This window comes from Dioscorea cayenensis, chromosome 9 (genome assembly GCF_009730915.1).
Source record: "Dioscorea cayenensis subsp. rotundata cultivar TDr96_F1 chromosome 9, TDr96_F1_v2_PseudoChromosome.rev07_lg8_w22 25.fasta, whole genome shotgun sequence".
Lineage (NCBI taxonomy): Eukaryota > Viridiplantae > Streptophyta > Magnoliopsida > Dioscoreales > Dioscoreaceae > Dioscorea > Dioscorea cayenensis.
In genome coordinates this window covers 9362348-9434436 of record NC_052479.1, presented here as the reverse complement: position 1 = coordinate 9434436, position 72089 = coordinate 9362348, and the positions used below count along the sequence as shown (strand labels likewise).

General features: G+C 37.2%; 1 protein-coding gene across 1 annotated transcript; it reads right to left on the bottom strand.

The window, feature by feature from the left end:
- Window positions 1–47934: 47934 nt before the first annotated feature.
- LOC120268457 lies at window positions 47935–54781 on the bottom strand. The gene is made up of 7 exons (XM_039275860.1): window positions 54771–54781; window positions 50508–50559; window positions 48904–49113; window positions 48728–48820; window positions 48539–48640; window positions 48150–48449; window positions 47935–48024 (listed from the first exon to the last, which is right to left on the bottom strand). The coding sequence occupies exons 1-7, from the start codon at window positions 54779–54781 to the stop codon at window positions 47935–47937; spliced, it is 858 nt and encodes a 285-aa protein (XP_039131794.1).
- Window positions 54782–72089: the final 17308 nt, after the last annotated feature.

Here is a 72089-nt window from a genome sequence, read left to right as displayed (position 1 = left end):
TTATGGCTGCAAGGCTTGCTATAAAGGTGAGTTTCTCTGAGGCTTACGGATGTAAGCCTTCCCATAAGCAGCCGTAAGCACTCTTGTAAGTAGAGAATTTCGTATTTTGTGTGCTAAACTCCATATTTTCCTTGCAGGATGACTAGAGCAAAGAAAGTAGCTTCTAGGCAAGCAAAGAGGAAGAGACCTGAGGTATCTACCACGTGTCTCACAGCCGAGAAGGAGACTTTGAGTGAGTAAGATGCCCACAACAAGCATTTGAACAAAAAAATCTTCAAAAAACAAAAACGACTATAGTGATGAGGCCCTTAGTGTTCAAAGTCATCCTAAGATATAGAATGTCATTCTTAACCCTAAAGTGAAGTGCAAGCATGAACATAAAATGTGCATGTGTCATAAAGAGCATAAACTGTGCAACTCGAACCCTTCCCCCACACTTAAAGATGCACATTGTCCCCAATGTACGTATGTAAGCACACAAATGATAGAAATAAAATACTGAGCAAGAATAGGGGTGCACAACTAAAACAATACTCCCTTGACTCTGTAATGAAGCATGTTATGGAATCCAAGGAATGGCATGGACTGTGTCGGTGGGTGTGTGTGGATGGGCTGGCCATGTAAAAACTCACACGACCCTAAGTGCACCCATGCTCAAGGGGGACCTGCATGGAATGAAGGGAAGTGCAATAAAGCTCAAAGGAAAAAAACACACAAATTAAAACAACTCACAAGAACACCAAGAAATGCATGAGAAGAAATGCCTTAAAAGAAGAAAACAAGTTGGTGATGAAGTGTAAGGTGCAAAGAGTGGCTTATCTAGTTGGAAAACTTAGCCCCCAAGTCAAGAAAACAACCAAAGAATGAACCCACGGCCATGGGTTTGTGACCCATGGCTGTGGGCCTTACTGGCCACCAAAAATTCAGCTTTCAAATACCCCATGGGAGTGGGTTTGAGGAATTTTTACCCCCCATGGCCATGGCCTCTTCTGGAGAATGAAAAATGGATTTTAAGCAAACCCGTGACCATGGGAAGCTTCCCATGGCCGTGGACTCCTCCAAAAACTAAGAAAAGTCCCACAAAAGGAAACCCACAGTGGTGGGTTTCTGACCCATGGCCATGGGCTCAAAAAATCCTTCACATATTTATGCCAATGAACAGTAAAATTAGAAATTCACACTCTCAAGCATGCAAAATTTTCAAAATTGATTCCAAATGCACCAAATGATATCAAAATCTCCAAAGAACATACTGGAATTAATTCAAACAAGATGAAGGGCATGAGTAAACACAAAAGCACCAAGACGACATGATAAACCATACACCAACCAAAATAAGACAACGAAACCACTTATGTAAATTTTATTGCTACAAAATTTAAAAACTAACACAAAACTTGAATTGAAAACTTGGGTTGCCTCCCAAGAAGCACTTGTTTTACATCACGAGCCTGCCATACCTATTTGCTTATGGAGGTTCTCCCAGTTGGTTGACCTCTTTACCTATGTTGTGGAAGAGACATGAAAAGCACCCTTGGCCTTTATTGGAAGGATGTTGTGGTGAGTTACCGAATGAAGGGTGGACACGGTCTATGCTTGGTTGTTTGTCCCTCAAAGTGGTAGGGCATTTCTTTAACTGGAGTCTTGGCTTGGTTGCTTTCTTCCACATTTTCTTGATCACCTTAATAGGTGAATTTTCTCCTGACTCCTTCTTTATCACCTCCTCAACAGCCTTCATTTCTTTTTGTTGGGGCCATCCTTGAAATGAATTGGGATTAAGAAATTCCTTCATATATTCATCACCCAAATCATCAGTAGCATCCAGAAAATACAAAGTATCATCAAAATAAAGGGAATCTCTCATGGCTTCTGTGAGATGATAAGTTGCTTTTTCATCTCTAACTCTTGAGACAAACCATGACTGTGATCTCTCTCTTCACTAAGGTTCATATGATCCCCTAAACTCATGGGAATACGAAGATAGGTGTGATTTAATCAAAGGCGAAAGGGGCTCTCCTCTACCTAAGGTTCTATCCTCTCAACCATCTGCAACCTTGGCAGGTTTAGGCTTAGTAGATTTCTTAACTCAACACTAGGTCAACCATAACACAAAATCCAAGCTCTCACTCCAAATGAATGTATGGCATTAACACACAAAGCTAAAACTCAATTCAACAAGAAATAGAAAGACATGAATTAAATCAATCAAAATACAACCATAGGGTTTATACACCCAGCGCATCCAACAAGAATTTAGCTCCTCATGGAGCAATGCATTCTACAAACAAGAATAAGCATAAAATACATCAAAGAAAGCAAGTAAACTCCCTCCAAAACTGTGGTGACAACGCCGGCTATCGGCTCTCTAAACGGCCGAATGATGCTTCATTGGTGAAGTCTTAAAAGTGCCGAATGATGCTTCCCAAAGGCTTGCCAATGATGAGGATGATAGTGTGGATGATGGTGAGTGATACCAGAGTCTTTCCTTTGCCAGATTTGATCTCTAATGAAGCCCTAGCCTAAGCCTCCTTCTTTCTTCTCCAAGAAACCCAAGCCAAAGATACAACTCCTTTAGCCAAAATGACTTAAAAAGGTTAAAATCGGGCAACTCCATGGCGTGGATTGCTTCCCACGACTGTGGTGCTTTCTGGCATTTTTGCATCGATCAGCTACATCACCGTGCTATAATAATACACTACAATCGCTCTGCTATAGTAAACCCTGCTAAAGTGATCCACTGCAATACTATATGCGAATACGGTTGTAAATCGTGCCTGTATAAACACAATGAATGTATGGTTGGTGATGTGATCATCTGCTCTTTGCGATGGGCTTATTTTCTGCTTAAACGCCCCTAATTTCCTTCACATCACCAACTCTGCTCATATGGGGCCGACAGACACCCAAGCTACTCAAAAGAACGTAAAAAACACCAAATGAGAACATACAACTAATAAAATTAATGCTCAATCTGTGTGCAATATCAACTTGAAGCATGCACAAACAAGCACTTATCATTAAGCATCGACCCCATCCACCTAAGTTATGCGCTGGTAAACTTCATAGCTCACCTGGGCTAGCGTGTATGCCTAGGAGTGATCTTCCCTGGTCTATACATTATATAACTTATCAGAGATATAGGTCTGGCAGATTGGCTCCATGGACAGGAGATCATCGGCGGTACAACTATCCTAAGGATGAACACCCTATGATTGATGGGGCTAGTGATCCGCCAAAGCTCCAAATTAGTCCTCATCTTGAGCACCACCGAGTATCCACCAGAGGGAGGTGAGGATGCGGAGGAGGAGTCAGATAATAAGTCCGATAGTTAGTGCTCCCTACCATCGGCCACTACATCAGCTAGCTCATCCAGTCCAGTAGCTCCAAGGCGCAGATCTAAGATCCAAGAGCTGTGAGCTGAGCTTTGAAAGCTCAGGAAGGATCAGCAGACCATTCTAATCACCCAGGCTCAGTTGTAGGCTAACTTAGGCTAAGCTCTAGGCATCCTTGCCATCCTTCCCTAGCTACACCACCATCGGTTTCCACTCCTCTACTGACACCACACCCTCCGGCAGATTCAAAACCGTCAGACATAGCCGAGTTTTAGCATTTTACTTTATTCTTTTTGTATTTTAATTTTCAATACTTTGTACTTAGCATTTTTGGCAATGGTTGGCTATGCTTATTTTGTACTTATTTTGAGATATTTATTGGATTTTTATTTTTTGTTATGTCATCTTTTATTTTTTAGTTTTAATGTCTTCCATTGTACTCACACGACTTATTGCAACACCCACCATCCTCAATTATAAAGGGGATGCTCACTCGGTCTTTTCTTGACCTTGAGTGGGCCCCACTGCTAGGGCACATCAACGGGCACACTAGACTGGTTTTAAGGATTAATAAAACTTACATATATGAACTAGGGATGTACTCATTTTTCCACTCCCCTCTGATCCTTATTTACATTGTCTTGCATATTCATCTTTTACACACATTGAGCATAATGTATGATTTAAGTATGGGGAAGGGGTTTAAGATTCATTTTTATTTTATTACTTGCCAAGTCATGATTTATGATGGTGCATTGGAAATGTAGTGGGAGTTTCTTAGTATTAGGGTGGACACATGAGAGTTTGTTCCTTTTTTAGTTCTAATTTTTTGTTATACGCCTAATTAGAGTACACAACTTCTTTATTGTAACAACTTAGACCGTGTATAACTTTGTTTTGTTTAGTTCATTTTACTTCAAGTGGTTTAAATTGAGAAAAGTTTTTACAAATTTAAAAGAATTTGTTCGAAAAAAAGAAAATGTGGGAAAATGAAAGAGTTACCCCTAGTAGATGTGTGAAGCTACTCTCGACTAGTTGGATACTTTGTATGCCCTAATGAGAGAATGAATTACCACTTTAGGAGAGTGAAATCTACCATATTCTAGTAAAAGATGTGGAAAGAGCTACCTCTCTTAAGCGTGAAAGCCACTTGATGGGGCCTTACGAGAAAAAGGTAACTTTAGGAGTTGTGTAAAGCTACCACCTTGCAAATAAGAAGTTGTTTGTGAAAATTTTGCTATCAAAGTCTTGTTGGTTGAAAGAAGTGAAGTAGAGAGTTGTAACACACACATATTCGATAACCTTGAATAGAGTGTTTACTATTGTTTGAAATTGAGATTTTTAGCATTCTTGTATTGTTGAAACCTGATAATATTTGAAGCTCCCCAACTCTTGAGCACCGAAGGCCTTATACTTTTTCCGCTTAGTTTGTAATGTGTTTTTTTGTTTGAGGACAAGCAAGAGCTTAAGTGTTCAAGAATTTGATGAGTGTACAATGTTCTATTGTGTTATATCAATTTATACACTCATTTGGCTTGTATTAGGACAATATTGTGGAATTTAGTGCTAAACTTAGTGTGTTTTGCATTATTAGTCTTCGGGTAGCACTTAAAGATGAGAGAGAACAAAAAAACAGTATTCCAAATAATAAATGAAGAAGCTAGAGCTCTCTTGGTATCAATTGATCAAGGACAAGGTAAATAAGGCACCAATTGACTAGACTTACGCCCGTAAGGACCATCAAGAGGAGTTTGCTACTAGAGCTTACGCCCATAAGGGTGGTCACAAAAGCAGCACAGTGAAGCTTACGGTATAAAGCTTATGATCGTAAGCTAAATTGTAGCACAAATAGAAGACAATACGGATAGGATTTACGCCTGTAAATATTCCTGTAAGGATCACGACCTATCATCTCTAACTCCTTACGGCCAAGTCCTTACACCCGTAAGTAGCTCATAAGCAGCCAAGTATAAATTGACTTGATGAGTGTACATTGTTCATTGACAACACCCTTCTGTGTGTGAACTGCAAGTGCACGAATTTGTCGAAGTAATAATACCCTGGTCAGTGGGTAGTCGAATCCATAGGGAATAATGATCAGAAACACAAAGATTGTTATTTAACTAGAATAAAGATGAATCAATAGTGGTGTGAACAAAATCAATAAAAATAGAAATAATTAAAGAAGAAAGAGGCACAAATAAAGGATATGAGAGGTAATTGACAAAAATTGGGGCACCCGGACATTGTTCACCCTAGAACTATTGTTTCAAGTGCAAGACCAACCATTATGTTTCTCAACTGGTGCTTGATAAGTCATGAAAATCCTAAAACACACGGTCCCAAATCTAAGGTTAACCGTGACTAACCCTATACTATTCCCTGATGGAGAAATCGCTCAGTCTCGACGCCTCACACTGTGTAAAGTTGCTTAGATCTCTAGGGACTCCAAGTGATAAATCCTATTTTTAATGTAGATCTAACCCTTTGGTCCAGGCGAAAGACCTCTTGTTACAATTAAGCCAATAATATTAAGGATTAATTCAACAGTTCACCATGTTGCTTGTGCAACTAAGCCCCAGCGGAGTTTGTCTCTTAGTAGTTCACTCTATTATGACCGCAAAGAACTCTTGAAATGTGGAGGTAGGATAAATCACACCAAAGGAGAAAGGGGACGTTCCACTACCTCTTGACTCACCCTCTCAACCCTCTCCAATCTAGCATTGTCTAATCCTCATGGTGTGTCCCTCATCCACAAAGGTTACCAAGATGGATTCTCAACCCTAATGTCACTCTAAGAGAAAATCACTCAACAAGCATTTAAGATTAAAACTTAATTTAAACATCAATTAATAAAAACATTAAAAAATGTCAAAGAAACAGCATCATCCTAGGGTTTACAAGTCCAAGTACCCACTAGGGGTTTAGCTCTCAATAGAGCAAAGTATAATCAATAATGGAATTGAGAGTAAAGATATGCAATCCATGAATAAAACTCCCTTAGTGTTCATGTCAATGGTCTTGTGGAGTAGCCACGTCTTCTCCAAAGGTTCCCTCATCAATCCTAGGGCACACCTCGCCGAATGAATGCCGACGAAAGCTTCCCCAATAACTATCTTCCGAAGGAACGCGGTGTTGAAGACCGTAGAACCACTCCAAAACCTAGTCAATGCATCTCCAAACACTAGGCGCAAGCGCCTCTAGAGATGATGGAGAGATAGGCAAAAGAGGGGAAAAAATTCTCAAAACGGGCTAAACTCGCGGCTTTAAATAGGCTGGAATCGGGCATCCACACGGCCGTGTGGAATTTCCACATGCCCATGTGAATCTACAGGAATTGATTTTTCTATAGCCTATGAACAGTAATTGATACAGTGATTTGTTACAGTAACCTGTTACAATATTATGCCAAAATACTCCCGAATCCACACTTTCATCGAGGCCACATCAACGGGCACACATCCATGTTGTAAATCGTGTTGTATCTTCAATAAAATCACATTTGACGACAATCTTGCTAGCATTGCACAAGTTGGAACACATAAGTGTGACTGCCTTTGTGCCCCTCCAATTTATATGTTCACTCGAGCACAACAGAGGTTGGCACACACTCATATGTAGTTGAGCACAACTTGTGTCTTCACGTTTGTTCACTCCAAGATTTCATCAATAAAGTGCGTTCACGATCTACTTTGGCTTCTTTCTTCCACACTTGTCTCCACAACCCTACATACACAAAAGAACATGAATACATATGTATAATCAATAAAATGCGATAAAATCTGATAAAAGTAATGCTCATTGTAAGAAAAGAATAATTCATATTACTAATACATAAGTACTTATCATCCATGTATTCTATATCAATTTGCACACTAAATTAGCATGTATTAGAACCATATTATCGAATTCACGACAACAGATAAGTCATGCCATAGGCCTCGCGACAATCTTTTCCATCTCCCTCACGGCCTAGCCCTTATGCCCACAAGCAGCTCATAAGCAGTCGGGTATAAATAGAACTTATGAGGATTTTTAAGGCATCTTCTATTTCTATTCATCTATTCTTTGGGGATGACTCTTGGAGGAGAGGTTAAGGAATATAAAAGGGTGAATCTCCAGCACCTAGGGAGCAATTTTAAAGGTGATTCGATTCTATTCAAGGGGATCGAAGATTATAGCCATCAAGCTCATCTTGGTGGCGTGTGTGGAAGCTTACCTAGGGCTTCACCAGAGATTCTTCATCAACACGATTAAGAGGTGGGTTTTCATGGCTTTCATGTTCCTCCTATTATTTGTATCTTGGATTCTCGCCCTCCATTAATAGAGGGCTAATTTGTAGATGTTTGGGCATAGTTGAACTCTAGGATTTATTTTCTTGACTTTGGTTGTTGGATCTTTGATGTTTAATTGATTTCTTAGTTTCAATCATTTCTATTTGAGTCTAATTGTGTGATTGAATTCTTGGTTGATAATGAGGCAAAAACCCTAGCAATCATACTTGGCATTACTATGTGACGAGAAGAAATTCACACCTAGCATAGATTTACTGCAATTCGAGAGAGATAGTGGGTACACCTCTATTTAGGGTATCTAGGAGACTTTGTCTCCTATAATCCTTCCAAGTGGATTTATAATGATTTCCATGCTCTTTGCAATTATGTGGAGTAGATTTTAGGAGAAACCGCATTTCTTCTTTGTATTCAGATTAGTGGTAGATTATTTACATAAGAGATTGTCATTAGTCAACAATATGGTATTACAGAGTGTTAATGTGATTGTGTAGATGTCTGTATCAGCTCTGCACCTATTTAGTTACACTTCACCTGAGAAATCCGGGTTTTGTATATTTCTCCAAAACCTTCCGGGTCAAATAGGATTGCATGTTTAGACAACCATTGACCCGTACCTCATAACCCTAGAGGGATGTTGACAACAATCTTTTTGCGTGTGTACTGCAAGTGCACGGGTTTGTCAAAGTAATAATACCCCGGCGAGTGGGTAGTCGAATCCACAGGGAATAGTGATTAGAAACACAAAGATTGCTATTTAAGTAGAACAAGGATGAATTAATAGTGATGTGAAAAAAATCAATGCAAATAGAAATAAGAAAAGAAGGAGGCGCAAAAAAAATGATAGGAGAGGCAATCGAAAATAAATGGGCACCCGGACATTGCTCACCCTAGGACTATTGTTTCAAGTGCAAGACCAATCACTATGTTTCCTAACTAATGCTTAATGAGTTGTGGAGATCCTCAAACACATGGTCCCAAAACTTAAGGTCAACCGTGACTAAACCTACACTATGCCCCGGTGGAGAAATCTCTCAGTCTTGACACCTCACACTGTGCTTGGTTGCTTTAGGCTCTAGGGATTCCAAATGATAAACCATATTCCCTAAACTAGGTCAAACCCTTTGGTCTAGGCGATAGACCCCTAATCACAATTAAGCCCCAGATACTAAGGATTACTTCAACGCTTCACTCTATTGCTTGTGCAACTAAGCCCTAGCGGAGTTCGTCTCTTAGCACTTCACTCTATTGTGATCGCAAAGAACTCTTGGAATGTGGAGGTAGGATAAATCACACCGGAGAGGAAAGGGGACGTTCCGCTACCTCTTGACTCACCCTCTCAACCCTCTCCAATCTAGCATTGTCTAACCCTCATGGTGTGTCACTCATCCACAAGGATTACCAAAATGGATTCTCAACCCTAATGTCACTCTAAGGGAAAAATCAACTCAATAAGTATTCAAGATTGGAACTTAATTAAAATATCAATTAAAGAAAGCATAATAAAAGGTCAAAGAAACAACATCATCCTAGGGTTTACAAGTCCAAGTACCCACTAGGGGGTTTAGCTCTCTATGGGGAAAAATACAATCAATAATGAAATCAAAAGTAAAAATATGTAATCTATGAATAAAAGCCCCTTTGGTGTTTCGTGTCTATGGTCTTGCGGAGTGGCTGCGTCTTCACCAAAGTTCCTCTCGTCAAGCCTAGGGCACACCTCACCGAATCGATGCTGACAAAAGCTCCCCTAATAACTCTCTTCCGATAGAAATATGATGTCGAAGGCCGTAAACCCCTCCAAAAGCCTAGCCAAAGCCTCTCCAAACCTTAGCCACCGGCGCCTCCAAAAGTGGAGAAACGATAGCCAAAAGATGGAAAAAAGGATTCCAAAATCGGGCTAAAATTGCGACTTAAATAGGGCTGGAATCGGTCATCCAAATGGGCGTGTGGAATTTCCACATGGTCGTGTGAAATTCGTTTTTCAACGTTATGTGAATAGTAACTACTATAGTAAATTGCTACAGAGCTTTGCTACTAGTAACCAATCATCTGCCAAAATACTCCTGAATTCACACTTTTCGTCGAGGCAACATAAATGAGCACACATCCATGCTGTAGATTACATTGCATCTTCAAATAAAAACACATTTGACGACAATCTTGCTAGCTTTACACAAGTCGGAACACATGAGTGCGACTGACTTTTTGCCCCTCCAATTTGTTTATTTCCTTGAACATAATGGAGGTTGGCACACACTCACATGTCTTTGAGCACAACTTGTGTCTTCACGTTTGTTCACTCTAATATTTGATCAACTAAGTGCACTCGCAAACTACTTGGCTTCTTTCTTCTATATTTGTCTCCACAACCCTACATGTACAAAAGAACACAAATACACATGTATTAGTGAGAGAATATGAGAAAAGTAATGCTAATCTTAAGAAAAGAATACTTCGCATTACTAATACACAAGCACTTATCAAACTCCCCCATACTTAAGCTTTTGCTTGTCCTTAAGCAAAAATAAAACATTAAAGCATAGAAGAAGGAAATATTGAAAGTGCTTGGCCTTAGGTTCACCAAAGCATGCAAGGGAAGCATTCTACAAGTAAGGGGATTTTTCAACACAAAATACGGAAAATCAATGCTCTAGTAAAAACTCGAATAAAAATGACAACAAACCCAAAATCGTGTAAGTGTGTGTAGACTCACTCAAGTCAACCAAACGTATACTCCTCAAAGTTCTAAGCATAAGGGACTTATTTATATACAAAACAAAGCAAAGAGACGGTAGTAGCTTCATACATCCTCTAAGGTAGACCTTTCCGAAGCGACCGCTAAAGCGGCTTTTTACACTTTCGAGGTGGTAGCTCTTTCTACCAGGGTCAGTCACTTTCACTCATCCGACGAGATAGCTCTTTCTCTCATTAGGGCATAACTAGTATCCTACTTATGATAGTAGCTTCATACTTCATAGGTGGCAGCTCTTTCCACCCCAAATGCACAACCAAAACAACCATTTTTTAAAGAAAAAATTAACACAAGAAACAAAACTAACTAGTTCCTTAAACATCGAACTTGAGTTTCCACAAGGTTTCATGAGCGAGTAGTGCAACAATTGTTAATAGGTAAAAAATTCCTAAAAATTCAAGTAAAACCCAGAGCATGAGAACATTCAATGTTAAAAATTCTCCTAAGTTAAGAATACAACAATTGCAACTAAGATAAACCACCATTGGCTACATGAGAATGTAATTTTAGTCAAAACTTGTGTAATGTACATGTGTAATGTGAACTTCCCCTATATTTATGGTGTACATTGCCCTCATTGTACGCATACAAGCACAATAAAAAAAAATATAACATTCAAAATTATATGTGAAGGTGGGCAACTGAAACAATACTCCCCTGAACTCCTAATGGTACGTTTGATGGAGCTATATTCCTTGAGAGTTGAGTTCCAATGGGTTGTGGAGCACACACGGCCATGTGAAAATCACACTAACCGTGTATATGACTAGTCCTCAATTTCCATACTCACAAGACCATCTGCACATTTACATAAGGGGAATTCAGTGAAGCTCAACAAAAACAAAATAAAACTTGAGTATATAAAGATAAAGCAATGTAATACAACTCGAGACAATGAAAATAAAAGATAAACTCAGAAGAAAGATCCTTTCTGAGTAGTACAAGTCCAAAATAAAATATGGAAAATAAAATACAAAATCATAAAGAATTAAAAGAAATACGCATCAAGCGTCAGTGTCACGTGTGGTCGGCTCTAATGCCGGTGGTGGTGAAGTAGGTGGATCAGCTGGTGCTGTAACTAGTGATGGTGGTGCTGGTGATGCCTGAGGAGTCCTCGGTCGCATAACGACTGGTGAGGTCGCTCTCACTCTAAAAGCTGTTGCAAAACATCGAGACGCGCCAAGACCTCCATATGGTTCGTAGCCTGTGTGATGCGAACCTCAGCTATCTCAGCTCGTAGCACCCCTACAGCACTATTGAGCTTCTCAAAATGATCATAGGCCTAAGATGGAGAAAACATACATAGTGGAGATGGCTCCTATGCTGCAGGGAAGCTTCTCTGTCTCCATCTGCTTAGGTTGGGGCTCTTGCACAGGTTGAGACCCCTCTGCTTTGACTGGCTCTAGTGGGGGCATTTTTAACACATACATCCCGTCTCTATATCCGCGAATCACACCCATCAGTCTCATGGTCTCCAAGTACAGGGGAGATGGTACAATCGTCTTCTCGGCCTCTATAATCGCATTAACTAGACCCATCCCGATGATGATTCTAGTGATGTATGGGCCTGAGAAGATCACCCCCACTCTCGCATACTACCCCTGATGCCTCAACTACTCCGATAAGATATGACCCAAGTGAATCGGCTCGCTCCACACCATGGAGTACAAATATCATAACTCCTGTCTACTCAAAACTTCAGTGCTGTCACTGAGACCATTCACTGATCTGAGTGTATCTGTAGCTTGGTAAGGAGAGGCATGTAGCCTTCGACACACCTGGCTCATACTGCCCCTGTCCGCACAGTGCTCTGTACGTGCACTGTGGTGTCAAGCTGCCAGAGTAGTCTGTAGGCAAACGATCATATTCCTCACTATTAGTAAATGCCTCATCATAGAGCCCAATTCGGATGGAAAACTGTGTGATACTCATGTTGTGGTGCTGTCCGAACACTCTGAACTAAATGACATCTATACTATCAAAGCTGTTATAGGAACGATCGAACTTGAAAAAAGCAAGAACCTCCAGAGTCAACATACGGATCGCCGGCTCCCGTATGTACAACAACCGTCTCCAACTACGCACTACAAGTCTCTCCTCAATCTCATCTGCCATATCATCAGCCAATTGAACCTCTCTCAATGAACTTAAGCCTGAGAATTGAGTCTGTCCGAACTTGAGATTCGATAGTCGCTCAAACCGAGCCCGGTGCTCGGGTATCGCAAACTCCATCTGTTCCAACTAAGGTGAGGGCTCGCGTGGACACTTGCCGGCTTGCTTCTTTGTCCTGGGGGACATACCTACAAGTATTGAAAATAAATCGATCAAATTCTTTCAAAATAACAATACTATAGGAATCCACACGGTCGTGTGAAAATTCCACACTCCCGTATGGATTCACGGGGTGTGAGAACTGCACGGGCACTATACAATACACTCAAAAATACATCATAAATTCATTCTAAAGTTCTCCTAAAGTAAGCATCCAACATTTAAACATCAAAACTAAGCACATTCACTAGATTTAATCGAGTAAAATCAAGTATGGCGAAGAAAAGAGAGAATAAGGGTCTACCGAAAAGATGAAGATGAAAACCTTGAAATCATCCAGAAAACTCGAGTAAAATTTCTCTAAATTGACGGTGCAAAGTCGGGAGAGTGCGAGGATCTGTTCTCAAAGTGTTTGGGAGTGTGAAAATGAAAAGGAGAACAAGATTTATAAAGAAAATCATGGCCTTTTGAATTCTGTACATCCACGCGGGAGTGTGGAAATTACCCACGCCTGTGTGAGTCCACTAGAGAGCCTCACAAGGGCAAACACACACCTTGTGTGCTCTCAAGATAACACACTTTACCACTGAACGCTTCCACAGGGGCGTGTGGAAATTCCCCATGCCCGTGTGCTCGACCCACAGGGGCACCCACACGTCCCTGTGATTCCTTTGTCCACATGAGAATTTCTCTAAGTGTTTCATACGCCTGTATGGAAATTCCACACGGGCGTGGACCTTCACAAGGCCCTTCATAAGGACATTCACACACCCCTGTGTCTTCTCGGGATAGAGGGGATCTTCTCTGCAGAGTTTCACATGGGCGTGTGAAAATTAACAACGCCCGTGTGTAGCTCACATGGTCAGACACAGGGGTACACACACGCCCCTGTGCCTTCTCGGGATAGAGCTCTGAACTTCTACAGAGACATACATGCCCATGTGAAAATTCTACATGGGCGTGTGACCATCACAAGGTTGTTAACAGGGGTCACACGCCCCAATGTCTACTCGGGATGAGCTCTGAAAGAAAACACACGATGCCTCAAATACTCCGCATACTACAGTGATGTATGGGCCTGAGAAGATCACCCCCACTCTCGCATACTACCCCTGATGCCTCAAATACTCCGCCAAGATATGACCCAAATGAATCGGCTCGCTCCACACCATGGAGTACAAATATCATAACTCCTGTTTACTCAAAACTTCAGTGCTGTCACTGATACTATTCAATGATCTGAGTGTATCTGTAGCTCGGTAGGGAGAGGCATGTAGCCTTCGACACACCTGGCTCATACTGCCCCTGTCAGCACAGTGCTCTGTACGTGCACTGTGGTGTCAAGCTTCCAGAGTAGTCTGTAGGCAAACGATCATATTCCTCAGTATTAGTAAATGCCTCATCACAGAGCCCAAGTCGGATGGAAAACTGCGTGACACTCATGTTGTGGTGCTGTCCGAACACTCTGAACTAAATGACATCTATACTATCAAAGCTGTTGTAGGAACGATCGAACTTGAAAAAAGCAAGAACCTCCAGAGTCAACATACGGATCGCCGGCTCCCGTATGGACAACAACCGTCTCCAACTATGCACTACAAGTCTCTCCTCAATCTCATCTTCCATATCATCAGCCAACTGAACCTCTCTCAATGAACTTAAGCCTGAGAATTGAGTCTGTCCGAACTTGAGATTCGATAGTCGCTCAAACCGAGCCCGGTGCTCGGGTATCGCAAACTCCATCTGTTCCAACTAAGGTGAGGGCTCGCGTGGACACTTGCCGGCTTGCTTCTTTGTCCTGGGGGACATACCTATAAGTATTGAAAATAAATCGATCAAATTCTTTCAAAATAACAATACTATAGGAATCCACACGGTCGTGTGAAAATTCCACACGCCCGTATGGATTCACGGGGTGTGAGAACTGCACAGGCACTATACAATACACTCAAAAATACATCATAAATTCAATCTAAAGTTCTCCTAAAGCAAGCATCCAAATTTAAACATCAAAACTAAGCACATTCACTAGATTTAATCGAGTAAAATCAAGTATGGCGAAGAAAAGAGAGAATAAGGGTCTACCGAAAAGATGAAGATGAAAACCTTGAAATCATCCAGAAAACTCGAGTAAAATTTCTCTAAATTGACGGTGCAAAGTCGGGAGAGTGTGAGGATCCATTCTCAAAGTGTTTGGGAGTGTGAAAATGAAAAGGAGAACAAGATTTATAAAGAAAATCATGGCCTTTTGATTTCTGTACATCCACGCGGGAGTGTGGAAATTACCCACGCCTGTGTGACTCCACTAGAGAGCCTCACAGGGGCAAACACACACCTTGTGTGCTCTTAGGATAACACACTTTACCTCTGAACGCTTCCACAGGGGCGTGTGGAAATTCCCCATGCCCGTGTGCTCGACCCACAGGGGCACCCACACGCCCCTGTGATTCCTTTGTCCACATGAGAATTTCTCTAAGTGTTTCACACGCCTGTATGGAAATTCCACACGGGCGTGGACCTTCACAAGGCCCTTCATAGGGACATTCACACACCCCTGTGTCTTCTCGGGATAGAGGGGATCTTCTCTGCAGAGTTTCACACGGGCGTGTGGAAATTAACAACGCCCGTGCGTAGCTCACATGGTCAGACACAGGGGTACACACACGCCCCTGTGCCTTCTCGGGATAGAGCTCTGAACTTCTACAGAGACATACAGGCCCATGTGAAAATTCTACATGGGCGTGTGACCATCACAAGGTTGTTAACAGGGGTCACACGCCCCAATGTCTACTCGGGATGAGCTCTGAAAGAAAACACCGGATGCCTCAAATACTCCGCATACTACAGTGATGTATGGGCCTGAGAAGATCACCCCCACTCTCGCATACTACCCCTGATGCATCAAATACTCCGCCAAGATATGACCCAAATGAATCGGCTCGCTCCACACCATGGAGTACAAATATCATAACTCCTGTCCACTCAAAACTTCAGTGCTGTCACTGATACTATTCAATGATCTGAGTGTATCTGTAGCTCGGTAGGGAGAGGCATGTAGCCTTCGACACACCTGGCTCATACTGCCCCTGTCAGCACAGTGCTCTGTACGTGCACTGTGGTGTCAAGCTTCCAGAGTAGTCTGTAGGCAAACGATCATATTCCTCAGTATTAGTAAATGCCTCATCACAGAGCCCAAGTCGGATGGAAAACTGCGTGACACTCATGTTGTGGTGCTGTCCGAACACTCTGAACTAAATGACATCTATACTATCAAAGCTGTTGTAGGAACGATCGAACTTGAAAAAAGCAAGAACCTCCAGAGTCAACATACGGATCGCCGGCTCCCGTATGGACAACAACCGTCTCCAACTATGCACTACAAGTCTCTCCTCAATCTCATCTTCCATATCATCAGCCAACTGAACCTCTCTCAATAAACTTAAGCCTGAGAATTGAGTCTGTCCGAACTTGAGATTCGATAGTCGCTCAAACCGAGCCCGGTGCTCGGGTATCACAAACTTCATCTGTTCCAACTAAGGTGAGGGCTCGCGTGGACACTTGCTGGCTTGCTTCTTTGTCATGGGGGACATACCTATAAGTATTGAAAATAAATCGATCAAATTCTTTCAAAATAACAATACTATAGGAATCCACACGGTCGTGTGAAAATTCCACACGCCCGTATGGATTCACGGGGTGTGAGAACTGCACAGGCACTATACAATACACTCAAAAATACATCATAAATTCAATCTAAAGTTCTCCTAAAGCAAGCATCCAAATTTAAACATCAAAACTAAGCACATTCACTAGATTTAATCGAGTAAAATCAAGTATGGCGAAGAAAAGAGAGAATAAGGGTCTACCGAAAAGATGAAGATGAAAACCTTGAAATCATCCAGAAAACTCGAGTAAAATTTCTCTAAATTGACGGTGCAAAGTCGGGAGAGTGCGAGGATCCGTTCTCAAAGTGTTTGGGAGTGTGAAAATGAAAAGGAGAACAAGATTTATAAAGAAAATCATGGCCTTTTGATTTCTGTACATCCACGCGGGATTGTGGAAATTACCCACGCCTGTATGACCCCACTAGAGAGCCTCACAGGGGCAAACACACACCTTGTGTGCTCTTAGGATAACACACTTTACCTCTGAACTCTTCCACAGGGGCGTGTGGAAATTCCCCATGCCAGTGTGCTCGACCCACAGGGGCACCCACACGCCCCTGTGATTCCTTTGTCCACATGAGAATTTCTCTAAGTGTTTCACACGCCTGTATGGAAATTCCACACGGGCGTGGACCTTGACAAGGCCCTTCATGGGGACATTCACACACCCCTGTGTCTTCTCGGGATAGAGGGGATCTTCTCTGCAGAGTTTCACACGGGCATGTGGAAATTTCCCACGCCCGTGCGTAGCTCACAAGGTCAGACACAGGGGCACACACACGCCCCTGTGCCTTCTCGGGATAGAGCTCTAAACTTCTACAGAGACATACATGCCCATGTGAAAAATCTACATGGGCGTGTGACCGTCACAAGGTTGTTCATAGGGGTAGTCACACGTCCCAATGTCTACTCGGGATGAGCTCTGAAAGAAAACACACGACAATGTGGAGTTTCCACACAGCCGTGTGTCTTCTCTAGATGACTTAGAAAAAATTACAGACCTTGCAAAAAAATTTTGCACACTTATACACATATAAAGCACTGCCTATATTATGGGAAAGCAACTAGAGAATCATGGAAAACATGCTCAAACGACCAGGAAACTTCACCAATCACAATTATGTACATGAAAACATCAATAATCCACAAGAAAAATACAGCAATTTCATCTAAAAACCACGACACCAAAACTCAAAGCCTTATTCATGTAAGTACTAAACCAAAAGCTAGAAAGACAATAAAGATTTGGGGTACCTCCCAAGAAGTGCTTGTTTAACATCATTAAGCTTGACGTACCTCTTCTTACCTCACGGGGGCTCATAGACGAAGGTTTCCCTCTTACCCATAAACTGGAAGCATGATGAACATAGTCTTTTGAAGGTAGAGGGAGAGTTATCGAGTTTATTACCGCACAAGGGTTCGTCACCCTTACTCCATTCTTGCTCATCCCCATTAGCCTTGGGGCATTTCTTGTGACATCTTTTTGCAAGCTTCATCTTCCGGAGTATCTTATTCATGATCCCTGGGGTAGGTTGCACCTTGTCCTCTAGACCAAGCATTAAGACTTCGTCATTCTCCACTCCTTGATCTAGCACCCCTTCATATGGGTCTGGATTCATCATTTCCTACACATATTCATTAGTTAGTTCATTGGTAGTGCCAATAAAATAAAGAGTATCATCAAAGTCTAGAGAATGTCTCATGGCTTCGGCAAGGCGATATGTAAGCTTGTCATTCCTAACTCGTAAAGTCAACTCCCCGCCGTCCATATCAATGAGAGCCTTAGAAGTGTGCAAGAACATGAAGCATCCTCATCAACATCTAACACTACAAAGTCCACAGGAAATATGTACTTGTCAACCTTCACAAGTACGTCTTCGATGATGCCCCTCGAATGTCTAACTGTTCAGTCCACCAATTGTAATGTCATCGGAGTGGGCCTAGGCTCTCCCAAGCCTAGCTTTCGGAAGAATGTATAAGGCATGACATTGATGCTATCCAATGAGTTCTCCATTGCCTTTTCTTCGTCCATGTTACCAATGTTGCAATGAATGATGAAGCTTCTAGGGTCCTTCTTCTTGTTAAGCATATTCTTTTGCAATACCGCCGAACATGAGGCAACTAAAATCACAGATACACACTCCTCCAACTTTCTTTTCTTGGTCAAGAGGTCCTTGAGAAACTTTGCATAACGAGGCATTTGAGACAATGCCTCCACAAATGGGTTGTTGATGTGCAACTGCTTAAATAAGCCCAAGAACTTCTTGTATTACTCATCATTTTGGTCGTTCTTCAATCTTCAAGGATAAGGAATTCTTGGCTTGTAAGGTGGTGATACCACCACTTTTCCTTTTGTTCTCTCCTCAATCTCCACGATCTCGGGTGCTTCAACATTGGTCTTTTCACTTGGAAGCCTATCCCTCAACCTCACGACCACTTCTCAAAGTTATCGCCTTCATATGCTCTCTCGGATTAGTTTTGGTGTTACTAGGCAAGCTTCCTCAAGGTCTCTCCGATAATGACTTTACAATTTGCCCCCCTTGATTCTCTAAATTGTGCAATGACGCGGTGTGGTTGCAAAGTGTCGCTTCAGCCAATTGAAATCTTGTATCCGATGATTGAAATGAACTTGGTTAAAGCCTTCTGTAGATCGGTCATCCGGTTTTCCAACCCTGAAACTCGGTACTCCATATTCGGGGCTTGTTGTTAGAAATCGAGTGGTGCCATTGTCTTCTGTTGCCCTTAATTACTTCATGAAAGATTTGGGCTTCAGCCCATTGAAATCTTGTATCCGACGATTGAATGAACTTGGTTAAAGCCTTCTCTAGATCGGTCATCCGGTTTTCCAACCATGAAGCTTGGTTCTCCATATTCGTGGCTTGTTGTTGTTGTTGTTGTTAGAAATGGGGTGGTGCCATTGTCTTCTGTTGTCCCTTAATTACTTCATGAAAGATTTGGGTGGCTCCTCCAACCCGGATTATAGGTGTTGCTATATGGGTTACCTTGGTTTCTCATTGCATTACCCATAAAGTCCACTTTTTCTCCCGAGGATGTACCACCAATAGAAATCAAGCAATCAGATGGAGCATGTCCTCCCCCACATCCTGTGCAACTATGTCACGGCTATCACTCTATTATAAATTAGAGTGTCTAACTTCTTACTCAATGACTCCACTTGGGCCGCCAATGAAGTAACTGCATCAATCTCATGAAGTCCGACTACCTTCTTTCTGTCTCTTGTGTTCCAAATGATAACTATTCATAGCCATTTCTTCAATGAGAAGCCGGGCTTCTTTCAGGGTCTTGCTCCCTAAGGTACCTCCTGCTGTAGCATCAAGTAACTGTCTTGTGCTTGTGTTCAACCCATTATAGAAAGTCTGAATGATCATCCACTCAAGTAACCCATGTTGAGGACATTTCCATAGGAGCTCCTTGAACGTATCCCATTTCTAAAATAGAGACTCCAATTCCGTTTGCACAAAAGAGGATAATAAGCTTTGGAGATTTTCTGGGAGGGAAATATCGAGCAAGGAAAGCTTATACTATCTCTTTCCATGTAGTGATCGATGCTCTAGGTAATGAATGTAGCCATTTCTTCGCTTTCCCTTTCAAGGAAAATGGGAAGGCCTTCAACTTTGATAGCATCGTCCGTAACACCATTGATCTTGAGCATGTTGCACACTTCCAAGAAGTTCTCTATGTGATTGTTTGGATCCTCATGAGCCAAACCATTAAACTGTGCCGATTGCTATAACATTTGGATGAATGTTGGCTTAAGATCAAAATTCTGAGCTATAATCGGTGGCGGCACAAAGCTAGATTGTGTGCCAAGAACTGCGGGTCTGGCATAATCAAAACAGTGTTCTCTACTGCTCATTCTATTCTGCCATATCTGACCCTTCACCTTCCACCTCAGATTGATTTGTCTGTTCTTACACAGGTTCTTTACTCCTTCTACGAAGTGTTCGTTCAAGTTCAGGATCACCTTCAACCAATGTCGAAAGGTTCCCTCGGGTTATAACCTGGAGCTGCAACCAAAGAAAGAAAAACAAATTAGAATGATGAAAGAATAAGAAAGTGTGAAATAGAATAAATACTGAATAACTAAAATAGCAAAGTGCAAAGTGTTTCTAAAATGCCTACTCCTCGGCAACGTCGCCAAAAACTTGACAACGCCCTTTTTGCGTGTGTACCACAAGTGCACAGGTTTGTCGAAGCAATAATACCCCGATGAATGGGTAGTCGAATCCATAGAGAAAAATAATTAGAAACACAGAGATTGGTATTTAACTAGAACGAGGATGAATTAATAGTGATGTGAATAAAAATCAATGTAAATAGAAATAAGAAAAGAAGAAGGAGATGCAAATAAAAGATAGGAGAGACAATCGATGATAAATGGGCCACTCGGACATTGCTCACCCTAGGACTATTGTTTCAAGTACAAGACCAATCATTATGTTCCCTAGATAATGCTTAATAAGTCATGGAGATCCTTAAACACACGGTCCCAAAACTTAAGGTCAGCCGTGACTAAAACTACACTATGCCCCGGTGGAGAAATCTCTCAGTCTCGGCACCTCACACTGTGCTTGGTTGCTTTAGGGTCTAGGGATTCCAAGTGATAAACCCTATTCCCTAAAATAGATCTAACCCTTTGGTCCAGGCGACAGACCCCTAGTCACAATTAATCCCTAGATACTATGGATTATTTCAATGCTTCACTCAGTTGCTTTGCGCAACTAAACCCCAGTGGAGTTCGTCTCTAAGCACTTCACTCTATTGTGATCGCAAAGAACTCTATGAACGTGGAGGTAGGATAAATCACACCAGAGGGGAAAGGGGATGTTCCGCTACCTCTCGAATCACCCTCTTAACTCTCTCCAATCTAGCATTATCTAAACCTCATGGTGTGTCACTCATCCACAAGGATTACAAAAATGGATTCTCAACCCTAGTGTGACTCTAAGGGAAAATCAACTAAACAAGCATTCAAGATTGGAACTCAATTAAAACATCAATTAAAGAAAGCATAATAAAAAGTTAAAGAAACAACATCATCCTAGAGTTTACAAGTCCAAGTACTCACTAGGGGTTTAGCTCTCTATGGAGCAAAATACAATCAATTATGAAATTAAAAGTAAAAATATGCAATCCATGAATACAATCCCCTTTGGTGTTGATGTCAATGGTCTTGTGTAGTGGCCGTGTCTTCTCCGAGGTCCCCTCGTCAAGCCTAAGGCACATCTCACCGGATCGGTGCCGATGAAAGCTCCCCCAATAACTTTCTTCAGAAGGAAATGCGATGTCGAAGGCAGTAAACCCCTCCAAAAGCCTCTCCAAATCCTAGCCCCAGGCGCCTCCAAAGGTGGAGAAAAATAGCCAAAAGATGGAAAGAAGGATTCCGAAATTGGGCTAAAATCATGACTTAAAATAGGGCTAGAAATCGGGCATCGACATGGGCATGTGGAATTTCCACATGCCCGTATGAATCTACAGAAATTTGTTTTTCAGAGGCTTGTGAACAGTAACTGGTGCAGTGATTTACTACACTACCTACTATAGTGCTCTGCCAAAATACTCCCGAATTCACACTTTTCATCGAGGCAAAATAAACGGGCACATGTCCATGCTATAGATTACGTTACATCTTAAAAAAAACACATTTGACGACAATCTTGCTAACTTTGCACAAGTCGGAACACATGAGTGTGATTGACTTTGTGCCTCTCCAATTTGCATATTTCCTTGAACATAATGGAGGTTGGCACACACTCACATGTCTTTGAGCACAACTTATGTCTTCACGTTTGTTCACTCCAAGATTTGATCAACTAAGTGCACTCGCAATCTACTTTGGCTTCTTTCTTCTATATTTGTCTCCACAACCGTACATGTACATAAGAACACAAATACACATGTATTAGCAATAGAATCTGAAAAAAGTAATGCTCATCATAAGAAAAGAATACTTCGCATTACTAATACACATGCACTTATCAGATGTTATGCCCGTACATCACTTTCTTCCTTGATTTCTCCCCTATTTTCTTGCTTTCACATGCTTTTGTTCTCACACATGACACGTAGTCCTTATGGAGTTTTCCGGCGATATATCTCCGGCGTGATTAAGAAAGAAGTTCCAATGTCTTTATCTACTCTCATCGTATCTTGTATCTTAAATGATTACTGATTGATTGCCCGCAAGTGTACAGGGTCGCCATGTAATACCTTGAGCAAAAGCCCAAGGATCGTATTCCACAGGGTTAAGGAGCTCCTATTACTCCTCCATCACTCACTTTCTAACCTTACAATTCAAGCATGGTATACTAATCTAATACAAGCAAGATTGTAAATAAAACACAAGTGTAACAACTCCAAGTTAAGCAAGAAAATCACAAGAGCAATGATGATAAGAATAGGCCTAGGGATGAGGATTCCCAAGAGGGGTCATCAAGATATAAGGATGAATGAAAATACATGGCATGGGTGATTTACACCGACGGACCTCAACAATAGTTCAACCCCAATTTCTCGGCGGCTAAACCCTAATCCCGTACAAATGATGACAAGGATCTCTCCTTAGTCATATTCCTACGATTGTATTAAGTGAATGGAGATCACGCTACAAGGACACACTTAACCTAAGTTTATCCTCATGGTTCAGAGGGGCTACCTACACCCAATTTCTAGGCATGTTGGCCAACAAATACCCCTATTAGCTCATTAACGATCTAGTACACGTGAGTAGGTCACGTCTACATGTACAACTCAAACAAGAACTAAGGATTTCTCCACATAATAGTTCAAGGCATGAAACACAATGAGCCAAATCATAAATCACATCAATGCATATCAAATATAAATGTAGCATCCAAAATACAAGATGAACCACCCCAAGGTTCACATACATCCGGCGGCCTTGGTGGTCTAGTGTGCCATCATACAAATAAGTATCTCAAACACAACAAAAGCAAGAAGTAAATGCATAAATGACACTCCCTAGTCCGAATAATGAAGAGGAGAGAGAATGCCGGCCAAATGATGCTTCTTCTAGCCCTAGAGATGCCGAATGCTTCTTCTCCTTTGATGATGAGGCTTCCCCTTTAAGTTCAAGCTCTTGATCTTCCCAAGCTTCAAGCCAAACTCTCCCAAAGAATTATGTCTTCGTTTCTCCCCTTCCTCCAAGTGATGGCTGCCAAGAAACCTTCAAAATTCTACCCTAGAGTCTCCAAGAAGTCCAGCCAAAAAGTCCCCAATCTTTCTCCAAAAATCCCTCTATATACCACTCATCATACCCCCTTGATGGCCTCCATCCCGAGTGCTATACCACTCCCTATGGCCCTCATCCTCAGTGCTATACCAAGTGCTATACCACTCCCTATGGCCTCCATCCTGAGTGCTATACCACTCGCTATGGCCTCTATCCTGAGTGCCATACCACTCGCTATGGAGCTCAACATTGACACTATTTTGGGTAGGAAAACTCCATCAAGTAAATATCTTCTATTATAGCTACAGTGATCATCCCGGGCTCTATACCAGGCAGCATTGAGGTCGTATGCCATGATCCAAATCCTGACTTGAAACTCTCCAGTGCTACAGTGACAGCTACAGTAATCTTGCGACAATGTTGATGCTGCAGTGAATACCCTACAGTACCACGCCCTGGTTTTCTTCTCTTTTTCACCTGAATCATATCCTCGTGTCATCCATGGTGTTCCCATGCCCTGCAAAGCAAATAACACACGATTAAGCACAAAACGGGCATCAATACATGCTAGAGGTAACAAATACACACACTCAAATACGTACATTTAGACACTTATCAATTACCCTCCATTAATGGATGACTAATTTATTAAATGTTTTGGGCATAGTTGAACTTTAAGGTTTATGTTTTGACATTGATTAATTGATCATGTGATTTACTTATTTTCTTTATTGTAATCCATTCTATTTGAATCTAATTACGTGTTTGAATGCTTGATTACTATCGTGGCGAAAGCCCTAGTTATCATACTTGATGTGCTTTATGAAGAGAAGAAATTCCCACCTAGCATAGAGCATACCATAATTAGAGGAAATTGTGAGTAAGCCTAGAAATATGGTACTTTGGAGATCCCATCTCCTTTAATTCTACTAAGTGAGTTAATGAGTATCTCCATGCTCTTTGTAATCATGTTGAATATGTTTTAGGAGAAATTTCATTTCTATTCTGTATTTGGATTAGGGGTAATCTCTCTTCCAGAGGGTGGTTGTCTACTTAAGAGATCCTTGTTAAGTCACATTGAGGTTTCATAGATTGTTAATGTAATTATGTGGATGACTACATCAGCTCTGCACCGCTTCAGTTGCTCATCACCCATGAAAGAGGGATTTAGTATGATTCAAGAAACCTTTAAGTTTCAAATACGATCTCATACCTAGAAAACTTTTGTCATGTGTTTTATCAAACCCTAGAGAGGTGCTATATCCAGCCATCATTTCTTCTCCTGACTTTTCCTCCATATTTTTGTATTCCTTGCTTTTGTTTTCTTTTATTCACATACATGACTACTCTTTGAGTAGGCTAATTTTAAGAATTAGAATAAGTACTAGTAGTCTCATTCTTCCTTGTGGAATGACATCTTGCTTTACGCACACTTTATTACACGATCAACATGTACACTTGCGCCCCTATCAACAAATGATTACCTTTTAAATATTTCCTTTAGTTATGTATCACCTACGTTTGGTTGATTATAGAATTTTATATCAAAGGTTTTGAAAGAGTAGAATGATTAACAATTCTTTGATTCATTCAGGAAATAAGAATGACATTGGTAAGGTTCTAGAAATTTGTCATTTCTTTGGTGATTACTTTCCTATTGATTTTCGCTATTTGTGTATGCTTCTCGAGGAGGAACAGAAATTTGGGCAAAAATATTCCTGTTGAGTTGTTCTTGAATCAAATGATTTTTTTCAATGTAAATATTCTTGGGACCAATAAAACACAGACTCACTTTACTTATCTTGTTCTTATGTATTAGAATGTGTAATTTTTATTGATTTTGGCTTGGGATGATGCTTGGAGGATGGTGGGAAGTTGTTTGTGTTGGAAGAATGGTAGAAGTTGAAGATTTGATCTCAGATCTTGGATTTTCTTCCCTCTCAATGTTTAGAGTTTGCTGAATTTTCACTCAGCTTTGCAGGTTGATTTATTTTTTCTATGTAGGTTTCATGTATTTTATGATAGTTGTGATTTGGTTTATTCTTTTGAGTTATCTGTGTTGCATGAAGCTAATCTTTTATTATATCAGATTGAGCATTCTATATTTGTGTTTTGTGGTATTGCTTATTTTGTTTTCATTCCTTTTTTAAATATTATGCATCCATATATTTAATTTTCACAAGACTAACAAGTTCAATATCTTTGTCATTTTTGAGTTCATTATTCCATTCTAGTTTTGATGGGTGATTAGTCTATGTTCTATGAAACAAGTAAACAACAAAATTAGAGGGAGATTAACAATAATTAATTCCATATAGTTTTCTAAAATAACAATCTAAGGTGGATTAATAAATAAGTGATAACCGTTCCTCACAACTTTTATATGCTTTCTCAAATGAAGTTTTAAAAAATATTTCTGCCTATTTTCCCAAATGTATAGATTTCTTTATTGTCGTTATTATATCTTGTTTCTCAATGCATTTACTATGTACTTTATCTTAGACGAAACTGAAAATGTCTCTTCAAAAGAATTTATGGATAATCTCTCTTATAACTTCTTGTTTGTCCCATCAGGTGAAACTGAATCTTGGTGGGAAACCAACCCATAATCAGCTTTTGGGTTGGTGAAGCTAGCTCAGAAGCATGTTCATGCATGCCCATGTCTTGCATGTATTTCATGGTGATAACAACAAAGAGGAGAGGGTTTGCATGGGAGTTTTATAGAGGAAGATGTTAAAGGATGATTGACAGTGTCGCCACTAAGGGCTCACTGGGAGTGGTTGTTGATGGCGTGGTGAAGGATGGAATACTATATGTGCCATGGTCACGTACAAAGTATGGATGTATGTGTGTGTACTGTGGAATTAATGTATGGTTTGAGCTTTTTGGTTGTAATAAAGAGCATTAAATGCTCCATATCTCTTGGTGTCGCAACTGGCCAATGAGAGACTTTTTAGTGTCTTAGATATAGCCAATGGTAAGCCTTGGTATGGATTTTTCCAATGGTATGTATGATTGGTTCCTTGTAACTTTTTGGACTTTGCTTTTTGTCTAACTATAAAGTAGTATGAGTGATAGTCACTCTGTGGTTAGCTTGTGATCTTGACTAGTTTTCCCACTATTAAAAGCTTTTCCCATCCTTCTTCTCTTTAGCTTTCTGAAAGGCATTTCATCAAACACTTGTATTTGTGGTGTCTAGCAAGTCTTCAAGTCCTCTTTGCATCATCATTCTGGTATGAGAGCCCACGGTATGATTACTAACGGCACTCTGGTGACCCTTTCTCAACTATTAGTCCCTCTGTTCACGAGCAAGAGTATGGTAGGTGGATCCTACAAATGGTGTTTAGGTCCTGGGACCTATTGGATCTTGTGGAAAAAGAGGTGGCCTTGTCCAAGGATGAAGCAGTGGAGAAGGATAAAAGGAAGCGCGATGTAAAAGCTCTATGTCTAATCCAGTAGGTAGTGGATGGTCCAAACTTGGATCGCATAGCTAAAGCAAAAATTGCTCATGAAGCTTGGGAAGTCTTAAGGAAGTAGTGTCAAGGAATGACTAAGGTCTTGTCTGTAAGAATACAAGCTCTAAGACAAGGTTTTGAGATGCTTCAAATAGAGGATAGTGAATGGATTCATGATTATATCTCTCGTATTCTCACCATTATCAACCAAATTCACTCACTTGGTCACAAGCTTGGAGAAGGCTGTAGCAGGAAGGTAGTAGTTACTATAGCATGAGGGAGTTAGGAAATAACAAAGTCTCAGGTTTCATTGACGGGTTTACTATAGCATTTTATTGTAGTACTTAGCGAAATTTTTGGCACATGAATGGGCACACATTCATGCGATAGATCGTGCCGCATCTTCATTGAAATCACATTGACGAAGATCTTACTAGTATTGCACAAGTTGGAACATGTGAGTGTGATTGCCTTTGGGCCCCTCTACTTTGCTTATTCGAATGAGCCTAATGGAGGTTGGCACACACACACATGTCTTTAAGCACAACTTGTGTCTTCACATTTGTTCCATCCAAGAACTTCATCAACAAATGCATCCATGATCTACTTTTGGTTCCTTTCTTCCATAATTGTCTCCACAACACTACATGCACAAAAAGAACACATATACACACGTACGTAGACTTCTCTCTGCTGTTAGGGTTATATGACACTGACTTCATCAATTCCCCGCAATACAAGCAGTTGCTGATCAACTTCCCTACCGGCATTACACCTCAGGAAGCGTGGCAGCACCTGAGTCGTGGGAGGAGCTATGAGCCAAGCCTCACAAAGGCCTCAATTCCTTACTCGGCCGGCACTCAGGTATGTGCACGCTGTCATTGCCCATTCTTTTGTAGGGAAGAGGTTACAGCACCGAAGTGGTGGGGCGACGGGAGCTCTTATTCCTATTTAGCTTGGTTGAGTATCGTCCCCATCAACCTAGACTACGCGCTGGAAGACTTCATTGCTCATCAGGGCTAGCACACATGCCTGGGTGCAATCTTTGCCGGCCCATACATGACACACCATATCAGAGATATGGGGATGGCAGATCGGCTCCATGGACAAAAACTAGTTGGAGAATCGGGTCCCCTCAGCATGGATACTCTAAGGCTGATGGGGATGCTCGTCCGCCGTGGCTCCCAATGGATCCTCACCGCTACCCCTACCAAGCAGCCACCTAAGGAAGGTGAGTCAGACCGATGAGGAGTCAGACGCGGAGTCCGATAGTGAGTCATCCCTTCTATCGGCCACTGAGCAATTAGGTCTTAATAGCAGAGCAACTCCTCCTCGACGTCGATTAGAGATACAGAAGCTACAGACCACTATGTTGCAGCTGTAGGAGGACCAGAGGACCATCATGGTGACCCAGGCACAGATCGTCGCCAACCTTAGCCGTGCCCTGGGCATTCTTGCACTGCTAGTCACTCCTCCAGCTCCAGTTCCCCCTACATCGACTTCTCCTCCATCTCCGAAATCCATTGATAGAGCCATCAACCTCCGACGATGCCGAGCATTAGTTTTATTTCTATTTTGTGTTCTCATTTCAGATTATGAATTCATTTTTTGGTAAGGGTTGGCCCTGCCTAGTTTATACTTATTTTGAGACTTCTAGTGGATTTTATTTTTGTTGAGCTTTAATGTTCTTATTTTTACACTTCACATGACTTATTTGCAATACCCACCATCCTCAATTATAAAAGGGTATGCTCACTTAGTCAATTCTGGAGCTTAAGTGACCCCCACATTGCTAGGGCACAACCATGGACACACTAGGCTTGTTCCAAGCTTCAATGATTTCACATATGTGAACCGGGGAAGTAATCATATTCCACTACCTCCCTACTATTGTTTGCATTTCCTTGCATGCTTTTCTTTTACACACATTGGGGCAATGTATGATTTAAGTGTGGGGGAGGGGTTTGAGTTTCATTGCTAACTCTATCACATGCTTAGTGTAACTTATGATGGTGATTTGACATGTAGAGGACTTTCCTAATATTAGGGTGGACACTTAAGATTTTTTTTTTATTTTGAGTCCCATTTTTTTAGTGTGCATGCTATTCTTGGTTATTTACCTAATTATAGCACACAACTCTATTGTAGTGACTTGGACTGTGTTGGACTTCCTTGAGTTGTATTTCATTGTACTTCTTGTGGACAAAAAATTTTGCAAATTTTAAAGAATTTTTTTTCAAAATAGAAAGGTGAAAAGTTGAGAAACGGAAAGAACTACCCCCCATTAGAAGTGTGAAGCTAATCTCGACAAGTTAGATACTATGTATGCCCTAACGAGAGAAAGAGCTACCTCTATAGGTGAATAAAAGCTACTGTAATTTTGCCACAAAAGATGTGGAGAGAGCTACCTCTTTTGTAAGTGTGAAAGCTACACATTGAACATTCACGGGAAAGGGCTACCTTGGGAGATGTCTGAAGCTACCGCCTCATTCATGAGAACTTATCTGAGTGATTATTTTCTCTTGGAAGTCCTCTAGGTCGAAAGAAGTCAAGTGAGAAAGTTGTAACACACATGTAGTGATAATCTTGAATAGAATGTACACTATTTTTGGGACTTGAAATTTTTAGCATTCTTGGGTTGTGGAAACCCGAACTACTTATGAAACTCGTAAATTCTGTAGCACCCGAGGTTGTACACTTCCTTTACTTGGTGTGTAATGTTCTATTTCACTTCAGTACAAACAAAAGCGTAAGTGTGGGGAATTTGATGAGTGTACAATGATCATGTATTTCATATCTAATTGTGCACTCATTCAGCATGTATAAGAACCATAATGTAGAATTTGAAGCTAAATTTCATGTGTTTTATATTAATAGGCTTAGGGTAGTGCTGCAAGATGAGGGAGAGACAAAGGAAGCATTTTAGACCAAAAACAATGAAATTGGAGCTCTATCAGTATCATTAGAACAAAGACAAGGCAAACTAAGTAGCTTACGGGTAGCTTACAGGTAGCTTACGGTCAACCTTAAGATTGTAAGTCTATTCCAGAAGACCTTGCAAGCATGCTTATGCCTGTAAGAGGGATGCAGACTCAATTCAGAGGACCTTACGGGCAAGGCTTATGCCGATAAACATGCAAGTAAGGATAATCCAGAGGAGCTTACGCAATGTACACCCATAAGGGCAGTCGCAAAAAGTAGAACAGTGAAGCTTACTGTCCAACTCTTATGACCGTAAGCTTGACCGTAATAAAATTAGAAGACCTTATGGATGGGGCTTATGACTATAAATGTTGCCATAAGGCTCACAACAATTTTCTCCAACTCCCTTACGGCCTAGTCCTTACGCCCTTAAACAACCCATAAGCAGCCAGGTATGAATAAAACTTGTGCGTATTTTTAGGGTATTCATCATTCTATCTTTCTATTCTTTGGGGGTGATTCTTGGAGGTGAGGTTGAGGAAGAAATGGGCCGAATCTCTAGCACCTAAGGCAAGATTTGGAAAGGGATTTGGCCTGGCATTTAACGGGATTGAAGGTTGTAGCTGATAAACGCCTAAATGTGTGTATTTTATACTTATATTTGTTATACTATTTATGTACTAATTAATGAATTGATTCCATTTTTGTGGTTTAATTGGTCTTATTCATGTAACAGGCCTCAAGGATACCCAAGTGAGCTTGACGACGCAAGTGAGAAAAAAATTGACACCGAAAATAACATTTTAGAGCTAATAAGTGTTTGAGTGAATATATTTATTTGTATGTTTTACATTCATTGAGCATCATTTTTATAATAATTTATATCTCATAAATTATATTTGATGTCCCTTTGTGCAAATAGGTTATGAAGGCCTTGAGAGAAGAAAAGGAAGCAAAGATAGGTTATGAAGGCACCTTTTGGGAGTTTTTGTGCAACATAGGGATCAAGACATAATAGGAGCTCATACACATGGGGGTGTGTGCCAACTTCCAATAGAATTCAAGCTAGATTGTGAGTTGCAAGGGTACAAAGGTAGTCACACTCCCATGTCCCGACTTGTGTGAAGAATTCAAGAGCCTTCCCAATGATCATTAGATGACAAGAAGCCTCATAACCTAACACGTGGATGTGTGTCCATCCATGTGGCCTCAAGAGAAGAGTGTTGAAGCCTTATTTATGAAGAGTACTTTAGCAAATACCATGTAACTGGATAAAATTTTCACCCAGTCATGTGGCCAATTATGCAGTCCACACGGGTGTGTGGACACTCACACGGTCGCGTGGAGGCAAGTGACAACCCGATTTCAAGCTATAAATAACTTATTTGTAATATTCTTTAGATATCTTCTATGCGGCTCTTGAGATGTGAGGAAGCTAGAGTTTTGAGAGGAGGTCTTTACGGCTTAGGAGGCATTTCTTCATCAACTTTGATTGATTCCTTCTCCGTCATAGCATCAAGGAAGCCACCAGCAACCCTAGCTTTGGAGTAAATTCCATCAAGACGTCAAAACTCTCCATCAAGGTTATCAGTTCAAATATAGGGGGTTTATTTCTATGGCTTTTATATATTTTTTATTCATTGATGGTTTGTTTTGTATATTTCTCCATGGAGAGCTAACCCCTTAGAGGATATTTGGGCTTGAGAACTCTAGGATTCTAATCTTGTGTAGATTTGCTTTGTGTTTCTATTTAATCCTAGTTTGGTTGAGTTTCAATCTTGTTTGCCTAATGCTTGCTTGCCTTATTGATCTTATGGTTGTTTGGTTCTCAAGATTGAAGAGGATTGAGAGGGTGAGTCATGAGATAGTGGAGCGTCCCCTTTCCCCTCTTATTGGTATATTCTATGTCCATATTCCCTAAGCTCTAAGAAACCATATGTGCTGTGAGGTGTTGAGATTGAGAAAAGTTCTCCATCAGGACCTCGTAGGGGGCTAGAGACCTTTCACCTAGAGGTAGGGTTAGGTCTATTCTTATTAATCAGATACACCCTTTGGAATCCCTAGAGTGCTATGCGGTCATGTATGGTGTGAGGTGTTAAGACTGAGAGATTTCTCCAACGTGACCTCTTAGAGGACTAATATCGATGATCTGGAGGCGGGATCCGATTATCTTTAGATTTCCATGACTTAACCTACTCATCCTAGAAATACTTTACACACCTAGTACCTAATAATTGAATCCTATGGGGATCATTGCCCAAATACCCCACTTCTAATGACTGAGATCTCCCTCTATTTCACCCTTGCATATTCATCTTTGGTATTCATTTCTTTGCACACTAGATCATTACATCATCCCATTGACCATTAGTCTAGATAGCAGGTAGTAGTTAGTACTAGTAACCTTGTTCCCTGTGGATTCGACTACCTGACCTATTGGGTACTTTATTACTTCGACACCCGTGCACTTGCGGTACACACACAAGAGGTGTGTCAAAAGCCTTAAGTACTTTAGCAACATTATAGCAGGCATTATAACACGAAGAAGTTAGAAAATGGTGAAGTCCCAGGTTTTGTTGACAAGCTTTCTGACGGCCGTGAAGACACCCATAACCGGCTGAAGAAATCATAGTTTATTATAGCAGTCTACTGTAGCATGTCACTGTAACATTTCATGGCTAAAGAAATCCCAAGGCTCTCGCATGCATCTTCACGCCCGTGAACTAGATCGCGAAGCTAACCCGAGAATGTTTTTAAAAGAGGTTTTTAGGGCTTTTTGACAGAGGATCACCTCCTACCTTAGACCTCCCACCTCCCGCTCAAGATCCAGGGTTAAAAAAGCTGAAAAAGACATTCTTTGAAGTGAAAATTGACGGGAGAAGAAAGATTTGGCAAGATCCCCCCTCATCTCCTAGTGTAGAGGCTTGTAGAGGACAAGGAAGCCATCCCTTTTGTGGCGTCGGTGGAAGCTTTCCACGGTTTTTCACTCCACATTCATCACTTGAGGGAGTTTTATGTTGCTTTTTTTGGTTATTTTTTATGGATTTGAGCATGTATTTTGTTAGCATGAAAAACTATACCCCAAGGTCACCGGATGTTGGTGAACCTTTGGGTGAACATGTGTAGTTGGATGTTTTGATCTATTCTTATTGCAATTAGTGTGTTTAAGATTCAAGCTTGTTGTACTTTGATGCATTAATATATATGAGAACTCTGTATGTCGTTTTCTATGTTGTATTAGGTGGTGTAACCAATGTCCTTGTACTAGACACACTTAGCTTTGGAAGGGATTCATGTATGAATACTCCGTGACTATTGGTATTTTCTGTACCCCTCCAACCATTAGGATTGGACCTAGTTTGAGTATCGACCTTAATTAGAGATTTCCCCTTTTTAATGCGATTGTATAAGGATTTGATAGAAAGATATTCCATATCAGTATTCATATTGGATTTGGTTAATCTTGTGACCATTGGGTTGACCTATCTTGGGAATCTCTTGGTCCAAACCATCAGTTGCATAGTAGTCTTAGCATCCTTCTTACTTTAGTAGCCCCAGGGATATCCACATCTGTGACCAGTTTCACCCCTTGATTTTCACCCCCTTTATCTCAACTGTAGACTCTTTCCTTAGTTCTTTTTAGTTCTTTTGGTAGTTTAGATCACTCACTCAAACCTGTAGGCTAAACAACACGCAAAAATGAAGTAAGGGTAGCTCATTGGGCCTTGGGAATACGACCTTCTCGTGCTTGAACAAGAGGTATCACCTGAGGACCCCGTGCACTTGCGGGCATTCACAACACATCAATAACCATCGAGTTCATCATGGCAATGTGCATGGAAGCTACCTCGATGACTCTCCATCGTACGGATTAACAAGGGGGTTTTCATGGATCTTACATTTACCTCGATTTTTTGTATCTTGAATGCTTGCCTCCATTAATGGAGAGCTACTTTGTAGATGTTTGGGCGTAGTTGAACTCTAGGGTTTATTTCTATGACTTTAGTTGTTAGATCTTTAATACTTTAATTGATTTCATAGTTGCAATCATATCTATTTGAATCTAATTGCGTGTTTAAATGCTTGGTTGCTAACGAGGCGAAAGCCCTAGCTATCATGTTTGATGTACTACGTGATGAGTAGAAATACCCACCTAGCATAGATATGCTACGATTAGAGAGAATTGTGAGTAACCCTGGGTATAGGATACTTTGGACACTCCGTCTCTTTTAATCCTCCCGAGTGAGTTACTGGCAATCTCCGTGCTCTTTGTAATCATGTGGAGTGGATTTTAGGAGAAATCACATTTCTGCTCTGTATTCCGAGGGGTAATCTCTCTCTCTCTCTCTCTCTCTTTGGGGGAGATTATCTACATAAGAGATTGTCATTAGCCCACAGTGAGGTTTCATAGAGTGTTAATGCGATTGTGTGGATGTCTATATCAGCTCTGCACCTACTCAGTTACTCTTCACATGAGAAATCAAGGTTTAGTATAATTTTGGAAACCTCTCAGTTCAAATAGGATTGCATCTTTAGACGACCATTGTCCTGTACATAATAACCCTAGAGAGATGCTATGCCCGGACATCACCTTCTTCTTTGATTTTCCTCATATTATTTCCCGTATCTTCTTGCTCTCTTTTACTCTTGTTTGCACACAAACACTTCACTAGTCAGGCTATTTTTCAGATCTAGAGTTATTACTAGTACTCACTCTCTTCCCTGTGGATCGACACTCTGCATTTACGCACACTTTATTACGCGATCGGCAAGTACACTTGCGTCCCTATCAAGTGTAAAAAATGAAATGAAATACATGAACATTGTATACTCATCAATCACATATTTGTTTTTGCTAGTTGGTATTGAAACCTTCAGCTTAATCAAGTGTACAAAATGATATGAAATACATGAACATTGTACACTCGTAAGTAGCCACATAGTACAGTCCAGTATTATCTTCAAAAGAATTAGAACCAGTTAGCCTCCACACATTAGACTGTATGCATATTTTTATGGCTTAAACCTGAATGTTAGTATCGGCCCCTACATTGAGAGTCTCAACATTAGGGTCTACAGGTGAGAAGATCACTAGATAACCCAAGTCTACTCTTGACTTAGCTTGGCCCGATGAGTAATGGGTAAGAATAGTTTCGAGCTATTGAGACTGTGCCCACCGGCGATATCTCGAGTTGTTAGCTTGATATAGTATTGTGCACCGAGCTTAAGAATATCACCGTTAGTGTCGAGAACGACGGTGATTATCGCTTTGGTGGAGGTGAGGATGGAGAGGAGGACAGTGATCAAGAGAAATAGCTTCATTTTGGAAAATAGAAGAAGAAGAGATTTGCTTTGTATGTATTTTAATGAGAATGGGGTAGAGGCAATTGGTTAGGTATTTATAGGAGTTGGCTGTGAGCAATTGCATGGAGAGGTTGGCAAGAAACCATGCAAACGTATGGTGTAGTACTGTGGAGTTAGGACAAGAAGGAGGCGGCTTGGTCTTATCATGAGAGACGTGGGGCTTGAGTTAATTCTAGAGATGCATGTACATAAATATTTTGTGATGTCTTTTGTGATATGATTGTGTGTGTGTGTGTAAACATTAACATGACTTTGATTCTTCTTCCAAATCCATCTCCAAGGTAAGCTATCAATACCGCCATTGTTGACAAGGAGGTTCACCTCAATGGTTAGCTTAATTTTCATCGTTGTGATGCTACTTCTCAACAAGACATATTGATCCTACTCGAGCTTTTGCAATAGACTTTTATAATAGCCTGCGCAATTAATCAACAATTTGAATTATATAGGTTTATATCAGGGTGATTTTTCTATAATGTTTTATTTTATTTATGACTCTTAAACAAATTTTAATATTTTAATTTAGGTTAAAATTAAAATTTTTTTTTATTCATCTATATATATATATATATATATATATATATATGTATATGTATATATACCTTTTGGTTTTAATTTAAAAACCCCTATTTTTTCTATAAAAATTAATAATATATCTAATTTTTAATGATATATATTAGGAAAGAAATATTATAAATATAATAATATATTAAAATAGATTTAAAATAAATTAAAACAAATCAAGGGTGGCAATTTATTTCTTTATTTTTTTAGAGGATGATTAATAAAAATCTCTATAATAAAATGCTTGAAGGAGCACTCAAGACTTAGTATTCCACTCAACCAACAAATTAATAGTGGAGGGTGCCAATCCGTACCTTGATTAAGTATGCCAAAATAATCAATACATGGAAGATATATGATGAATAAATAAATCATGATTTCAAGGAAACCCAATATAAATTAAATGGTCAAAGATGGTTGGAGAAAAAGGATAAACTTGATGAGTTTTTAGAAGGTAAAGACGGTTGGGATAGTCAAATCTTATGGCATGGCCACAAATGGCGGTGTCCATGGCTACCACTCCTTTACATTCCCGTAGTATTGGTGTGATCTCCCGTAAGTCTATGGGGACATTAAGAAGTACCTTCTGTATGACACAAAGGTCATATTTTTTGGGGCTAATGAGCTACCTTTACTTTTCTCTTTACTCATTGTTTAGCCTACATATTAAATGTGAGTGCTCTAAATTACTAAAAATGATGAATACACATAAGATGAAAAGTCTACACGCGGAGTAACTTAGTGAAAATCCTATAGGAGAAGATAGTCACGGATGCGGATCCCCTCGGGGCTACTAAAGCTAGAAGGATGCTAGGGTTACAATACAATGATGGTTTTGGGCCAAGAGACAACCTAAAGTAGGTTAACCCTGAAGGTCTCGACAATTAACCCCTAATCTTGTACAAGTATTGGTTCGGAATCTCTCCGATGCAATCCTCCTATGATTGATTACGCTTAGGGAAGTCTCTAATTAGGGTCAAACACAATACCTATGTTCATCCCAAATGGTTGAAGGGGTACGAAATACCCGCTGGTCACGGTGTATTCATACATGAATCCCTTTTAAGATAAGTGAGTCTGGTAAAAGGGTGTACGTCACGCAACCAAGTACAACCTAGAAATCAAACACAAAGTTCTTATGAAATTGGATAAATCAAACAACACAAAGCTTAAACCACAAACCAGTCAAATGCATTAAAGTAATCAAAACATCCAATCAAGCAAGTTCACCCAAAGGTTCACCGACATCCAATGAGCTTGGGGTTTAGCCGTCCATACAAGCAAATTCAGTGATCCAAGACATGGGAACAACTAAAACAAGCTTAATGAAAACTCCCTCAAATACTAGAGGCCGAATGGCAAGCCGGATTCCATGGGAAGGTTCCGTGGACGCCGCGATGGGGGTGGCTTCCCTCGTCGTCTTCAAGCCTCCACAAGTGAGATCAGAGTAATATCTTACACAAATGATGCTTTTCCCTCGTTTTCCACCTCAAAAGCATCCTCAATTGTCCTCGTCCACCTTGGATTTAGCTTGGGAGAAGTAGGGGCCAAGGTAGGGGATGATCCTCCATCTAATGCCCTAGAAAGCCTTTTTAAAGGTCTTCTCGGGATAGCTTCAAGGCCTGGCTTGCAGGCGCAAGGATGCCCACAAGCCCCTCAAGATTTCTGCCAAAATTTTAGTAACAGGTACATAATTTCTGCAACTGGCTTGCGGGCATTCTCACGGCCGTAAGGTTGCCCACAAGGAAAACCTGAGACTTTGTCATTTCTTTAATTCTTCATGCTACAGTACCCAGAACTCTAAAACGTCGTTTGCGTTGCTAATTTCTTCCTGAATTGCGTTGTCGAACTCACCTAGGCATCTTTTATTCCTATAACATGAATGGGATCAATTATACCACAAAAAAGGCATCGATTCATCCAAATACACATAAATAGTACAAAACATATACGTATAAAATACATATATTTTGGCATTTATCAAACATCCCCACACCTAAGCATTTGCTTGTCCTCAAGAAAACAACCATGAAGAACAGGGGCAAGATAATAAATGATTAATTGTATGATCTCAAGCTCAAAAATGAAGAACTCCAGAAGCACAAGTGAAATGAAATCAAGATAGTGAGTTGTTCTACAAGTAACCAAATAAAGATAGTCCCGCTTCATCTAAAGTGCTCATGTGAGTGTGTGTAAATGTCCTACCTCATCCTCCTCACTCTGGATTACACTAGGATGTCCATTCATCCCCACACACATTGATAAACGGCGTTGGAAATGCTAAAGACGCCCTCTAATAATCAATTAAGAGTCCTTCGGCCCCTAGGTAACATTTTAGCTCTTTTGTGAATACAAGATAGGTTCCAGGAGATCAATAGTTATTTTATATTCGAGTCTCACTAACGTAGACTGCACAAAAGCTTTCTAGAGGGTGCACATGCTGATTAGGCACAAGAGACACCCAATTGCTCGAATACAGATCTACATAGATGTATTCAGCTTTACTAGCAGAGAAATACTGTCATAGACTCTTATTATTTATATATAATCTATCCCATGTATCCAGGTCCTACTACAACTTCACTTAGGCTACAAAAAGACAATAAAGGAATTAAAAGCTCTTAAAAGACTATTAAAAGAAGAATTTAACAATCTAACGGCAATATCAAAGTGATGGGTTGGTTGGAGTGTACAAGGTGGAAGTTTTATAACAAAGAGTGAGGGTGTACTAGAGATAAAACAGGATTTCCATTCAAGTACAGATAAGAAATACAACTCACGTCTATCATTCTTTTAATCTAGGAAGTTCTTTACAAAGTATTATAGCTATCATAGGTAAATTAAGCATGAAATTAAGTAGAATAACCCATCCCCTCACCTAGAGTGGTACATTGCCCTCAATGTACATTGAGCAGCAGTTCATGGTGAAAGAATAACAAATAGATAAAAGGATATAGTGTAAAGAAACTTCCCCATTTGTTCGGTTAGAGATGTGCATTACGGATTGAATATGGGGAAAGTTTCATTACTTAGGGGTGATGAGAGTGAAGCTGATTAACCCTGCGAAGATCAAGAAGATGATCACAACTCAAAACTCATAAATGGGGAGAGCCATGATGACAAGTAATAAAATGAACAAAGTTTAGTAGGGATTGAACCCTTACTAACTAAAAAGTACATGAAAACAAGTACATTACAAAATACAACAAAGTACTGGAATGACAACAAAAAGAAAAGAAACTCATGTGTGTCAAACAATAGTTAACATAGGTGCTATGTGTCTGGAGGAAAAGGCAGTGCCATGGATGTGGTGGCAGCAAATATGGTGCTGACGGATGAAGAAGATCATTGTATGAATGATAGGACCTATGACATATCCTTGGGCATCTGGTGTAAAACTATGAAGATCTCATGTTGTCCTTGGCGGAGATACTGAACCTCTCGCTACATCTCCTCGAGTCACTGCTCAACTGGGCAAGAATTTCCTCATATTCTGACTCTGTTTCATGTGAAGGCTCGGCATCGAGCTTTCTCATGCCCTGGCATTGAGTGAGAACATAGGCTCCATCCCTCTTCTCTATTATCCCAATAAAGACCAAAGTCGACATCCCAAGTGGGGTCGTGCCACAAATGATGTGCATGCCCTGAGTGCGCTCGATCAAGCCCATGCCTCGTATCAAATGTGTGATGTAGGGTCTGGTGAAAATAGCTCTAAGGTGGATAAATTGTACCTGATGAGAGAGTATATTGACAAAAAGATGTCCCATGTGAAGCAGGTAGTGCTCAAATATGTTGTAAAACATCAAAAGATTAGAGCGCGATACAACCCCAGTAAAATGAAGATGACCCCCAAACCCTCTAGTCAAAAGTGCATGGATGTAGCGATGGGTGGGGTTGTCCTTTTGGGACATCTTCTTTGTCTTAGACCCGCCGATGGTAGCCCAATATAAGTTAGATAAAGTGTGAGAAGGGAAGTCCACTATCAAGCACTGAAATTCGGGTGTTCATGTAGCCTCTTCATAGAGTCCCAAAAATGCACCTAGTTGTTCATGACTTATCTTGTGCTTCTTCCCAAAAGCTTGAAAGGATAGTGAGCTCGCTTGCCGAACAAAGTTACAGTGCTTGACCACTTCTATCTTGCTTAACACCTCTAAAGTGAGCTCACGGTCAGTGGGTTCATCTATATAAAAGATCATGTCACAGCCATCATGGGAGATATACCCCAAGATGATACAATCCAAACCTAAGACTTCTAAAACGTTAGAATAAATTTTTCGGATAGTACCAAAGAACTTGTGGGCTAACAACGCATATCTTGTCTTGTGCGTATCGTACTTGAATTGTTGTTCATGAACGGAAGGTGTGTCATCCTTCCATGCTCTTTTGGAAACCGTACATCTCATTGGCATACCTATCAGAAAAGATGCATAATATTAAACTAAAAATAAGAAAAAAAAAAAAAAGGATTTATCATGGTAGGGGCGTTAAAGAACTCAAAAGAAGTTATAAAGACCCCAAAAATTTTGCAAGAGTTTCCTTTGTACATGGAGCTTTTAAAAATTTTACAAAGCTTGCAAATTGCTCAAAATAACCACAAAAACCACAACCAATCATTCACTCACAAGATTTTCATCATTAGGAATTGAAAAAGGCAAGAGAAAAAGAAGAAGTAAAGAAGCAAACCTTGAGTTAGGGCTTATGATAGTGCCCTAGTTAAAACTTGAAGAAAATAATGGTGAAACTTTAAATAAATCACACAAATGAGGTTGCCATAAGTAGGAAAGAGTTTTAGGGCAAGAAAAATGAGGAAAAACTGTGAAAAAATGAAAAGAAAAGGTGGAGAAATGAGAGTGTTTGAAGAAGAAGATGAATAGTAGGGGAAAAAGGTGGTAGCCCTGTGATAAGGGCTGCCCACGCCTCTAGCAGGTAGTCTTGAGGCGCAAGCCTGCCCATGAGTGTCTCTAGTTTCTCTCATAGGGACGCTCACGGGTGCAAGGTAGCCCATGAGCCTCTTAGAATGGCCGCAAGGCCTAGAGATAACAGCCCTTACACACATTCTTCTTTGCAACCTTTGTACAACAAAAGCAACAACAATTTCGACATAAAATCACACAAGAACTTGCATTTAAATGGCACCAAATCAAAGGATAAACACCAAGAATTTGAAACACGCATGAAATAACAATAAGGGGTCGTTTGGTTCGTGGTAATGACATATTACCACGTAACGAGATTACCATGGTAATATGAGTGGGAATGTTATATGGTTGGGAATATTGCGGTAATTTAATATAACCATGTTTGGTTGGGAACTCTTATTACTGGGAATAATTCATTACCATGTTTGGTTGTCATGGTAATCAATTTGTTAAAATATAAAAAGTTATAAGATTACCATGGTAATCCAAGATAGACACCAAATTTGGTGGTAATAAGATTACCACTTTCTTGGTAATATTTATAAGTTGGTAATGTGATATTACCATCCACATTACCACCGGTGCAATGCCAAATGTGGTAATATTTTCATATTACCACGTAACACGTGGTAATCTTTCTACATTACCGCGAACCAAATAGCCCCTAAGAATAACAACAAAGACATGATCAATCACTCAATAAAAAGCTCACAACCAAGAGACAACTAACCAATCAAACAAACAAAGAATATGAAAATGAGAATATGATGAAATTAAAAGTTTGGGTTGTCTTCCAAGAAGCACTTGTTTAACATCGTTAGCTCAACGTACCTTGTTTTTACCATCATGGTGGATCGAATGGAGAAGACTTACCTCCGGTCTTCTTGAACATGTTGCAAGCGAAGTATGGTTTTAGGCAATGATTGTTTACCTTGAATGTCCCTTTTCCTAGATGGGTTATTTCCATGACACCATGAGGGAACACTTGTGAAACTGTAAATGGTCCATGGCATCTTGACTTCAACTTTCCCAAAAATAATTTCAACCTGGAATTAAAAAGCAGTACCTTATCCACTACCTTAAAGTGCTTAGCTTGCTTGATATGCCGGTCATGGTACTTTTTTACTTTTTATTTGTAGTGCACAGAGTTTTCATAAGCTATAGTGCACCATTCATCTAACTCATTTAACTGGAGCTACCTCTTATGACAAGTTAGGAGAGGATCAAAATTTAATCATTTAATGGCCAAATATGATCTATGTTTCAACTCAATGAGCAAATGACAAGATTTTCCGTATACCAACCTATAAGGAGTTGCCTGATAGGTGTTTTATAAGCTATTCTATATGCCCAAAGTGCATTATCCAGCTGATCTTCCTAATCCTTCTTGTGATGGCTCACCATTTTCTCCAAGATTCGTTTCAATTCACAGTTTCAAAACTTCAACTTGACCCCTTATTTGGGGTTGATATGGAGTTGAAGTCCGGTGAGAAACTCCAAAATGCTTTAAAACTTTTTCAATCTAGGAGTTACAAAAATGATTGCCTCGTTCACTTATGATCACTATTGGTGTACCGAACCAAGAGAACAACTTTTTCAAAAATTTTACCACCACTCTTGCATCACTAGAGGGAAGTTATTGTGCTTCCACCCACTTGGAAACATAGTCGACTATCACCAAAATAAATTCATTGCCATGAGAAGTAGGGAATGGGCCCATGAAGTCGATCTCCCACACATCAAACACTTCACATGCTTTATTCTAGGTTTGAGGTATCTCTTCCTTTTTTAAAATATTATCAGTCCTTTGACACTTATCACAATGCTGTACAAACTTCTCTATGTCCTAAAACATGGAGGGCCAGTAGAAACCTTCATCCAAAACCTTCCTAGTCATCCTATTCTACTGTAGTGGCCCTCGATCAGACCTGAATGGTAGTGCCTCAAAATGTCTTGCCCCTCCACTTGTAAAACACATCTTCTAACAACTTGATCGAAACATATCCTAAAAATATATGGTTCCTCTCATACATAGTACTTCAAATCTGAGAAGAACTTCTTCCTCTGCTGATAGGTGAGCTACTTTGGGAAGGGTTTTGTAGCCAAATAGTTTGCAAAGTCAGCGAACCATGGGGTTTCTTCCACCCTTACCACCTGAATGCTATAAAGCTACTCCTCAAGGAATGTGTCATTTAATTCTCTTTTTTCCAAAATGTTTTTATAAGGTTCCTCCCTCAAGGCAGGATAGGTGATCTGGAGCTAAATTCTCCGCCCCTTTATTGTCCTTTATCTCTAAATCAAACTCTTAGAGCAGAAGGACCCAACAGATTAGTTGAGGTTTGGTGTCTAATTTGTTCAAATAAGTATTTCAGTACAGAATGATTAGTATACAAGATTACCTTTGACAGCACCAAGTATGACCGAAATTTGTCAAATGCAAAAACCGTTATAAGTAATTCCTTCTCTGTGGTTGTGTAGTTTTCCTAGGCGTCATTCAAAGTCTTGCTCGCATAATAGATAGGATGAAAATGGTTGTCCCGCCATTGCCCTAGTACCGCCCCAATTGCATAATCACTTGCATCACACATTAATTCAAATGGCAAACTCCACTCTGGGAAAATTATGATCGGTGCTTCCACAAGATTTTTCTTAAGGTTGAGAAAAACAGTCACGCATTATTCATTAAACTCAAAAGGGGCATCCTTTTCAAGTAACTTGGTCAATGGTCTGGCAATTGAAGAGAAGTTCTGGATGAATCTCCTGTAGAACCTAGCATGTCCCAAGAAACTTCTAATAACTTTCACAGAAGTAGGAGGTGGTAGTTTTTCGAAAGTGGCAACCTTAGCCTTGTCTACCTCAATCCCTTTACGTGATATCTTATGCCCAAGTACTATACCTTCTCTTACCATAAAATGGCATTTTTCCAAACTAAGAACTAGATGTTTCCTCGCACTGAGCTAGAACTCGTTCAAAATTTTTGAGGCATGACCATAAATACCTCCATGATGTCCTCTACCATATCTTCAAAAATTGTCATCATACATCTCTGAAAAGTAGCTAGTGTATTGCACAACCCAAAAGGCATACAGACGGTAAGCGAATGTGCCATATGGACAAGTGAAAGTGGTCTTCTGGGGCAAATGGGGATCTGAAAGTAACTGGAGAGATGATCCAAGAAGCAGTAATATGAGTGCCATGTCAACCGTTCAAGCATCAGATCGATGAAGGGTAGGAAAAAATGGTCCTTTTGTGTGGCATCATTGAGTTTTCTATAGTCTATGCACACTCTCCAACCTGTGACGGTTCTAGTGGGAACAAGCTTATTTTCTCATTAGTAACTACTGCCATTCCCCTTTTTTGGTACCACCTGCACTACACTTAACCATGCACTGTGGGAGATGGGATAGATAATGCCCGCATTAAGAAGCTTAATGACCTCATTTCGCACTACCTCTTTCATGTTGGGGTTGAGTCTTCATTGAGTTATTTCCATTGGTCTATGATTGCATTCCATGACGATCTTATGTGTACAAAAAGAAGGATTGATCCGCTTGATATCAAAACTTTTCCAAGTGATTGCCCTTTTATACTTCTAGCTCAGGTGGTTCTTCAATTGATGACTTCAATCTCCCGTATTTTCCTGGATCAAAATCTTTGAACCCTCTATTTTCTTCCCACAATAAACTACCATTGTCTAAACTATCTTCCATGGTATGAACCTCAAACTCTGAAGAATCTAAATCACTTCCTTGGGTATGACTAATTTCTTCACAACTGCCAAGCCGTGTCTGATTTGAACCTTCTTTATTTAGCTGAATTAATCTGGTGAGGTTATCACGTTTGTGATTTGGTCCTTCTCTAATGGAAATGGAGAAGGATATGGGTGGATCATGCTCTACTACCAGGGCTATCCCATTTAGACTAATGAATTGGTTGAAGTAGTCCCGTAATCTTTGCTCTCCTAGATTGGGGGTGTTCGGTGCATTGTAATACTTTCCCTTTACCAATCATTGCTAATAAGTGTGTTAGCCATCCCTATCAACTTAGTTCGTCCTGATGGTTCACTTGGGTGATAAGAATATGGGTTCTGCATATAATAACAATTAAACTCATCATTAGTTAAGCCCATAATCACCAAGAGAGGAAGAGAATTAACTACATGAATAAAATGAACTAATACAATACAAGGATGAACACAGAAACAAGGATATACATAGCAAGAACAAGTAAAATGAAAGAAACAAACAAAATAAAATGGCTAAAACAACAAGCTCTAAGTTTTCCAAGTATTCCTTGTGGGTTCCCCAGTAACTGTGAAAAAAACTTGGTGTGATCTCCAGCAAGTGCAAGGGGTCGTCAAGTAGTACCCTGTGTGTGACACGGGGATCATATTTCTTGAGGAAAATGAGCTACCCTTTCTTCCTCTTTACTTGTTGTCTAGCCTACAAATTCAAGTGCGAGTGCTCTAAATTACTAAAAAGGATAAATAGACAAAAGATGAAAAGTCTACACGCCGAGGTGAATGAGTGAAAATCCTATGAGAGAAGATAGACATGGATGCGGATCCCCTCAAGGCTACTAAAGCTAGAAGGATGATAGGGTTACAACGCAAAGATGGTTTTTGGGGCCAAGAGACAACCTAAAGTAAGTTAACCCTGAAGATCTCGGTGATTAACCCCTAATCTCGTACAAGTATTTGCTTGAAATTACTTCTGACCAAATCCTCATATAATTACATTACACTTAGGAAAGTCTCTAATTAGGGTCAAACACAATACCTAAGTTCATCCCTAATGATTGGAGGGGTATGAAATACCCGATGGTCACAGTGTATTCAAATCACAATACCCAGGTCACGCAACCAAGTACAACCTAGAAACCAAACACAGAGTTCACATGCAATTCTATACATCAAACAACACAAAGCTTAAACCACAAACCAATCAAATGTATTAAATTAATCAAAATATCCAAATAAGCAAGTTCACCCCAAGGTTCATCGGCATCTGGTGAGCTTGGGATTTAGCCATCCATACAAGCAAATAAAATGATCCAAGACATGGGAACAACTAAAACAAGCTTAATGAAAACTCCCTCAAACACTAGAGTCCAAATGGGGGCAGCTTCCCTCATCGTCTTCAAGCCTCCACAAGTGAGATCGGAGTAGTATCTTACACAAATGATGCTCTCCCCTCGTTTTCCACATCAAAAACACCCTCAATTGGCCTCGTCCACCTCAAATTTAGCTTGGGAGAAGTAGGGGCCAAAGGTGGGAAAATGATCCTCCATCAAATGCCTTTAGAAAGCCTTTTTCAAACTACAAGAAAACAGGTATTTCACGGCGGTTTTAATGGCATTTAACAGCGGTTTTTTACCGTCGTGAATTCCCTTATATGGTGGTTCATAAACCGCCACCAATACTAGCATCGCAAAGCATTTGGCAGCGGTTTCAAATAACTACCAAAATAACCACCCTAAATGAAATCTGCATTTCGTGGCGGTTTTATAGAGGCCGTGAAATGCGTAGGTTGTTTGACAGAATTCCTTTCGCGCAATGCACTTTCTTTTCATTTTGCGGCGGTTTTGAAACCTTCGAAATGCGTAGATTGTTTGACAGGTTTCCTTTCGCGGAAATTTTATAACCGTCGCGAAATTCATTGCCTCTTCATTTTGTGGTAGTTATATAGCTGTCATGGATTACAATGACATGCATTTCGCGATAGTTTTATAAATGTCCTAAAATGTAGTTAGATACATTTTCGCGACACTTTTTATAACCGTCGTGAAATGTTTTTTTAAAATTTTGTATTATTTTATGAAATCATTTCGTGGCGCTTGGATAACCGCCGTGAGATAAGAGTAAATGATTTTTTTATTATTATTATTTCAATTATTTTAAATGCTTACCTGTTTTCATAATATTTTAAATAATCCCAAATTTTTTTCATTCATATCATTCAAATGTATTCATTTCAAATATGAAAAATTAATGAAAAAGTTATTCATAATTCAATAATAATCAAACCAAAGAATTATCTACAAATTTGTTCAACCTTTTAAAGAACATATGAAATTAATTGTACCCTTTATAAAAATTGAACAAAAAAATTGCTTACAAACATTAAACAATATATTACATGACTTATCTAATAGGATTTTGAAAAAAAAAAACAACAAAACATTGAAGACAAATTTTGCACACTTACTCTCAAATAAATGTTAAACATTATTTACAAACATTTAAGAAACAATTCTAGAAGACAAAATATTTCACACTTGTTCTCAAATAAATGTCAAGCATCATTTAGAAACATTCAATAAACTATTCCACTCAACAAAATGTTGCACACTTGTCCTCAAATAATTGTCAAACATGGTTTACAAACATTCAACAAACAATTCCATTCAACAAAATATTGCATAGTTCTCAAATAAATTGTACGCTAATGTTTGAATGATTATAACATTAGCAAAACAACATAACTCCATACCCCTTTCAATTGTTCATAGTTGCAAAATAACCACATGTAAGTCCTCAATGTCTGCAAGAGAAACAACTTGACATAAATATATAATATAAGGACAAGTTATAGAATGTAAGGCTAAATATATAACTTTATAATGTAGGGACAAGTAATACAATGTAAAGAAAAATTAATTAAACTTAAAAAAAAAAAAGAACTAGCACTTATGCAATGTAAGCTAATTAACAATAACAAATTAAGCAAGCACAATTTTGCAGTAAGAATAAAACTATTTTTAGCTAAAACCTTGAAGCCATATGAAAACACTAAGAAAGTTAATCAATAATTAAATAATAGCATTTTCTACATTCTTCGTTCAAACAAGTCTCAATCTTATGATTCTCAGTCTTACCAAACAATAGCAAAAGCAAGCTCAATGAAAAGTGTGATGAGTTTTTGTCACTTCTCCAATCATGCCCCTTTGATCCTCCTTTCCAAATCTCTAATTATTCATGCACAAATCATAAAAATAAAACATTATATAAACAATATTGACATAAATAAGACTATATATAGATAAAGTTTGTTATCATTGTCTCCAAACATCTAAATCATAGTCTCCAAACAATATTGACATAGTAAATTATTTACTATTTTATATGTTAGATACAAGATGTTTAAGGATAACATTTTGGGGTAATGAAGCATTAATGGAATGTACCTATGCAATATGGTCTAAATTATGGTTGCCACGACCTGAATGAATACCCTGTGAGGAACGCCTCCCAATAGCTGGAGACTCCACATTGTCCTATTAGAAACGAAATAAATATTATGTATTTAAAAAAATTGAGTATGGATATACATTGAAAGATACCCATTGAATCACCACATTTATATGAAACAATAGATATAAAATAGAAAATTATAGAAAACCTGATTAGGTGTTAAATCTGCATTTTGGTTTGCTAATTGTTGGGTCAACAAAGCTATTTGATCCTGATGTTGTTGGACTTGCTGCCTTAATTGTTGTACAATTTCTATAAGGCCATCATCTTCGGTTGATGTACCCCTACTAGCATTACATTTACAACTCGAGCTGCTCGATGAGCTATACACCTGGGTTGGGGAAACTCCATGTCCTAACCCTTTAACATAACCTGGGTGATCTTTGCCAAAAACGCTAGTAAATGCCTCATTTTCTGAAGAATTCTGACTTCGGCTAATTAGATCTTCCTACATAAATAATATTACACAAATTTCATGTTAAATGATTATTATTATCTAAATATTGAGTATAACATATAAAACTAAGTTTAACTTACATGATTTTGCCTTGCCTCTTCATTTACAAAACTTCCTTCCAATGTTGTATGGCTTGCTTGAAACAATTCAGCTCTTGTAACAGAACGACCAAGTTGTGTTTCCTATGAAAAAACAGAAGAAAGTTTAATTTATAAATAAAGTTGAGCACAATGCTAAAAAAAAAAGTTAAAAATTGTTATATTAATAACCATCTCCTTCTGTAGTCTATCAAATGACTTTGAACCTAACGTGTGAGGCATTGTTAGGTTCATGCGATTTCTAGTATTTTGTGCTGCTTTTGCCTGCATAATTCAATTGAAATTTTTTTAAAATAATAATGAAAATATCTAAAAATTAATGTAATAAAAAAATTTAAGCATATTACCTTCGTGTCAGGATGAGCCCTATAATCGACAAATGCCACCCATTGCTCCAAAGGAATCTCTGGAGATTTTTTTGCAATGTTCGCTTCACGAGGACCATCAGGATCACATTGTGCATAGCTATATAAGTGGAATCGATGGTCCCGCCATTTCTTATCTAGGCTTTTGAAAATATAATCCTTGTGTCCACCATCATTAACCTCCAATTTTGGCTACAAATAATTAACTACATTAGCACACATTAAAAAATAACCCAAAAAATGGAATCCGCATAATATTAACTATGAATGTAACTCCAAACCTTTATGATGTTGTTCCACACATGATTTTTATAGGACTCGGGAATCTTTTGCCATTTCTCGTATCCAAAGGGGAATTTTTCCCAATTGCTTGCGATATGTCCTAGAAATTGAGCGAGCATCCCTCCCGAAAATTCAAATGGCTGGTTCCAAGAATTCCATTCCACAACTACTCTATCTCCCGGTGTAAGAGAGGATATGTCCTATGAGGAATTAATGTAATGAAATTCTTAACACCTTTGTCATATGCAGGCAAATTACGCGGCATTGTAATTCATGATTTGTCCATGCCTACTAAGAACTTTTTGTTAGCACATATATCTATAAATCTCATTAAAGTATAACTAGAGTCCTTATTGCTATTAATTCCTCATATTATGAACAAATATTGCTTAATTTGGAATATACATTTCAGCTTAGTGAGATAAAGCGTACTTGCATGTGAAAGTAAAAACTATAAAACTAACACTAAGGGAATTATCAACAAATTGTGAGAATAATAAAATATGAACAAATATTACTTAATTTAATATATATATTTCAGCTTGGATGTTAATCCCAATTCAACAAATAATTCATTAATGGAAAGAGAACATAAAACTATACATGTATTGTCACAAAATTTGAAGAAACCACTTATGTATAATTATCATAAAAACATTATAAATAAGAGTCTAACTTGATTTAAGTTGATGGTAACAAATGACGTGTGAAAAAAATCTCAGAAGAAATTCCAATGATCCTTGTCTATCTCGTTGTATCGTTCGAAAGTCTGAGTGAGATTGAAATTTAAAACTATTTCAAAATTTCAACATAATCTAATTAGATGTAACATTGCGATAAAGACCAAAATAATTCAATTTTTTTAGCATTTAACACTCTAAATTCAAGCTTACATTAACAAGACAATCCGGACTAACATAATTTGTAGTTTGGTTTTTTAGCCTCATTAAATTATCATAAAAAAATAGGCTTTGTTGTTTAAAGGGTAGAAATGCACATAACCCTAAAACATTAGTTTTAAATGTGAACAAAAATTGTAATCATATAATTATTCATCATAGTGATCATTAAGCTTTGCATTAGATTTAACGGTATAAAATATAAAGAAATATGCATGCCATATCATGCGGAATAAGATTGTTTGGATGAATGTGAAATATGCATGTTATAAAGGTTTCTATACAAGCATTCATTGATCGAAGACACTTAGAGCCCAATAGGTAGATTTATTAGTTCAAAACATGGGTATACATAATATCATGACCAAGTTGTATAGGCACAGACCCTTACACTAAGATCGGCACCTCTCTAGTCACTTCTTTCTCTTGGTTTGCACCACTAATAACTTTGAAGGTCCTGCAAAAATCCAAACAAATTCAATTGTTAACATTTTTGTTTAGTTTGACATTCCTTATAATCACATGAACTCAAACATGCTTAAGTACACCTCTAACCAATGTTTTTAAAACCGGACCGGATAGCGAACCGATCTCAAATTTGGATCACGGGTCAGTCGGTTCGACCGGATGACCTGTTCTGGTCGGACCGGATGACGTCATAAATAAATAATTATTTTAAATATTATATATATATATATTATATAATAACAAACTTTATTATATTTTTAATCATAATTATCTTAAATATTTATTTTAATATCATTATGATTTTATCAAAATGGTTGAAGATTCAAATAATTAATCTAGATAAAGCAACAAATACAACTCCCTAAACCTTTTATTTCTTAATGTATTAATAATGAATGATGATAACTACATAAATTAAATCACTAATTAAATTACTAATTATGTGAGGATGAGACAAGGCATGAACAAAAAAATTCAAAATAAAACTAGAACTAAGTATGATTAATTTTATTCTCATATTTGATCATCATTACCATTAAAATAAAAGTACAAAATAAAATAAGTCCTAAATGATCTATACCTCTTAAACAATTTACAAGTTTTTTTTTTGTTTATTTTCTCATACCTCTAAACTCCAAAGTTCCAAAAATCCAAACAATATTTTCGACAAATCAAGACTCAAAGAGCATCATGAAATCAAGAAAAAAAAAAAGCCAATTCATGCCCTAAGTTCTTTCTTACAAAAAAACAAAACACAAAAAAAAATAAAAAATAAAACAAAAATAAAACAAAATATAAAAAAAAATTTTGAAAACCGGGTTCCATCCGGTTTTGGTCCGACCGGCCGGTTCACCGGGTTTGGCCGGGTTTGACAGGTTCAAAATTTGGTCAACATTAATTCTAAAACCGGACCGGGCTATGGGCCGGTTCCCGGTTTTTCCGGTCCGACCGGCCGGTCCGGTCCGGTTTTCAAAACATTGCCTCTAACCATTGAATATAAATGAATTTTCAAATGACAAGATATTATAAATTAGTTTTTACTATTTAAAAAATCACACAAACAACTCACTGCATATGTGAAAAATACTATTTTATCACCTTTGAAAAATTTTGTATTGCATTTTGGAAATCTCTAAATGAGGTGATGCTTTGGAAAAATGTTGGTAAATCTTTTTCTTTGTCAAACATTATATTGGACACATTGAATTAACTCCAAAAATCAATGCAAATGAATAAACAAAAACAAAAATTTAAAGTTAGGTTGAAAAATTAATAATAAATAAAATAATAATAAATGAGTGATAGGTTGCCTTCATTTTCAAGGTCCATTCATTTCCATTGATTTGTCTCCTAAGTGCTCATCCATTCAGCAATTCAATGAACATCTTTAATTATATAATAATTTTGTTGGAGTCCTTTTCATCCATTGTATCCACCCATACTTCACAAAATTACAAAGTCAGTGGAGCATATTTTTGAGGAACCATGAAACAAAACCCCTTTATTTCTTAAAATTCTACATAAATCTTCTTTCTTATTGTTTCTATGTATGTATGGTAATGGTACTAACTAGTAACATGAGGAAGCTAGCTAAGAAAAATGTAAGCATTATGGAATGTAAGCATGCAATTGCTAAAAAGGGAAATTTTAATGATTAAAAGAGGAAAATCAGCCAATGCACAGGGATAAGCAATAAGGTGCATAAATTTTAGTAGAAATTATTATTATTATTATTATTATTATTATTATTATTATTATTACTTAAACCTATTAAATAAGTAATATTGAGTTTATCTTTCTTTTCATGAACATTAATATAACTGAATAAAATTTATATTTAAATTTGAAATTATAATTAAGAGACAATGACAGTTTACATGCCTATATAAAATTACTCTCTCCCTTATAATGTGCTAACACACATTCTGTCTTTTTCCTTGGCTAGCATATCAACAAAGCATCTTTGGACTATGCATGCCTTTGTATCCATGTATGCATATTGCATGCACGCATGCATGCATTAAATGTGAATTGAGTTAAGAAAACTTAACTAAAACAAACCATGAATTAAGTAATTATTATACACAATTCAATATATATATAAGTGTGTGTTTGTTTGTATAGGGTTTTGAAGGCAAGAAACTATGCATGTATAGTCTCATTTAATATCTTGCTTGTGGGTCTCTCTATTCATTTGTTGCTTCTAATCAAACATAACATGAGGGTTTTCATTGCCACCTTGTTGATCTCTTGTAGGTAGTGGTTTATATATATACTTGACTAACTCGCTACTATGGGCTAAAAGGAGAAAAGACAGATGATAAACAATCAAAGATAAATTATGGGACGATCACAATGCAAGAAGTGATAAGAAACCAACCGATGCATCCTTCTTTTTATTAAGTGTAAATATATATATAGATATATATAGATATATATGTCTTAAAGATTAGTTTGAATTTTATTGGCTTTCCCAAGCATTTGGGCTCCAATATCTCATTCCAAGCATCAATTCATGCATGAAAGAAACATTTCAGAAATGATATTTAGTTAATGGAAACAAAACAACATGGTATTTGAAAGCTCAACATTATTAATTTATGTGATAGAGATGGTAAGATTATTTGAAATAATCTTACAATCTCTATCACATAAAATTAAGATCCACAAGTGTTTGCAATGGACCATACAATGGCTATCCACATAAAGAAGTCCCCTCCTATTTTAGGCTTAATATCATGTATATATATATATATATATTTGTGTGTTTTGTCAAATTTCTCCCAACCAAGAGAGATATATATACATACCTACGTTCTCTCTCTACCAACCTAATGGACCCCCCTTTAAAATATATACAATGAGGCAGGGACACATAGAATAGATGAAATTGATAGAGTTGTCATTGTCTTTATTGTTTGTATTACTTTTCATTTCTGATTCTTTCTTGGAGATTGTTTGTTCAAGAGAATATAAGCATCTCAGAATGAGAACAAGAAGAACAAAAGAAAAACCTGAAGGCAAAGAAGGAGCTCAAAATAGTATACCAGAAAGCTCTCTTGGAAGGTCACGAGGACGGTGAAAGAGAAGCAGGTGCGGACGCGAACGTGGATGCAACAGCGGCCACGACCTCGGAGAAGCACGGGCGGACGGTGAAGGAGCTCGATTTGGTGGGGTATTTTTGGGAGCCAACTTTTGGGAACTGAGAGATTTAACTTTGATATTTTATTTATATTTAAAAGATTTGTTGTGAAAAACATATATATATATATATATATATAGAGAGAGAGAGAGAGAGATACCTTTCACTGCAAACAAAGCAATTTTAAAATTCTACATTCTTATTTATTGAAATTGAAATATGGATATAATATTTATATGTTATTCAAAATATGATTGGTGATGTCAAATTTATAATAATATTTTATATTAAATTAATAGATATAGATCACTTTAAGTAACTAACTAATTCAATAATAATTAAATAAAATATCTAAACCTAAGTTATAAATTAACGAAAATACTAAGATGGAAGCTAGTGCTTACGTTACGGGATGCAAATTGTTCAAAAGAATATTTAAAAAATAAAATTGATTAAAAAAATAAAAAGAAAAAATAACCAAACACTAATAATTTATATATAACAATTATATTATTATAATATATATATATAGTATATAGTATATATATTATTCATAGTTTAAATATAATAATGTAAAGTATAAATTGATGTATACATACTAAATAGATAATGAATACTATTAATATAGCATTAAACAAATTTATAACGAATATCACGATATATTATTTAAACCATATGGTTGTTTTATATTATATTATATATTATTACTATATATAATGAATATATTATACATATTATATATAATATAGCATATTGTGAGACTGAGGGAAGAATAAAGAGTTTTTAATTTTGTGGAGTGGGACCCACATTAAAAAAAAACCAACCAAATGACAGCAGGAAGGAAGTTAAGATACTGTTAAATAAGATTAATATTATGTTTATGCCGAATTAGAGGTGGGCACGGGCCGATTAACTGGGCCCGACAAACTGACTCGTCGGGTCCAGTTCACCGGCCCACCAACCCGGACCCGGCCCGGCTGGGTGTAGAACCCGTCGGGCCAAGTTAGCCCATCGGACCTAGCGAGTCCGGATCACAGGAAGCCTGACCCGAAACTGACCTGGCTTCCATGTTGACCCGGCAGGCCGGCCCGACGGGCCGGCCGGTTCGCCCACATCAAAAAAAAAATTTTCAAAATTCAAAAAAATTCGAAAATTCGAAAAATAGCAAGAAAATTTAGATAGAAAAATTGAAAAATTTTTCTAAAAAAAGATAAATTAATTAAGACCACAAGTTTCCAAATAATAAGATATGTCACACGTATTACACTAAATTTCACTAAAATTTTAAATTACACTAATTTTGAAAATAAATGGCTTGCACTTAATTCGTTTACATGCCGAATCAAGTTGCCTACATATCCTCCTGCGTGTGAGAGGAATCAAAGCCCACGTAGTTCTGTTACACAGTGTAATCGGTCACCCACTTACCTAATCGGTAACATCTAGGTCTTGGTCGGACTCAATGACTGTTGTTGTCGAGCCAGGTGTGCTCATCATGTTATCTGTGTAGAAGAAATCACTACTATCTAGACTTCCTTGTTCTGCTTCTTGTTTTCGAACTTGAACAAGTTTCCAGTCATCCGTGCAAACTTGAATTTCAATATTTTATAGGGTCAATTGTAAACGTGTCAAATCCAACATGTTTCCACCTGCGCTAAAAGTCTGCTCGCAAGCTACTGTAGACATAGACACGCAAAAATATCCTTTACCATTAGTGAAAGAATAGGGTACGGATTTTCATTACCTTGTCACCATTTGAGGACGTTGAAAGTCATGTATGTGTTGATTTCTTCTGAGAACCCGAAGGTAGTGTTTAAATACAAGTCGAGCTCTGTATATTGTGATCCCCTTGGTTTCTTCTTTTCTTGCCTCTACCGGAATGATTCTCCTCCACCACTTCTTGATTGTCCTACTGCCTCCTGTGCAACTTGTGGAACTATATGGCTATATCTAATACAATAACTATCATATAATTCAATAAGTTGACTCCTAGTATCAACAACAATTTCATTGGCATCCACAATGTTGTCGGAGTCCAGTTTAGATTCTTGAGTATCCACGTCACTAATGGGCAAGCTCATGGGAACCGGTTGGGAATCTTGCCATCCATTGAATCCTAAGAATTTGTAATATGCCTCCAAATATTCTTACAAACCTTCTAGCTTCTGCCTTCGATCAAGAACAAATGCAACTAAAGCAATAGGAGGTATATTTTTATAATAAGACAACCATTTTATTTTCATAGTGATCAACGCACTAAACAATTGTGGATCTAATCTAAACTTCCAAAATTGTTCAGCCACGTCAACAGCACCATATAAAAATAAATGGGAAATAGGAAAATAAACTTGCGAAAACAAATTAATACATGTGTTAAAAACCGTAAGCAAATCAATAATACGAGTGATAATTACCCAGTTATACTCATATAAACAAAATCCAACCAAGGAATCATTAACAAACTTAGTCAACAATGTCCTATAGGGAAATGTTGCACTAAGAAGCCGATAAGTTGAGTTCCATCTTGTTTTGACATCTTTAGGGAATTTTTTGACCCTCATGTTATATGCTTTACAATAGCGAGGCCATTGTTTCATGAGAGTCATGTTTTTTCCCATATAAGCTACGACCTCCCTAACGGGAGTACAAATTCTTTAAGTTCTTCCAAACCACTTTGCACACATAAGTTTAAAATATGACAAACACATCTTATATGAAAATATTTGCCACCATATGAAGGTCTCAAAAAATCTTCTATAGGTCTAATTGAGACCGTATTAGCGGAGACATTTATCAAAAGAAATCGATAAAATTTTAAACATTAAACCAAATTCTTCGATAACTCCACGAATAAAGTCTATAAATATTATCGGTGTTATGAGTCTCGTTGAACACCCTAAAAGCGAGAACGCGCTTTTGGACATTCCACTTGTCATCAACCCAATGTGTCGTAATACCCATAAAAAAATTTTCATGAAAAACATCGATCCAAACATCGGAACATAAGGAAACTGAAGAGTTAAAAGTACGAAAAAAGTCACAACGTTGTTCCCTACCATACTTGTATTGTTTGAATATTGTTCTTTGAATTGTCCTCCGTGAGACCTTCTTGCACACCGGTTGCAGTGTGTCATTGATGCATTCTTGCACTTGACACCGTTCAGCGAAGTTGAATGGCAAGCGCTCGACGGAAATTGTCTCCGCAATTTTATCCCTGTATTTTGCTTGAAAAAATGTAAATAGAGATGATCGAGAACATGTACCTTCATCCACAGTGAATCTAATTTGTGACTGTGATCGAGCATGTCCAAGCTTGTTTGGGTGCTTCTTCTCCAAGTGTCTGTTGAATGTGCCATATCCTCCATCCTTACAATGCTTAAATTCAGAACCACAATAATTATATTTACCATGTGTTACAATGCCATCATTATTATACAATTTTGTAAAATGAGTTTTAAAAATGTTAGATTTTAGGGGAATTTCCGTGGAGTTGGTTGCTTGTCCGGTTTGTGAGGGTACATCATCCGGTACCGATTGTTCCATTGGGCTCTCAAAATCCCGAAATGGATTGCTTTCTTGAGTAGGTGGTGTGGGAGTGGAAGCCGAACCAACAACGCTTTTTCCTCCCGAGCATCCACCACGTGAAACCATATTGTAATATCTAAGAATTCAACAACTAATGTTAATTCAAGTCTTCAACAAATAATTTCATACAAATATTTACAAGAAAAAAAAACCACAAGTCTATAAAAACTACAAATAATAATTTTTTGCAAATATTAAAAAAATACACAAGTCTACAACTAATAATGAAATAAATATCAACAATACAACGACTAATTTCATTCAAATGTACAACAAATAATTTCATGCAAATATTTACAAAAAAACACAAGTCTACAAAAACTACAAATAATAATTTCATGCAAATATTAAAAAAAAATACACAAGTCTACAACTAATAATGAAATAAATATCAAGAATACAAATAATAATTTCATTCAAGTCTAGAACGAATAAAATTCATGCAAATATTTACAAAAAAAAACCACAAGTCTACAAAAACTACAAATAATAATTTCATGCAAATATTAAAAAAAATATACAAGTCTACAATTAATAATGAAATAAATATCAACAATACAACAACTAATTTCATTCAAGTGTACAACAAATAATTTCATGTAAATATTTAAAAAAAAACCAAGTCCACAAAAATAATAATTTTGTTCAAGTCTACAAAAATAAATTCATAAAAATATTTGAAAAACAACTCTATGAAAATTACAAATAATAATTGCATGTACTTTTTAAAAACCCACAAGTTAAAAATAATTTCATTCAAGTCCAAAAAATAATAATTTCATGCATTTTTCAAAAAAACCACAACTCTAGACTAATAATAAAAAAATATGTCATAATAAATACAAAAAAATAATTTCATTCAACTCTACAAAAATAATTTCATGCAAATATTAAAGAAAACAAAGTCTACAAAAACTACAAATAATAATTGCATGTACTTTTTAAAAACTCACAAGTTAAAAATAATTTCATTCAAGTCCACAAAAAATAATTTCAAGCATTTTTCAAAAAAAAACACAACTCTAGACTAATAATAAAAAAATATGTCATAAATACAAAAAAAAATAATTTCATTCAACTCTACAAAAATAATTTCATGCAAATATTAAAGAAAACCAAGTCTACAAAAACTACAAATAATAATTGCATGTATTTTTTAAAAACTCACAAGTTAAAAATAATTTCATTCAAATCCACAAAAAATAATTTCATGCATTTTTCAAAAAAAAACCACAACTATATGACTAATAATAAAAAAATATCATAAATACAAAAAAATAATTTCATTCAACTCTACAAAAATAATTTCATGCAAATATTAAAGAAAACCACTTCTACAAAATCTAGAAATAATAATTTCATGCATTTTTTTTAAAAAAACGACATGTTTATACTAATAATAAAAAAAAATATCAAGAATACAACTAATAATTTTGTTCAAGTCTACAAAAATATATTCATACAATTATTTAAAAAAACAACTCCCTGAAGTCCACAAATAATAATTTCATGCATTTTTTTGCATAACTACAAGTCTAAAATAATAATTAAAATAAATATCAAGAATTTCAACTAATACTTTTATTCATGTCTACAATAATAATTTCGTTCAAATATTTATAAAAAAAAATCAACCAAAGCTACAGATAATAATACAACTAATACTTGCATGATTAAAATAAGACAAGCCTACAAAACTATAACTAAACATAAAAATAAGAAAATCATGACCAACCTTGTTAATTGGGGACTTCCAAAATGTAAATAATTAAAAGAAAACCTAAATTTGCACCACTTTAAGTCTACAAGACTCCAACTTGTAATACTAAGTCTTAATAATAAACTCCAAGAATCCAAATAATTAAGCTCCAAGATTTCCAAATAATATGCCTTGAGAGAGTGAGATTAAGAGAGTATGAGAGTGAGAGAGTTGGGAAAGTGTAATAATTTGTAAAAACTAAATAACATGGAGATGGGGGTATATATAGAAATTTATAAGAAATTTAAATAAAAAAAATCTGAGTTTTTCAAATTTGAAAAATTTTGAATTAAAAAAAAACAACCCTATTACAGCTAGTTAGCAGTTTCAACGGCTCCCAACCCTCCGGGTTGACCCGGCGGGTTGGGAACCGGGTTGCAACCCGGTTCTATGCCGGGTCACGGGTTGGACTTGGCCCAACCCATAACCGGCCGGTCTCTATGACGGGCTAGTTACAGGTTGTTGGCTCGGCCCGCCGGGTCAATGACCCTGCGGGCCGGTTCCGGGCCGGGTTGCCGGACGGCCCTTTCCCTACCTCTATGCGGAATGTGATGATAGTTTAATTAAGGACCATGGTTTTAAAAAATAAGATTTTTTTTACAACAAAAAATGATAAAGGGTTGGATTATTATAAATTGAGCTATATAAAAGAAGACATTATTTTTATGAATTAATATTATTTATTTTTTCTTGTAATTTAAAATTTAAGTTTTTTATTTTATTTTCTTTTTTATTCATCGTTTTTGCAATTTAACACTATGATTAATCACAATTTGACTATTTTTTAATTTACTAAATTTATAGTTTATATTTTGACTTCAATTGTCATAATTTACTTTGAAATATCATTCTAATAATTATTCAAATTGGTTATGCTCTTTATTTGTGAAAAGTTATATAAATAAATCTCTCACATTGAACATAAATCAAAACTAGTTATTTTTTCTAGTGAAAATTTTTAAAATTATAAAAAATTTAAATGAAATTTTACTTGGGAAAAAATAAATTTAATTTATTTTTAAATAAAAATTATAGACATATAACACTCTCATATCATATTATTTTTGTATTAATAATAAAAAAGAATTTACATGATTTGAAGACTTCATAAATATGTGTTATTAAAGAAGAAAAACTATACACTCCACACATAATTCAGTTTTGCCATATATATATGTTATTCAAGAATGCAAAACTAAGTTTTGTTGGCAATATTATAAATATGTAAATACTGAAACCATTTGAAACATAATTGTAAGCATGGGGCAGTGGATAGGGGTGTATTTGAGCCGAGCCGTTCGTGAGTAGCTCGGTGTTCGGCTCGATAAAGGCTCGTTCGTGTTTAGCTCATATTGTAAATGAGCTAAGCTTGAACATCATTTTCAAGCTCAATTAATAAACGAGCCAAGCTTGAGCAGCCAAAAGCTCGGCTCGTTTTGGCTCCCGAACACAGCTTGTGACCAAGCTCATAAATAAGCTCGTTTATAAGCTCGATTGTGAGCTCGTTTATATATATATATATATATTACATTATATATGTATATGTATATGTATATTAAGGTGTATATGTAACTATGTCATTGTTGTCAATTTGAGTTACACATATAGGGCTATAAACTACTATTCGAAGGCTAAGCTCATTAAAAGCTCAGGTCAACTAGTTCATTAAGTTAAATGAGCTCATAAAATAAACGAGCCAAGCTTGAAGACGACCAAACTCGGCTCATTAAATCTTGTGAAGAACTCGTTTATTGAATAATTAAAAGTTTGTTTATAGTATCATTTACAATTTTATTTGTAACAATCATTAATATAATCAAACTCAAATCGAGTTAAGTCACACTTGATAATGATTCATTAAATAAGTTTACTAAATAAAAAAATAAAAAATAAAAAAAATAGTCAAGCCTTAATCAAGTTAGCTAGCTAAGTCTAAGCTTCGAATTTTCTTAACAAGTTGAGCTCGAGCATGAAGCTCGAAAGAAGCTCGATTAGAGCTCGAGCTCGGTTAAAATAGTAACGAGCCAAGCTTGAACATAAAAAATGAAGCTCGAAGAAAGCTTAGCTCGAGTTCAAGCTCGATTAAATAGTAACGAGCCAAGCCTGAACAAGGCAAAGCTCGGCTCGGCTCGGCTCATTTACAGCCCTAGCAGTGGAACAAGATATATCAAACTTCTTTAAAAATTTTTCATTAATTAGATGTTGTCGGTTGTCCCATTTAATGGTATTGATTTGTATGAACCCTTGACCTTCTTTTTTTTTAAAAGTGGTTCTCATGCATGAACCCTCTTGACACCTAACATACCAATCAAACCTATATATATATATATATATACTTTTTTCTAATTCAACAACCATTAAACTTACAACTCTCTTAAATTTTATAATAATTCACATATATGCTTAATGAACTTCAAACAATAACATTTAACTTGATTTCCTGAGCTTTTTTCCTTCTCAAAATATTTTTAATTTTTAAAATAATAATTTCAATTTGAAAGAAAATACTCATAACTCTTTAAATAATTATACAGCTTCATTCAAAAGGAAAAAAATATCAACCATGAAATATGTATGTATATATTTCTCGGGAAAAATAGTAATTCGAAATAAAAATCTACAAAAAAAAAGAAGTTTTGTTTAATAAATTCCGAGTGTTTTAAATTTAAATAAAAACTTAGATTACAAACGAAATCACACTTGGGTTGATTTTTTTAAAAATAAAATGAGTGTGGAAATATCAATTTAGGATAATAAATTAATGAGGGATTAATCAATATATAATAATATTTTTAAATTTAATTTAATGAGACTAATCTCAATATAAAAGAAAAAAATTAAAATTAATACAAAATAAAATAAAAAAAGGGATAAGAATCTATAATTCGCGACGGTTGTCCTATAAACTGTGGCAAAATGCATGCATTTAGCGACGGTTATCATAAAAGCTGCCACGAAATGCATGCATTTAGTAACGGTTATAATAAAATTTCCACGAAATTCAAACGTTTTGTGACGGTTTGTTTTGAACTGCCGCGAATTGCTACATTTCGTGGCGGGTTTAGTCATAACTGCCGGCAAATGCATGCATTTTGTGACAATTTAAAAAATTGCCTCCATAATCGCCAAATTTCAGCAAAGTGCTACAATAACATGTACACAATTTCTCCAGCTAGCTTAAGGGCATTCTCATTGCTACAAGGCTGCCCGCAAGGAAAACCCAAGACTTGACCGTTTCTTCAAATTTTGGTGCTATAGTACCCAGAGCTCTAAAATGTTGTTTTGTTGCCAATTTCTTTCTGATTGTGTTGTCGAGCTCACCTAAGCTTCTTTTGATTCCTATAATACAAATGGAATCAATTATACCACAAAACGGTCATTGATTCATCCAAATACACATAAATAGTACAAAACATATATGTATAAAATACATACATTTAGACGTTTATCAAGTATATACATTCAGAAGTATATACATTCAGGAGCATCATCAAAGTAGAAATGTTTCAGAATTATCCACTACTAATTATTTTATGTTAAATATATATTTTTTAGACCACTCTTGTCATGGAAGAGCCCGTGGTACATTCTCCTCCCAATCCTGAAGGTGGGGATTCCACATTTATTAAATATAAATATATGGTTTAATCACTAAAATAGTCTCTATACTATTCTCTCTCTACCCTTTTGGTCCATGCACTCGAGATTCTATATTTTTCATTCCTATAGTTTTAAAAATGGGTAGAAAGGTCCAAACCGTTACATCACCATCTATTTTAGCTGATGTGGATTTTTTAAATAAAATATTAATAAACAATTAGTGGGTGTGGCTTTTTAAGAATAAAATATTAATACATAATTAGAAAATATTTAAAAATAATAAAAGTAAAAAAACCATCTCCGCCTTATTCTTCACCGCCCTCTTGCACCACTATTTAGACCTTATTAAGCTAAAGGCATAGTATAGTTCCGAAGAGCACCGAAGAAGATGTCGATGGAGTTATTTGTTGGTGTATGTGTTTAGAGATTGTAGTGAAGACGAGGATTCAATTCCAATAAAGGGATGGCTACCAACGTAGCATGGTTGTGGTGTTAGGTTGGAGTGGGAGTTAAGGAGTTCATGGAGGAGTTAAGGAGCACTAGGTTCGCTATGCCACCATGTTATTGTAACTGACATAACCTCGGTTCATTATATATGGTGTCTAAAGGATCTTCAATTGTTTCTCTAGTGCACCATGAAAGAAGGGAACCATTGTTTAAAACCTTCTATATATGAAGAATCTAGTGATTTCATGCATGGATGATTACACACACACACATATATATTAAAGGGAAAGGCATAAGCTATATATAAACTAAAAGATACTAGTTTTCAATGAGAAATACCTTGAGAGATGTGATAACTATGGAGATGGGCTTTTTTTTTTCTCTCTAGAGAGGACTTGAGTTGAAATATGTGTGTGTGTGTGTGTGTGTGTGTGGCTATATGAATAGATATATAAGAAAAACCCTTGCTAAGAGTGTTGTTCATGCAACTCTCATCTCTTTTTTTTGCTTTTTTTTTCTTTTTTGGTTCTCAAAATGAAAAAGTAGGAGACTATGGTGCAAGAGGGTGGTGGGGAAAGAGGAGATGGTGGTTGTGTCGGCGGCGAAGGGTGGTAGAGGACATGGTGGTCTTAATGGAGGAGGGTGGCGGCGTAGTAGGCGTCGAGAAAGATTATGGAGTTTTTCTTTTATTATTTTTTTATATTTTTCTAATTATTTATTAATATTATATTCTAGAAAAGCCACATCAGCTAATTTTTATTTATATTTTATTTAAAAGAATATGCATTAGCTAAAATAGACGGTGATCCAAAAGTTTGGACCTCTTCTACAAATTTTTAAAAGTATAGGGACGAAAAAATATAGAATCTCTAGTGTAGGGAGGGTAAGTTTCACTAGTGTCCATAAATGTTTATCATTATAACGCTATGGCCACAAATGTTTTTTTTGTAACATTATGGCCACAAAACTATTCTCTGATTGCACTGATGGCCACATTGGCATATTTGGGGGCTATTTCCGGTGAAGTTGATGACATGGCCATAAAAACACATGATCCACGTAGGAAGCTTTTGTGGCCATAACGTTATAATGATAAAACATTTGTGGCCACAACGTTGCCAAAAAAAATATTTGTGGCCATCAGTGAGACCAAAAAATAGTTTTGTGGCCACAATGTTACAAAAAAAAACATTTGTGGCCACTAGTGAAACTTACCCAATGTAGGGACCAAAAGAGTAGAGAGAGAAAAGTGCAAGGACTATTTTAGTGATTAACCCTAAATATACATATGTATTTATTGTGTATAAGAGAGAATGCATCATCTTAGGACATTCACGGATTTCAAATTTGCGGACACCCCTTAGGGTCTGTTGGAGGCCCAACATCCACTTTCCCCTCTATCTCTCAATTCCAACTCCATTTATCCCACTTAACCTCTTTTTTACTTTTCATCATAATTTTATATAAATCATTATCCAGTGCCCCCCTTCCACCGCATTCTCTCTCTAAATTCCAATCCCCACTTATTTCTCTCCATAATACTTTTTATTATCTACGGATGCCCACACATGATGTTAGTCATATATATATATATATATAGGAAATGGAATCTAGGGGCTTCCGTAGAACATCCCTAGATTTACAAAATTAAGAGAGGCAATGAAAGATGAGAGAGATAGGAAGGAATTTGTAGAGGAACAGGTAAATAAATAGTAATAAAGAGTTGTACCGATAGCTGACAGGTCGTAAATGATATAAAATTTCTGTGGGTTTTTTTAGGCGTATAATAAGTGCTAATTTGATCATATTTTCGATATCATTTACACTGTATTTAGCATGAAATTGTACTTGTTTAGCACCTCATTAGTATAAAATATCATTCTTTTGTTCACAACGACCCTTATTTCTGGTTTAGGAAGAAAGAAGCCAATTTGAGGATGTTTTAAAACAAAATGAAGCAAGTTGTTGAATCAAAGCTGCACCACAACTCACAAAGGCCATTATAGCAACCCATAACGTCCCGATGTCTATACTTACCACTATCGTGAACAGACTGTGGCAGCATGAGCTCACCGATAGCAATATAGAAATCACAACGCCCTCACAACAGCCATTGTACGTAAAGTCCATAACGATCCTTGTCAAGACACATAACGTCCAAAGACCATGGCAGGAATGACTTGGAGCCCAAGCAATAACTTACTCATAATGAGCACAACACAAGTGGTGAGGCCGTGACGGAGCCGATTACTATAAATTCCCTAGTTTTCTCTAAATTCAGGGAGACTCTTTTGCCGAAGAAGCTAGGGCGGCTGAATTTTGGAGATCTGAATGGTGGGAGACGGTGTTTCTTTCATATTCCAATAGATTTTGATGGATTTCTCAAGAGTACATCAACGAGCATCATCAGAGAAGATCGCGCGTGATAGGCATCTTCAAAGATCATCATCAGAGGAGCGTGAGTGACACACGTCATCGGACAATCTTAGGATCCTTTAATCCCAAACTTCAGAGAACTATTGGAGGGAGTTAGTCTAGGAATACATTAAACCCTTACTTATTCTTTATTTGGTCTTTTGGTTCTCTTGTGCTTTGATGCTTTGATGCTTTGCTTTTTAAGATCCATAAGAACCTAATTCGAGAGGAATTGTATATCTAGGTCCCTTATTTATTATTTATGAATCTTGATTGTTTATTATTGTTGATGTGGATGAGGAGGATATGCCCCCATATTGATGACGCCCATGCCATGATAGATCTATACATGTTCAAAGAGGTTAGGCATAGCTAGGTTTCCAGATTAGGGATTGATTGCCCCTTACGCTTAGGGTTTAATTGGTCTATTCTCGTGGGATTCCCGCACTTAAGGCAAACATAGGAGGCTGGGGTGGAAGAGAGTCCACCTTAAGGTCCTAGTGATTTAGACCTAGTCGGCATGGCTTATTGGGACTAGTAGGCCATTGAATTTCCTTGGTTCGATCCTAGAACATGATTAACACTTAATGCCTATCACAATTAATAATCAAGATAACTATAGTTTATACTTCCAACTCCTTCTAAGTGTGCTTAATGACGTCTCCAATTGTATTATTTAATAGTGTTGTACAAGTAAACTAAAGAGTGTAAAGCGATTAGGGCTATTTATTAAGTGAAAAAGGAAGTAATATGAGCCTCTCGCAGTTCACGGGTAAATCGACCCTCGTGCTCATCCACAAAGTATTACTTGATGATCCGTACACTTAGCGTGTATAACGGACCAATGGATATTTAAATTTTTTTAATATTATTTTTAAATAATATTTTTTATTATTAAATAAAAAAACATTTTTACAAGTTCAACTTTTTAATGGTGTAGTTGGTGTTATGGATGGGATTTAAACAAACAACTCATCCGTAGTAAACCAACACTTTTTACCAACTAGTCTATGATTTTTCTTTTTGTATTGATGTAAAAAAATTAAATAAATATAAAGAAATCACAAAACTATTATCTAAAAATTTTTAATCAAAAAAATTAAAAATAATTTCTAATAACTTAAAAAAATTGATACAAGTCAAAAATAATTTTAAAAAAATGAAAAGTTACATTTAATTTATTTACCTATCAAATTAAGTTGTCAACTTATCTTCTTGAGTGTGAGAAATCATATGTCAAGTAATTCTCTTTCTTTGAATCGAAGTTGTCATCCATTTATTTATTCATTGCAATCGAAATTGCCTCTCGGCTCTAGTTTTGGTCTTAAACTTAATGTGGTTATTATTATTGTGCTCATCATGTTGTCATTGAAAAAAAAATCATTAGCTTCAAAGCTTTCTATATTTTATAACTAATCAAAAAAATATGGTGCCAACCATTATTCAAGGACATTGAAATTCATATTTATGTTTAGAAGCGGAGCCAAGGGCGAAGGAGGGCACAACCCCCTTGCCTCCCACCTTTCTCTTTTTTTAATAATATTTTTTTCGCAAATTGGTATAAATAATCTTATATAAAAATATATATATATATATATATAACAAATAGGAGCGCCCATATTTAAGGGAAGTTAAGGGCATCCATGCATAGGGATCCGGTGCTAATGGGCCAAAAGGTGCAAAAAAATTTATTTTTTTTGAAAAAAAAATATTTATGAAAATTTATTGTTCAATACTTTGACATTTTACAAATATATTTATATATTTTCTTTTTGCAAAAATTTATTATTTGCCCTTTTGATTTTTATAAAGTAATATATAGTATAAAAATAGCTTTTAAAAAAATATTTGTGAAAGTGTATTGCCTTAGTTTTAGTTATCTTCTAATAAATTTTTGACCGCCCATCCTACAACTATCTATGTACATATATATTTTTCTAATAATACACTAAGAATGAATTGTAGCTTGAATGGTAATTTTTCTTTTTACAACTTCTTTTTATAGTTTTTGACAATAAAATAAAAAGAATTCAACCTGACTAGGTTGACTAACCCCGACGAGTTAAGAAATACCATGTCTACTACGGTGAAGGTTGATTACAAGTTTTTCGCGTGACCCATAAATATTTATGAAAATTTATTGTTCACCCTTTTGATTTTTTATAAAGTAATATATAGTATAAAAATAGCTTTAAAAATATTTGTGAAAGTGTATTGCCTTAGTTTTTAGTTATCTTCTAATAAATTTTTGACCCCCATCCTACAACTATCTATGTACATATATATTTTTCTAATAATACACTAAGAATGAATTGTAGCTTGAATGGTAATTTTTTTTCTTTTACAACTTCTTTTTATAGTTTTAGACAATAAAATAAAAAGAATTCAACCTGACTAGGTTGACTAACCCCCAAGCGAGTTAGAAATACCATGTCTACTACAGGTGAAGGTTGATTACAAGTTTTTCGACGTGACCCATAAATATTTATGAAAATTTATTGTTCACCCTTTTGATTTTTTATAAAGAAATATATAGTACAAAAATAGCTTTTAAAAAAATATTTGTGAAAGTGTATTGCCTTAGTTTTTAGTTATCTTCTAATAAATGACCCCCATCCTACAACTATCTATGTACATATATATTTTTCTAATAATACACTAAGAATGAATTGTAGCTTGAATGGTAATCTTTTACAACTTCTTTTTTTATAAAAAGTTTTTTGACAATAAAATAAAAAGAATTCAACCCGACTAGGTTGACTAACCTCCATGCGAGTTAAGAAACTACCATGTCTACTACGGTGAAGGTTGATTACAAGTTTTTCGGCGTGACCCATAAATATTTATGAAAATTTATTGTTCACCCTTTTGATTTTTTATAAAAGAAATATATAGTATAAAAAAATAGCTTTTAAAAAAATATTTGTGAAAGTGTATTGCCTTAGTTTTTAGTTATCTTCTAATAAATTTTTTGACCCCCATCCTACAACTATCTATGTACATATATTTTTTTCTAATAATACACTAAGAATGAATTGTAGCTTGAATGGTAAGTCTTTTTACAACTTCTTTTTATAGTTTTTTGACAATAAAATAAAAAAGAATTCAACTAGCTAGGTTGACTAACCCCCGACAGAGTTAAGAAATACCATGTCTACTACAGTGAAGGTTGATTACGAGTTTTCGACATGACCCATAATATCAACATGACTTGTGGGTTTTTCGGTCTGGCCAAAGCCTAGGCAAATCTCAACCCCCGTGTGAGCTGATTGATGCAACCTATTATTATAAGTACATTTATTTATTTGAGGGTAAATGTTGATTTTCTGATGAATGCTTGGAACTCATCATTAGGATTAATACATTTTCAAATATCCTGCTTTTGCATGCAAGAAGAGAAATACAGAATTATAACAAGTTGTTTGAATATACTTTCTTTTATTTAACTTGTTATGATTTATTCTGCTATTGTGATATATTTTATCCTAATATTTCCATATATTCCCTTGTCAATGTTTCAAATATTGTGAAGTTACATAATAATATTTTGTCTTTCTTCTTGTTTGTTATTTCAATGTGTAGAATTTATTTTTAATGTTATTATTAATTCAACCTCCTCTTTTCATTTCCATAATTCAACTAAAGCCATAATAGCAATCAAGAGTTTTTGGAGAGATCAAATACAGTACTTTCTTAGATATGCTACAAATTATTATTCAACCTTAACTTTGACAAGTAAATCAATGGCCTTAAGTCCAGCGGTACATGATTCTTTTTATTTATGGTGAGATATGAGTTTAATTGTCCATGCTCCTTGTAAGTAGAGCTAAATAATGGCTTGTCCAACTTGTAAAAAAACAATAATCATAAATAACAAAAAATCCTTTGACAAGTAACATCCTCCAAAATTGATTTATTTGTTTGAACTTTCACATGCCTCTAACTTTGAATAATACATTCAAAGAACAATATGTGTCGCCATATAAATTCCTCGTAAATTATTTGGACAAGGTTTAAAAGAGAGGAATTGCTCAAAAGGTCCAGGGAACACTACCACATGGCCAAAAAATCCCTTGATTTTGCCAAATCCCTTAAAAGTCCTTCCTTTTTCATTTAATTTCTATAAAGCCCAACGGATGGATAACACCGTTATCTTTCAAGGGAAATTACCTGATTGCCCATTCAGTTTTAACTGATTTGAAAGCTTTGAAAAATGAGAAACCAACTTCTCATAAAATACAATAACTGTCACATCATTCCCCACCTTTTCTTCTTCTTCTTCTCCCGAGACAACCAAAAACTTTTCATCTTCCATTCGAGTTACAAGGGCATCCTCACCGGAGATGCACCCATTGCCGCCGGAGACCAGAGAAAAGAAGAAAGCCACTTGACTGGATCACCTCGCTGCTCCCGTGCCATCGTTACAAGCAGGTATGAAAGCCCTATGATTTCCATGGCCAAAATCGTTTGTGTTCTTGGGTAATGTTAGGTTAGTTAATTTTATTGTGCATTCTATGATGAATGAAGCATGGAATCATTTGGTGAATGATCTATATTTCTTCGAGAAGATGTGATCTTGTAATTTCCATCTAATAATTGGTTAGTGTGATTACTTTGTGCCCTAATTTGCAATGAAACGAACAAAATTGTATATAGTTGTGTAAGAGAGTTGATTCCTGTCCAAAATCCTTGCAGATTGTTTGTTATAAATCACTGAATTCCAATCTTATTATGATGTGTGTACAGAATTTTGTCAAGATTCTGTGTTTGCAGAATTTTGTCAGTATGTTCTGTATGTAGATTGTTAGTTATAAATCACTGATATCAAAACCCGTGTATATTTGTGGTTTGTATCTCATAATGATGAGTTATTGGAATTGTTTTATGTATGACAGTATTTTTAGCATTTAGTGCTTATTTTTGTTCTTTGTCGTTCATTCAAATATAATACTTAATATATGGAATGGATATGGTTGTTTTATGTATCCAGTTTTGTACAAACATGTTTAGTGTCATTCAAAAATAATCACCCGAATGTGTATGTATTGTTTGTGCAATCAAAACAGCTTATGGCTAGCTCGAGTTGGGAAATTTGGTGAATGGGACGTTGTTACTTAGCACCACTCATAGGCAGTGTACGCCCGATTGAAAGAGAAAGATGACACGAAGACACTGGGGAGTTACTCCGAGGGGACGCCATTTAGTCATCCGATGGATATTGAGCCAATAGCACAAGAGCGTCATCGTATTGGATGCATTGATGCGAGGTTTTTCGATACACGGACCAAAAACCTTCAATTTGGGAGACAGCCACTTACAATTCCATCCTGAAGATGTTTCAATGATACTTGGACTAAAATGTGACGGTATCGTAATAGATTTCTCAAGGAAGAAGGAACATTGTACACTCGAGGAAGAGTTCTTAACGAAAGGAGTAGACCCGAACAAGGGAGTGCTTGTTAAGGACTTTAATGAGTCTGGTTGGCAAGAAAGAGCAAAGAAGAAAGAAGAAAGTTTTTGTAAAAACTTTTGCTAGTATACATCATGGGATCCTTCCTTTTCCCTACCACTTCATGTACATCTCCGAGATGGTTAGCCTACTATGTGGAAGACCCGTCAACATCTGGATCAATATGCATGGGCCCAAGCAACCTACAAGTGGATTATGGATGATTTGCCCAATGCAGCTGCTCGTGTGAAGGACAGATGTTCCGGGAAGCAACCGTGCATAGGGTATTTGCGAGGATGTACAGTTGCATTGACAATTTGGTTTTATGAAGTAACTGGGAATGGGAAGAAGATCCACTTTGGAAGAACATCATGCATTCTCTGTTATGGTGAAGCCAGTATCAAGAAACAAGCAGGTGTGAGTGCCTTGATCGAGTCATTGGATGGAAAAGTGGTATGCAAATTAGAATCCATTCAGTATTTCCTTTTACTATTCTCCTTTTGTGTCATTTTTATTGCTTTTACTCATAGGTTGTTAGTATCCATATTTACCAATCTGTATCACATTTAACTGTTATATATTCACGGTTATTGTTTTTATATCGATTCCAGTTTAGTATCTTACACATGTATTCAGTTTTTTTATTAGATGTTCCTTTTTGAGAATAATGTGTATACGTCCATATTAATGTTTGTTGTTGTATTTGCTAGTTTTCCCCGCTTATGCCGGAGAGACAATCTGAAGTTGACCTCATTGGTTCGGGAAAGATTGATCTCAGCTTTGCAAGGACAAGTTTGGTTCTATCCAATGCAACGAAAGCACCAAAATTCATCAAGGCATTGAAACAAAAATGTAAGAGGAAACAAGTTGGAGAGGCATCCCGGACAACAGATCATGAAAGTGAGAAGTCAGTAAGCCCACCAAGAGAGTCCAAAAAATCATCAGGTTCGAGTCTAGCGAGGAAACAGATGGAAGATAACAAATACGAAACATTGATGGCTGAAGTGATAGCTCTTCGTGCGAAGCTTGCTATTTTTGAAGAAAGGAAGAACACAAGCAACGAGGAAGAAGATGTTGTACCACCTCTATTAACAGATGACATTGGCCCAGCTCCACCATCGA

Coding starts and splice junctions, on each gene's coding strand:
- LOC120268457 (XM_039275860.1), bottom strand. Junction 49,114..50,507: donor AGAAAGAAGTGACTAGAGAG/GTGCCGATCTTA, acceptor AATTATTTGTAG/CCAAAATTGGAGGTTAATGA. Junction 48,450..48,538: donor AAGAGGCAAGGCAAAATCAT/GTAAGTTAAACT, acceptor TTATTTATGTAG/GAAGATCTAATTAGCCGAAG.